Consider the following 72,089-nt stretch of genomic DNA (forward strand, 5'->3'; position numbering starts at 1 on the left):
CTGGATCCTTCCAATTGGACGTGGACCCTTCTTTCTCCATTTCTACCAGGTGTGCAGGGGGCTTCATTCTTCGTGACTATCGAGATCAGGCTATCAAAGCACCCTATTTTCTTCTTGCGCAATATTTCTATCCCTGAAGTTGCCGCCGAATCTAATCTCATGCCCTAAGATAGGGTCTTTCTCTCCTTATCAATTGGAGTAGGTTATGATCATGATGACATTGAAGGTGATTGCCTTAACCTCTTCAACCTCTCTCAAATCCACTGTTTGTCCGTATGGGTGGAGGTGGTAATGAAAAGAAATGAAATATGGTCATGCATCATTAAAATGGTTTTGTTATTTTTTTTTTTTTAGGGTAAGGTAGAATGACACCGCCTGAGATTTGTCATAAGGACACTCAGATACAAGTTAGTCTATTTTTGGACAATAACACTCCCTATCAAAAATTTCAGCCAAACAACCCCTAAAAATTTAGTAAAAGACGAAATTGCCCTTCCACATTTAATTGATAAAAAATTTGAAAACTTAAATGACATAATTGCCCTTGATGCATTACTAAGCAATACCTCCCTCCCTCAGCTCTCTTCTCACCACCCATATCTGCGCCACCATCACCATAATCGGTGACAGCCACCATCGCCATACTCATACCACAACCAATGAGAGTCACCGCCATCACCATTCTCATCCCACAACCGGTGACAGCCACCGCTACCACCATACTCATCCCACAACCACCAACACACCCTTGCTATCACCATCACCACCACAGCAGGAGACACCACCGCTGACCCCCAAATCAAAACCCCACATCAGCGTATTAAACCTAACACACATACGCACGCTTGCAGATTCCTAATCGATCGCCATCACCATCATCACTGATTGTAATTGAAACCCAACACCACCACCATGCGATACCGATTGCAGAGCCCTAATCAAACCTACCACACCTCCATTGCCAACAATGATTGTAAAGCCCTTTTATCGGACCCAACACCACCCACATCACCGATTCATTCGACTTGTTTGTTGAATCGGGTCAGTATGCTTCACCGGACTGAAGTGAAAGTGGAACTAACCACATTCTGCTACAGACGGTGGCTCGAAGCAGTAGTGATTACGGCGGCAGGCTTTCGACAATGGTGGCGGCGCCACCGCCGACCTGATCCAGGCCCGTCTGCCTCCTCAGACCTAATTAAAGCCCCTTCTGCCTCCGCGAATCTTATCCAGGCCCCTTTTGCCTTCGCCTTTGCAAACCTGAACCTTTCGCTTCAACATAGTTGACCCGGCCAGTCACTCCACCTCAGAGCTTGACCATGTCGTTGCGGTGAACTACAGTTAGGGGAAACATGGACAGAGGCATGCCTTCCTCTTTTATTTCCTTATCCCACCCCTACCTCTCCATTCATCATCCCAACCCACTCCGTTCCGTTTATGAAGTACTATGAGCTTTCATGGCGAGTCCGAATATACCAACCAAGTTCAAACCGCGGCTACGATTTGGGTTGGAGAGAATAACCAATATGGGGTTTCTACCTTATTTCACCAAATGACCTAAGCCTAAACTGAACTTCCTTTAAATGAAGCCCATTAAAGTCCCTGATACCCTGATTGTTAAGCATTGAAACTGGTTTGTGGAGAATTTTTGTGATTAATTTGGGGAAGGTTTGGGGCAGTGAAGGAGTAGATTAAATTGTAATTATATGTGTACGTATATGTGTGTAATATATGTATATATATAAAAGAGAGAATGAAAAGATAAAAGAAGTGGTGGTGGTGGTGGGGGCGGCAGCTTTGTGGGTATGTGGTTGAGATAAAGCGGTTATTTTGGACAATTTAGTATGGGTAAATTGGTAATTTTATAATGTAAAAGTGTCATTTGACAAGTCAAAGGGCATTTAGGTCATTTTATCACATGTTAGAGCAATAAGGGGTGTCTTCGTCAAAGGAAGTAAACTTGAGGGGTTGTCATTGTCCAAAAACAGGCTAACTTGTATCTGAGTGTCTTTATGGCAAACCTCAAGGGGTGTCATTGCACTTTACCCTATTTTTTAAAAGTGGGAGAAAATGGAATGAAAGAAAAAGAAAGACAATAATTTTTAATAAAAAATTTTGCCCTTATTTTTATAAAAGATAAAATTTATAAAAACGATTATAATAATAAATTTATTAAAATGATTATATATATATATATATATATATATATATATATATCAAATTATGATTATTATTATTTTTTATTTTTTCTTTCTTAATTAACCAAACACAATTACTGATTAACAATTTTATTTTCTTTTCTTTTTTTTTTTCTCTTCCAACTAATATTATCTTTCTTTTCTTTTATTTTCTTTTCTTTTTCACTATACCAAACATAATAGCGAAAGGCTCGTTTGGATTGAGGGATTTAGAGGGATTTGGAAAGAAAAGAAAGGGAAGGATAGGGATAGGTGTGTTTGGATGGAGGGAATAGAAAAGAAAAGAAATGATTGGGAAGGATTTGGAGGGATAGGCTATCCCTCCAAATCCCTCCAATACAGTAAAACCAAATCTCTCCAAAATTGACAAGATTTGGAGAGAAAGGGAGCTAATGACAAAAGAAACCCAAACGGAAAAGTCGCCAGAAGTTGCAGAGATCGTCGGAAAAGTCACCGGAAGTTGCAGAAATCGTCTGAAAAGTCGTCGGAAGTTGCAGAAATCGTCTGAAAATTCGCCGGAAGTTACAGAGATCGTCTTAAAAGTCGCTGGAAGTTGCAGAGATCGACTAAAAATTAGCCAGAAGTTGCAGATATTGTCAGAAAAGTTGCCAGAAGTTGCAGAGATTGTCTGAAAATTCGCCAGAAGTTGCAGAGATCGTCTCCTGATTTTGGTATATTTTATAGTTTGCAGTTGGAGAGAGAGAGAGAGCCGATATGGGTTTTAATTGATCTTCTAATTTTGGTAGATTTTGTAGTTGGCAGTTGGAGAGAGAGAGAGAGAGCCGATATGGGTTTTGACCTTCTCTTTTTGTAGGTTTTGTAGTTTGCAGATTTGTAGAGAGAAAGCCGTAGGTTTTGATTTTCTAATTTTGGTAGATTTTGCAGTGGGCAGTTGGAGAGAGAGTGTGATACCCCTCGATTCTAAAGCCACGGGTGATCAAGTCCGAACACAAATCCGAAGGATATCAAATAATTAATATTTAATCGAATACAGAATACAAAATGAATTTAAGAAATAATAATAAGCTGAAGGAATACTAAATTAAAAATCCTCAAATATACATATTTAAACTCTGACAATCCAAACTTCATAAGTTTACAACTCGGGAATCCATCTCCAGTGGACCCCTAATAAAAATCAAAACCGAACGAAAATAAATAACTGAAGATAAAAGCCCAAATCGAATATCTGGAAAGAAGTCCTACATCGTCGGTAGAATGAAAAATCGTCTCTGCTCAGCTCGAACAAGCTCTAAGACCTCAAACATCCAATACCTGAAAAATAATAAGTGGGTCAGGCCCACTAGCAAGTTCTATACTATTACTACCCAAGCAGAGACCCGATACGTATGTACATCCTAACCAATCAAACAATAACTAAATAGTCCGTAGATACATATATATATAATCACACTATAAGACTCTCACTGGACTACAGGCCCATCTCAACCTGACTAGTAGGCACCATGCAAAACGTACCTGAGGTGGGCATGACTACCTAGACCTAGCAGGGTACACATCCAACTATCATAGCCAGCTATGCATCCCAATGCATGTATGCTCCCTAGCCAACGACTCTGAGACTCAGGCTCATATCATGGCACCATAAAAATATATTTAAAATCCGTTCCAAACTAAAAGTGTTACTCAACTATTTAGTGATCTGACACAAAATACAGGTAGGACTTAACTTTTGTAGTTAATCCATCCCTTAATCCAGAGTAGGTAGGACTTAGCGTTTTTGAGCTAATCCCCCTAGTATGTCACCATCCCATACCGGTGCATACAAACCATCCATCCAATGTTGATAATACAAATAATGAGATAAAATCAATATCAACCAATCCATAACAAGTATAACACCATCCATCCAACTGTTAATAATACAGATGATATTATAAATATCAATATCCACACATCTATAACAAGTACAACAAGAATATATAAATTGCAAGCTTGTCATATATGAACAACACATGATTCTCTAACAGTTTAAGAACGCAGATAATAAGTGTAATCCATTCTTTAATCCCCTATCAGCATACTAATATCAATATCAAAATTAACATGCTCGTTTAAACTACTACATATCATCCGGTTAGTTGATTATACATAATGACTTGTAAACATCAACTAATTTCCTGTTAAGCATAACCGACATTATATAAATTGTGATGCTTAATCCTATACCACTGTCATATGATTTAAACTTAAAATTCCTAGTTCAAATGCTAATTTTAAAACAAGCAACTTGAATTATCCGCATCACAGTAATATTGATCTCTTTCCTAAGAGTTTCTGGTTGTTCCTTCTTTTAGCTTCTTATGGAAGATTATAAATTACCAGGCCTTCTGAAAATTTAACACAAGTTTAGACCCTTCTGAATACCTTTCGAAACACTCTATTTTCATCCTAGAATGTCAAGAATTCAATCCCCGTAGCCCAGGTCTCGCAGAAACTTAAAACTGGAAGCAAAAATCAAAGGAGCCAGCTCCGCAAAAAGTGGAGCCGCCTCCACAACAAGGTAGAGCCGGCTCCCCCATGATGGAGCCGCCTCTAGACTCCCATAGAGCCGGCTCTACCTAAGGTAGAGCCTCCTCTACCCTTTTGTTGAGCCTGCTCTACTCTAATTAAAGCAGGCTCTTCCCCTGTGCGTCTTCGTTTCCAATTCTGGCGATGTCCGGCAACTGTATTCCTCAACCCAAGTTTATTATTGATTAAAACTCAGTCCTAGAGTGTTCCAAAGTTAATTAAATTCATTGTTCATTAATCAAAACTAATCGGAACAAGAATTTTTCCAAACAGATTTAAAGCAAGCCAAAAACCCAATCGGCAACACACACGATGTTGAACAATTTCTATGCAACCAAAAATTAATTTAACGGTTTACTTTCACCTGGGATTGTATTAACGATGCACAGAAACATCTTCCAGAACTATTTAAACTCATTAGACATTAATCAATTATCATTAGAATAAGAGTTATGCAAAACCGTTTAAAAACAAATAAGTTACAGATGCAGAAAACACATACTGTTTTAAAAACCAAATAACCGTGCAAACCAAGTTAAAACAAATTAAATTAAATTTATTTCATCCTGGAATTTAATTAGGGATGCAAAGAACACAGGCCAAAGAGGTAGAGTTAGTATTAGAACTTGCCTGTGAGATTCGGTTCCAAAAATCTCAACGTCTTCCTTCTAAACTTTTCCGGTAACCCCTTTTTGTTTTCCCCTCTTTGTTCTCTCCTAGATTCCTCTACACGTCTCTCTGTTTTCTGTATGTCGTGAATTGGGTTCTCAAACCCTAAACTGAAACCCTACATGTGTTTATAGGCCACCTTAAATCTAAGTCCACCTAAACCCTAAACTGAAACTCGGCCCGTAAAACCCAACTAGTTTATAATATCAATGTCGGCTACTTATGTATATACCATACATGCAACCAACCCTACAGTCACGTTAAGTTTAGAAAACAATTATGTTTAATAAAATAAATACATTTAAACAATTCATCAGTTAAACTTAAATCAATTAAAACAACCCTCTAATTAAGTTAATTAAAACAACCAAATAATTACTATAATTACACTAACTAAAATAGAACAATTTAAATAAGTAAATTCAATTAAACTCACAACAAAAACCCCAACAAAGAAAACAAGTAAATAATAAACCACAATTAAAGCAATAAAATTAACACATATGCACATCAACAAGTAAAAATGCATTAGAAACAATAAAATAAATACCAGGACTATCCTTTTAAAATTAGGGGTATTACAAAGAGAAAGAGCCGATATGGGTTTTGACCTAGAGAGGAGATGAGATCTGTGAGATCGAGAATAGGGAGATAGAGGAGGCTGAAATGATTTTGCCTTCTAACCTTACCAAAAAGGGTAAAATAGTAATTTTATTATTGTCAATTCCTTTCTTTTCTCTCCTTTGTGTTATCCAAATAACAATATTATCAATTCCTTTCTTTTCTCTCCTATCTATCCAAACATGAATATAAATTATAGCTATCATTTCCTTTCTTTTCTTTTCTCTCATAATCCTTTCCTTTCTTTTCTCTCCAGTTTATCCAAACGAAGCCTAAGAGATTATGGTGGAGGATATTACCATCATTCTTGGAAACCATACCCTCTCATGGGCCCTTAGGAGCTGCAATTCCGTAGGGCACATTATCAGCAAATGGGCTCTAAAATCCAATTGGGTGATCTGCAATGGCCAATTTGGCCCAGTTGGAACCTTTTTTATTTTTTATTTTTTTTCTTAAAGAAACTGATTCATAAATAGCTGAATAAACGGTACAACTTTATGGAGCTCTCTATGTTTACTTTCCTAAGCCATTCTACCTGGGCAATAGGGGTGCACAAAAAAAGGGGAACCGTAGAACCGGAACCGTGAGAACCGTGAAACCAGTTCTCACGGTTCCGGTTTCGGTTCCGGTTCCGAATTTAGGAACCGTGGACTTACGGTTCCGGTTCCAGCCCGTGGGAACTGGTAGGAACCGGAACCGTATATGTATATATATATATATTTTATATATATATATGTATTTTATATTTAATTTTATACTAAAAAGAAGTAAAGATAAGTGCTGGATGAGTGGACCTTAGACAGACACGTGAAAAAAACATATTATATTAGTTTTTTAACTTTTTTTTCCCCTAAATCTCTCACACTCTCTCTCAGTCCTCGCCAGTCGCCTCCTCTCTAATTCTCAATCTCTCATCTTAGGGTTTGACGAAGTGACGAACCTAGCTAACCCTCGCCTCCAGCCTCTTCTGAAGTCTAACCTCTCAAGGCTCTCATCGCCCTTGCCTCCTCTCAAGTCTCATCTGAAGCTTCCTCGTCGATTCAGTCTTCATCGTGCTTGCCATCTCATATTTCATCATTAATCGTCTCCAATCTCAGATTACTCGGTAAGTCTTTGATCGATATGTCACTCTCATCTCAGATTCCTCATCAGTCATTCATAATTTCATCCTCACTCCCATCGCAGATTTCTGAGTCAAGTGAATCCTCCAATCTTCTCAGATAGCGACACGGTCACAGACTCACACGGCTTCTCCGATCTACACCCATGCACCATCTCAAATTTTTTGTATTCTGTATTTATATATATTTATATTTTTTATAATATATTAAGTATTTTGCTATTACTGTACTATTTATAGTGATGATGGTTTGAACATTGCAATTGTTTTGTCTAAGCAATGAACCTGTGTTGTCTTAATACAAGTACTGTTTGGTTCACTAATTATGTTTTGACTATTCGATCAAAATTCTCTCATTTGTTCGAAGGGCAGTTTATTGGGTTAACGAGATCAAATTTCAGGTACTGTGCTTTGAATCAGACGCTAAGATTGTTGTTGTTTCCTTAGCCGGGATGTGTATGTGCCCCATCGAAATTGCTTCATTAATTTATGGCATTCAGTTAATGTTGCAATTCCTGTCATGGTACTCGGTGAATCATGTTAACGGTTCTCATGGAACCGTTCCGGTTCGGTTCCATACTATATGGTTCCGGTTTCGGTTCTGGTTTCAAGAAACCGTCGTGAACAGTTCCGGTTCCGACTGGTTTCATGAGAACCGGAACCGTGTGCACCCCTACTGGGCAATTCTAAGAGGCTTCACATGAGCACTACGTTAGTTCTTCTTCTATTTGTAAGGGAAAAAAAATGTTAATGTTTTGTAGAAAAAATTATTTTAATTCTAAGAGCCTTCAAATGAGCACTTACATTAGTTCTTCTTCTATTTGTAAGGAAAAAAAAAATGTTAATGTATTGTAGAAAATTTTATTATAATTCTAAGAGCCTTCAAATGAGCACTACATTAGTTCTTCTTCTATTTGTAAGGGGAAAAAAATGTTAATGTTTTGCAGAAAAATTTATTTTATGCATGGAGCATGGTTGTCGGACATTATATATAGTTTGTTTGCATACAAATTGTGAAATAGGTTGTGAGCTGTGACTAAATTGGGTATTTTTGCATGAAGTTTGGTATGATATGACTCCGCATAATTTGCATGAATCACAGATTTTTTATTGGGAATGTATTAAGGAATTAGAAAATTGAGATGTGGGAGAAAATTAAATATATGAAATTTTCAAATCTCACAACATAATTTTTACTATCACCAGTGAGAAGGAAAAGAGGTAATAGATTTTTTCCGCTCTCAATAATTGATTGTTGTATTTTTTTCGTTAGTGTATAAAAGAGAAGGTTAGATAGTTTGATAGAAAATCGAGAAGTGTGTTTCTCTAACAATACATACAACGTTAATGAATATAAGTATTAGATATCTTTATATACTTTGATGGAATGAATATAAGTATTAGATATCTTTATATACGTGAATCATCTGCAGTGAAGCTCCCATGCAGTTTTCTGCTGTAACTTTTAAGTGGTCCATATTTGGCCACATCATTCTTCAGCTAACGGACACTAAAACCGTGTTTGGCCAATAAAACCACTATTTATAAGTAACATTTCACCACCATTTATAAGTAGCATCAAATAGTCTAAAAAGTAATATCACATATAAACATAACTCAATTCAACATATCATTTATGTTATTATTTGAAATTAAAAGTGGTGATATTTCCTTTTACAAATGGTGATGTTACTTTTTAGACTCTGTGATGTTACTTATAAATTGTGGTGAAATGTAAAAATAGTCTAAAAAGTAGCATCACCACCATTTATAAGTAACATCACAGAAGTCTAAAAGTACTATCACATAATTTAAAAAGTAACATCAACATGTTTTGAGTGTGAAAGATACTTATAAATGGTGGTGATGTTACTTTTTAGACTATATAAAATTACTTTTAGACTTCTATGATGTTACTTAAAAATGGTGGTGAAATGTTACTTATAAATAGTGGTGCAATTGTTATAAATGGTGGTGATGTTACTGTTTAGATTATGTGATATTACTTTTAGATTTCTGTGACGTTACTTAAAAATAGTGGTGAAGTATTACTTATAAATAGTGGTACAATTGTCAAACACAGTGTTAATGTCTATTAAGTGGAGTAAAACGTGGTCAAACCAAGACCACTTAACTGCTCACTGCAGGAAACTGCATGGGAATTGCACTTTAGCTGATTCGCGCCTATCTTTATATACTTTGATGGAATCATAAACTCGTAGTATTGGTTGAAATATATTAAGATTTTTCCAAAATTATTATAATTATTTTACCATTTACCAAATTTTGATCTTTATCCACATCTACTTTAAGATAAGAAGTTCATTTTTTTTTCTTATTTATTTATTTATTATTTATTTTTTTTTTTTAAACCATCAAATTTTGAGATTATTGCACTCTAATGGTCCATAAAAAGAACATATCTCAAGTGAGAGACAGGTTTCATCCTAATTTTTTTCTGAACGAAAATGAGCAATTAATGATAAGAATACTTGTATGAATGTGTTACAATCAGTTGATTCGATTAGCATATTTTAACAATATTTTCCTTACCACCAACTCATTATGACCAAAAGGAAAAAAATAATTAGTGATCTTATAGAAAATATAGAACTCATAAAACCAGAGGAGAAAACTGCTATTAGCTTGACATGTCAAGCAAAGCTCCCAGATGACAGCGACACAAAACCATTAAAATCTGCCAAATCAATTGTTTCAACTTCACCCCTGTAGAATTGCACCACCATTTTTCTTAAAATCCATTGTACGCAAAAAGTTCTAGTCCAAATATTCTAGGAACGAAATTGCAAATGAGCATTTAATTTTTTTAATTTTTCAGAAAATGATATAATTATTTGTAGGCAATTCATGTATAAGTTTATGGGTTAGCTCAAATGGATTATTCACTTGTCCCGTATAAAGTTCAACTCATCTTAATTTGATACAAATAATTTTTTAGAGGGTGTGATTTCAAAAGTTTGATCTTCAACCGGTTGTGTTAAATATTTCTTCAAATATTTGAAATTGAAAAGGACTTAACTGAATTTTTGATCGAGAATCAATGAAGGGGCTTTTTTTTTTTTTTTTTTCCAAAAATTTAAGTGTGAAAGGATTTCAAAGAAAGCAATACAAGTGTGGCATGTTTCATGTGAGTCAAATATTTGGGAGAGCTTCAACAATCTCTCTAGTGTCTGTATTTCAAGATATGTTGGGTGTGTAATCTTTATTTATAAGCCAAGGGTGGACTGTTAATTTGAAAACTATCCAATAATTACTAAATTCTTATAAACATGAGATATTTGACTCTCCATATTTGAATTTGAATTGGAATTTATCAAACGTTCTTTGAAAATTTTGAACACTCAACTCCATTGAAGACTTTGAATATGGTGATTTCTATCCAAAAATTGGAATGCCCCCTTTGCTGAGACAATTGCCAGAGAATGGAACCTTCCTAACTCCTTTTCGAACCAAACTAATCAAACCCTTTCTTCACCTTCACCACCCCCACAAGCCACACCACATAGCGAACCACCACAGCCATTACCTCCACCGCAACCACCACCTACTACACCTACATCACAGCCCCTACAACCGTAGCAAGCTTCCTGAATGTGGATGATACTACTTAGGTAGGGTTAATTAGTTCTCTCAGTTCCTGGGCCAGTCTTTTCAGTTTGGGCCTCAGCAAGTGATTTTTTTGTTAGCATGTGCGATGACCTTCTGTTAAAATGTCTGCTCAAATCTTTAGTATCGATAGTTATTTTGCAGAAATTTGAAATGTGAGATATTGGAGAAATTTAAATATGTGAATACTTTAAAATTTTGAGGTTCTTTTTTTTTTTTTTTTTAATGCTTTATATTTGAGGTATTTTTCTTATCTTAGATATTGTCTTTCGATTGATTTTAAGTGTTTATACAAAAATGTTTTGGTTTTAATGTTCAACAAGTTGTTAAACTCATCTAATTGTAATAAATTCATTTGTAAAGTTCAATCACAATTCATTTGTTTGATGAATAAATACAAGTTGAGTTTTAATGAAAAAAATATAGTGATCCAACACATGTCTAATCTCCACGAGTTTCAAGTCATTTTTTTTTTTTTTCTTTAGTGTTTTGCGAGTATTTTTAACAAATAAAATTAGTCCACAAAAGTGGAAGTTTTAAATAATTATAGTGTGTAAAATTATTAGATAGTTGTGTGAATTCGTTTTTGAAAACCATAGTGGACTTGAATTGAAGAAAATAAGGATACACGACATTTTTGGCTAATCAATGTCACAGTTTTTGGTGGAGTATTTGTTTTAGGCATGAAGCACTGCTGTCAGACACTGAATGCAAATTGAGATTACGAAATGGGCAGTGATTGTGTGACTAAATTGGATTATTTTTACATGAAGTTTGGCATCATGATGCTAAGGTTGTGATTTGCGTTTTGTTTGCCTGGGTTTTGATTATAAAACTATTTGTAAAAAAATAGTATGGGATATCATTAGGAGATTCTGTTCAGAAATTCAAATTTTGAAATATTGGAGAAAATTAATCATATGAACATGTCATATTTAAAAGGTTATATCATTATTTTATTTTTGATTGATTTTAATTATTATGGTTTAATTGATTTTAGAGTGGAATTGAATGGTTAGAAATTATGACAGTTGCAAATTAGAACAAACTCATAATCCACATCTTTTGTATTTGTTAACGGATTTCACTAACATATTTAGTTATCAGAATATAATAAACAAAAGTCAAATAAAACGCAAATACTTGAATTAAACTATGGTTCTAGCCGCATCATATTAATGGTGTGTTATTTTTATATTTATTAAAATTTAGTAATTTAAGCTGCATCATATTAATGGTGTGTTATTTTTATATTTATTAAAATTTAGTAATTTATGTAACTGAGATTACACGCACACATCCTACCCTATGATGCTGATATATTTTGTTATAATCCATTTGTAAAAGGCATGCAACTTAAAGATTAAATTTTTTTTAAAAAAAAATTGTAAATTAATTGTATCATCATGTTGATAAATATCCTTAACTAAAAAAAAATCATGTGATAAATATGCTGATTTTCATTTTCATTGTAGCAACGATTTGAGTTCTGACTAAGAATTAGTCCTGCCTATGTGGTATCTGTTTATCATACTGTAAATCAACTTAATTTCTTTGAGATAAAATATGTAGCACTTTGTATTATATATATATATATATATATAAACTCATAATTCATTCAGGAAGCTGGAATTCAATTTTGAAATAGAAAAACCATCTCTAATAACTGCCACTTGCTATTGTACTCATACATCCAAAAAAAAAAAAAAAATAGCTATTTTTTTCAATACAAAAATGCATTTGTATACAAATTAAAATACCTAGTGCTATTCCTATGGTCAAATAGTGAGCCAAGAACAACATTACCAGGCATTGGTGTAACCACCCATAACTATAAAACAACACATTTTGGCACCCATTGTTGTTATTTGTGAGCTTCTGCCTTCTTCGGTTCTTTGGCTGGAATAATATAATATTAATTTCCAAATCATAAAGACAAGGATAATAAAGCAAAATCAATCTGTTCAGCGATCACAGAACAATACCAGCATTGTTTTCTTCTCGCTTCTTAGGAGTCTCTGCCCTTCGTCGCCGTATAAGGGCTAACCACTCTGCAATATAAAGTCAACAATAAGATGTTAAAATATAAAGTTATGATGAAATGTATCTGAAGAAACCATTCGTAATGGATAAAAGTTGATAGACAAACAAGGTTATACAAGCATGGTTAACTGACCAAAAAAAAAAAGAGAGAGAAAAAGAAAAAGAAAGTTTGCTTGTGCATATGAAGGTGTTCATACCTTACTGGACTCCAAAGGCTGATGCTTTACATGGTCAACTTCAGATGATTGAAGTAAACGGCTGTCTCCAAGGTACTTTCTTCCATTGTGCAGAAAAGGCAAATGTAAACGTCCTAGAACACTGATGATAAGAAGAAAAATCCCACTCGCAAATGCAATTGACAGCATTTTCAGCAACGAACTGCTTCTCTGTAATATTTGGAAACCTTCAATATGAGGCCAGACACACTCAACTAAACATGGACTTATCACAACCCAATCAAGTAGCCAAACGTCAATAATCAAATACACCATGCAATTGATACCTTATTAATGGACAAATCAATCGATTTTGCAACCACACCACCTGATAGCTGTTTATTCGGGAGCGTAAATGGATCCTCAAAGTACATGTCAAGAATATTAGCCAAACCAACCTGAAAAGGTATTGAACTAGAGAGTTGACAACAGAAGGCATAATTCCCTGAGTCACTATCTCACCCTAATAAAATTAACATGAAAGATGCTAGTAAAAGCATATTCATCAATCAGGTAACTCAGGTTTCATCATAACCTGTAGTAAATGCAGAAAGAGAGGTATTGTGCACTCAAGTGCATGAGAAAAAGGCATCAACCAGAATAGAAAATGCTACATATCAAATCACTCTGTGCTTAAGGCCTCCAAAGTTCCTTTTTCCTTGTTTATAATTTTAAATATTATTAGGTTAACCTGCAAGGTGATGAACATGCATGCCATAAAGCCTTTTTAATCTCGACAGTCCTTAACTCCAACAATATCAGAAGCCGCCTCAATATGGAAAGTCATGGGTAAGGCCATAAGTAGACCAATACTTATTCATTATAGATGAAGGCATCTAACAACATAGTTTAGATATTTGTTTCAAAAAGGGTATTAGGAAAATAACCTTACCTTCAACCATTCACTGTAGCCATCCTGGCCATATTATAAAATAAAAAAAATACATATCCCAATTCTTAATTAAAAACAATTATAGACAAATTACCATTAGAAGTCCAAAGATAAAAGGAAGAATGGAGTACCATTTGGGAGTGGGTCAGAAGAACTTCCCACCTACTCTCTGCAGTTTTTTTCCACCCTTCAAACTTTACACTGTTAAGTTTGTCGGTGTCAATTTGCAGCCTGTAAGCAGGTACATATTCATTCGTCCAATTGCTAAACTCGGGCCCACCCATCTTTTCCAATTTAGAATGTGCTGATGTAGTCCACCAACAGTACTTCAATCTTGCTTCTACAGGCATATAATCTCCCTTTTTTGACTTAAATATTTTTAGCAGACTCTTTGCATTTGCAATGATCTCATCTTCGAATAATTTATGTAAGACCACTGAGGAGTCTTTCGATACAATCTTCTTAGGCTTGCGAAACCAATGGAAGAGATCATTAGATGTTTTGCCCGATGAATTAAGGAAATGGCTTTCAGCGCTTTCAAGAGCTAAAACACAAACAACTTCTGCAAGCACAGAAATGGCCTGTTCATTCAATGAGCTGACGGTGAAAGATGAAGGGACCTGCTGACGGGAAAGGAATAAGAGAACTTAACCCATCAGTATCACACATGGCACCTGCAGGAAAGACATCTTAAATATTGTATTACAACAGAGTAAAGCAGGTGTGAGAATCTAAACATACAGGAAAAATGAAGTATAGCTAACCTCTCTTGGAGTTTCAAGGTCGTCCATATCTCTTTCTGTTCCAGGTCTAAACAGTACCAGTTCAAAATTCCATAGGTATTGGAGAACCACTTGTCTAAATGTCAAGGCCAGTATATTTTTAGATGTAGTGCCGGATAGAATATCTTCAGTGAGAGTGCCTTTGAGCTTTTTAGCTTTTTCTTTAACCTTTCTAGCTGGCAAGAACTGTAAAAACTAAAACTTCAGCATATAGCTATTAAAAAAAATAAAAATAAAGAAATTTGATTCTTATATTTGTATAGAAGATTTCAACTTTGGACAAGAAATAGGTAATTATCTCAACAAAAAGATTAGATCCTAACAGGTACAGATTACAACAAAAATAAAGAAAATGTAAACCGCCAAAGGTTTTGTAGATAACACCGAAGCAATCTTGAAAGTGGTTGCAAAATGATATTGCATCTCAATTAACACCCTGTTATTCAATGATAAACTTCTGACTGCAGGGATTCGAGCTATTATCAATGACACTAACTCATTCCAAAGGAGGATTTCTTGTTAAAAGTTCCTTTAACTAAGGAGAATACTCGTTAAGCTGACATATGCTAGATACTCCAAGCACCAACAAAAAGATAAAAGCATAAGATATAAATATATATAAATGCATGCTAAAAGTCGGGACACACGCACCACCATCATGTATGGATATCGGTTATGCTGCAGTCAAATGTGATTTCTAATAGAACAAATCTTGTAAAACGTAGACAAATAGTTGGAAAACAGTGAGTTTAACAATTGGCACATACAGATCAGGATAAATCCAATAAACCGACATTGTAAAATAGATTAGTATTTACGTTTGATAATCTTAAAGAAGTGGCATTATCCCGCGAATGCCTGCCTATGACGGGTAATGGTAGAGAATTGGGAGGAGAAGCTTAGAGGCAGAAGTAGCTTTTTCAGTATTTTGCACAGAGCGACTGTTCTGAGACTCGAACCGGTGTCTTTAGGTCTTTACCATTGCACCAAGCAATAAACCCCATGTAACAATATAATTATAAAAAATAAAAATAAAAAAACAGAGATAAGCTTTTCAATATCATGAACTACAATCCCTGAAAAACCAAAACATGAAGAACGTTACTAGAGATCATCAAGAAAATCATAAACTTTGATATTGATTAGCATAAAAGCCAAAATTGTGCATCAAATAAACTAAATTTCTCTCGTCTTCCATATTCTTCATCTCCAAAATGGTTCCTTTTGGTTATATCTTTCAAGAAAATCTATAAATTGATGATAACAATGTTTTGTTTTCATGGGTGGCTACCTTTGGTTAGGAAACTAATAGGAGTGGTTATTGACAAATTAAGGAATCCACTTCTATTTTAACCATCTCTCCCCTAAGTTGACTTCCATTTGTATTTATCACAAACATAGACACACAAACCATATCTCAATTTCTCTCTATCTCACCAAATTAGCAATCCAAACATTTCTCAAAATTCTAACAAAAAAAGACCCAGCAGAATTTTAGTTATTTCAGCAAGAATGAAAATTTCCCGTTATATCTTTAACAGGAAAAAAAATGAAGATAAAAAGAAGAGTGAAGAAAATTTTAATAAATTATAGGATTATTTAAGAAAAATGTGACCTTAAAAAATAAAAATAATAAAAAAATTAATAAAGGAGCAACAACAAGGATTTCTCCGCTAATATAATGTATACAAACAGGCACGGACCCAATGTGGGACCAGTGGGGGCATGCCCCCACTGGATTTTTTATATTTTCATTTTATACCTTAATTTTTTTTAGAATTTATGAAGATGCCCCCACTAAAATTACAATTTGCCCCCACTGAATTCTTTTTTTTTTTGGCATTTTATACTTTAAATTTTTAAGAATTTATGAAAATTCCCCCACTAAAATATAAAAATTCAGCCCCATTGACTTTTTCTTTTTTTACATTTTATACTTTCCATTTTTGAAAATGTATGAAAAAACCCAATTGAAATTATAAAAATGGAAACACTATATAAGTTTTCCCCCACAAATTAAACGTCCACCCCTCCCACAAAATTTTCTGGGTCCATCACTGTATACAAATATATAAAAGAAGTATGCTCGTTCGGTGATCTCTCTCTCTCTCTCTCTCTCTCTCTCTCTCTCTCACACACACACACACACACATACACACATTTTCTTTTACAAGTAAACATATGATATATAATAAAAATAAATCCCTATATACTTTTCCATGTAGACGTAATTTTCATTCCTTTTCAAACAAATCAAATTTTTATATGACCACTCTCAATTATTTTACAATATTTATCTGATATTTGAATTCAACCATGATCCACACTTGTCACTCACCACATTCATTTTAAAGCAGTTTTTTGAACCACATAACGTTTACACAATTGACAGTATTTGTCAGCAACATAATTCATGTTGTGCCCCCACATAGTGTGCTCCTATGTTACATGGCTAGAGTATGTATACAAGTTGTGAGGTTGTCTAACTGCCAGACGCCTCCACATACATCTTAAATTTCGAAAACTTGATTTGAATTGTGAATAAACTTGGATACAGTTACATAGAGATTCTTACACATTTAAATACAATGAAGGTGATATAATAGTATAATGTAGGATATTATTATTCTTTAACAAATAACCAATTAGAATTAAAACTCAAAGAAATGTGGTGAAAAAAGACTGAAAGAGTTCTCAATAGATCTCAAAAATAGGAAACCTTTTAATGCTATTGACTGATATTTTCCATCATTTATCATTGCATGCAGAGGATCAAGGTCTCGGAATTTTAGTTCATGCGTAAGATACATATCCCAGTACCTATATCCAATTATCCATGTTATCCTGTGTAAACACGGGTATTGTCGAAGAGATAGGACAGTCTATGTAATAGAGGTGTGCCACGGCTTCTAAAATAGAGTGTGTGTGTGTGTGTGTGTGTGTGTGTGTTACAAAACCACTCCAATAAGATAATGTTATTAAGAAGAAACTAAAAGGTAAAGCTCAGCCAAATATATTTGAAATGAAATGGTAACAACAAATCATGTAAATACCAGCATGCTTCCATTCTAACTAGACCAAGTGGAAACAATTAGCATTTTTATAAATGAAGAATGGCAACTAGAATAAGTTCCACATTCATGAAGCAACATGCTACACTCCCAGCTCATGCAAAAAAATTTAAAACAAATGCATTAGTCACAAGTTCTTTTTTGCCTTCACTTTTTCATAAACCAAACAAAGGATAATTTAACAATTGCTTCTACCATCATATTTGACGTCTCAATAATACAAATATATGTGTGTGTGTGTACATATAAGCAATTGCACCCCTCCCCCAGAATTTTTTTTTTTTTTACTAATATACCTTACTAATTTGTTCTTTTTTAGTTATATACCCCTAAAATATTACTATTGCCTCTCCTGAAATTACTAAAAAAATTCATTATTGCCCCCACCTAGCAAGAGTATGGTTCATTATATGGCAGTCTCACTAGACTTGATCTGCTCCAATTTAGTGGCACTGATTGAAGTGAAAAATATGAATGTGTAGTAGCCAACGCCCTATCCAAAGAGAGACCTAAATTGTTCCAGTAGCTATATTTCGAAGATGCTTAATGTGATAAATACTTGGAATGTGTTAATGGGGCAAGTAACTCCAGTTCAGGAAGCTCATTGTTATAGTCACGGAGATCTATTCCATCGCACTGACTAATGAGTTGGTCAACTACCAAACATAGACTTGCTATGCAAGGTCAATTTTTCCGAAGGCATTCTCAATCGAACAACTACAGGAGGTGATCATAAGTCTTAAAAAAGGGTGTCCTGCTCAGTTATATGACATCATGGTATTAATCTCTAAGCTGATTGAGATCGAAATGAAGAAGATAGTCGTTCCTAAACATAGTAAGTGGGATGCCTGTAATTGCTCCCGACTCCTGTACAATCTTTAAACAGAAAGAAGATATGTGAAAATGTTCTTCAGACAAAGACCTCGGTAGTTTGTCTGCTATTATATCCTTTTTGCTATATAAAATCTTACGGAGAAAAAAAACCAAGTTTTTGTTTGATTAAAGTGAAAATCAAGTACTGAAAATTTTAATAGCTAAAATTGAAATTTTAAATGGTAATTGCAAATCAAGAATTTCCTTGATACTCGTTTGAATTTTTTTTTTTTTTTTTCAATTGAATTTCAACTGTTCAACTACAATTAAAGTTTCCCTTCGTAAATTGTTTTCTCCTAGAACTTATTTCTCTAATTGATATAGAAATTGCATTACAAAACGCATTGAAATTGAATAATAAATCAATTTATTCAAAATTAAGTACTGAATTAACTTATACAAACACTAAAGATCGTACATTTAGAGGCAGAAACCAGTGAAAACGAACTAACCAGTCGAGTAGAGACGGTGCTGTGCTCGTCGGAAGGCCCCGGATACACGGTCTCCACAACCATCGCCGACATGGAGGCAGAAAGGTGCGCCGCGGCGGCTTCACCGCCGTCGGCGGCAGCCGCAGTCAACGCCTGCTCGAAACCGACCGCTCCGATTATCGTGAGCCGAGCCAGGTCGTTCTCGTAAGTTCTCACGCAGGGAAGGGACTTCACGTTGTCGCCGTCTGACATCGCGATGGCTTCGAGTATGTCTTGCTCGGTCGCCGGAAGAGACTGCGGAGCCGAACAAGCGAGGATAGAGAGGGGATATCTAGGGAGCCTGAGGGGTAATTTGGGGAGGTTTGTTTTGGTGAGAGAGTGGTGATGAGAGAGAAAGAGTGGAGTAGTGAGAGGGAGAGATTGAAGGACCGCCATTGATGAATGTTTCGAGCTCTAAAATGAGGCTATGTTTCGCAAACTCTCTCGTTTGTGCATTGAGGTTGTTTGTAACTGTGCATCATATTTGGGCCCCACTAGGTGGGCTTGTGATGTTTTGATTTACCACTTTAGATTGGGCCCCTTCAGTAATCGTCTAGATCCCACCAGATAAATTTCTCTGTTACGATGTCCTACGTAAATATATATTTTTTTTTTTTCAGGATAAAGTATAATCACAGCCCCTTAAGATTTTAATAAAATACTCAGAAAAAATTTACTTATTTTTTGGACAATGACACTCTTTGAAGGTTCAAAAATAGATAAAGACACCCCTTTACATGAAAAATTGACCAAATTACCCTTTGACCGTTTAGGAGACTTTTTTAACTTTACAATTTAATAAATTGGACCAATCTACCTTCATGAATAATGTATGCATAAAAAAAAAAAAAAAAAAAAAAAAAAAACTTTATATTGTTGACATTTTTTTTTTTTTTTGGTTATTTACTTTATAAATGTCCCAACTTCTTAAAAATGTGGACGTCTAAAATGATTTTTTGATTCAATACATATATTTCAAATAAATTATATTTTGTTATTAGTTATTTTCTTTTTCTTCTTTATTTTTATTTTAAAATTAAGATACTTAATTCTTTCATCTAAAAAAAATTAAACCAATCTCTTTTCTTTAAAAATAAAAAATATGGTAGCTGTATAACTTTATGCATCTTAAATTATATATCAAATATTATGCATTTCCCAACATAAAAGAAAATAAATACTAGTATAACTTTATGCATTCCTTTTTCTTTTTTTTTTTTTTTCCCCTCTATTTTATTATTATTTTTTTCTCTTTGTTTTATTATTATTTTTTTTCCCTTTTATGTTGAAAAATGCATAATATTTGATATATAATTTAAGATGCATAAAGTTATACTAGTATCACATTTTTTATTTTTAAAAAAAAAATTAGTTTAAATTTTTTAGATGAAAGAATTAAGCATCTTAATTTAAAAATAAAAAAGAAAAAGAAAAAAAGTAATAACAAAATATAATTTATTTGAAATATATGTATTGAATCAATAAATCGTATACATTTTTAAAAAGTTGGGACATTTATAAAGTAAATAATAATTTTTTTTTTTTTTATGCATAAATTGTTCATAATGGTAAATTGGTCCAATTTATTAAATTGTAAAGTTAAAAAAGTCTCATAAACAGTTAAAGGAGAATTTGGTCAATTTATCATGTAAAGGAATGTCTTATTCATTTTTGAACCTTCAGATGGTGTCTTTATCCAAAAAACAGGTAAGTTTTCCCTAAATGTCCTTTAACTAAACTTCAAGGAGTGTGACTACCTTTTTTCTTTTTAAGATAGCACAAGCCATTATCTATTTATTCTTAGTGGGACCTCTAAATTAAGAGATGAGATGTTCTACCATTGAATTAAGAGTCATCTAATAACTCAAAAAAATCTATATCTATATATACATATAAAAGATCGGTCAAAAGAATAGTGAAAATTAAACCCTCACATACCACGAGAGGGAGAGAAAATACCACTATCAAATTATCAAATAACCAGTAACTCTTAAAAGCACTATCAAGAGGAACCTCACATTCCACTTTGAAAGGTAGTTTGAATCATCAAAACGAAAGGAACCACCACTTTTGATAAAAACTGAAATGATATCCATATACATAATTTTGAGCGCTGACAACTCTTAGAAAAGCATTGTGTATAACCAGCAACGAGAAGTTACATATTGCCGCTAACATTTTTCGTTAACACCATCCTATGTAGTCAGCAAGAAAGTCTTAACCTAAGTAAGGTCTGACAGATGTTACAGGTAAATATTGTCACCACTATTCCAGTTCTGGTGCCACCATATAACAACACATTAAGAAAAATAAACACAGAACGAAAGTAAATTTGCAGTTAGAACAGACCATCATCCAGAGGCTAGAATAGATGCCAGCATCCTAATCAGTCCAATGCAGCACTGAACCTCTAGATGGCAATGAACTATGCACAATATCCTTCCGATGACAATGAACTATGCAAAATATCCACCAGATGAAATTAATATGCACAATATTTCTCATGCGTGATGTGCGATGCACCAAATGACACGAAGAGAAGAAAATCAAAGATCGAATTAACCGCTGCCTAAAGGTCATAGCGCAACCATTCAGCCGCTGTACACCACACGAAAATGCTGCTTGTTCCACATGCAGCAAGGTTTCTTCAACTACTTTAAGTAATAGCCACTTGAATTATAATCATAGGGTACACCTGTTATGCCATCAAACCATTCACTTGGAGATGCCATTTGCTTCAGAGCAGAATAAACATTTCCGGCACCATCCTTCAAATTAGTTCTCGTCCCATCAGTTACATTATCAAACCCTTCAATTGTAGGTGTAATTTGCTCTGGAGCAGAAACAACATTTCCAACACCATCCTTCAGATTAGCTTTTGTTCTCCCCTTGGCAGACCGCTTGTTGTCTGAGGGAGTAAGCTTTCCCATCTGCTTCTGCAGGTCAGCAACCGAATCATTTGTTGGCTTTCCTTTTGGACTCTTCTTGCTGTCAACAAGCTTGAATTCCAACCTATATAGGGCACACGCATCATATTTGTCTATCTGGTACTCAAAAAGGTGCCATTCACAATTATTCATTGGCTGTGGATCCATATAATAAGATCTCTTCAGCCCACCAGATTCATTCATCACTTGCTTCCTTGACTCATGCCAGCCGCGTCCATTATAATCTGGCAATGACCTTTGCTTTCTGTTCCCGCTCTCAAATGCTCTTCGAGGTTTATCAAAAAAGAGCCATTCCCTAATTATTTCACCGTTAACAACTGTAAAATCAAAAAGCTCTGCAGTAATACAAGGAAATCAATTAGTCAAAAAAACCATAAACGAAATCATTAATGACCATAATGTCAGCCTCAATTTAGTGGGGGAAAAATAACAAAATTTAAGGCAATGAAGAACTACCAGGAGCATTCCATGGGGATTTTGCAGTCGCAGCACCCTCACATTCTGGAATACCAACAACTTTTCCTTGTGCTTTTGCCCTAAGAGCATTAAAAAGCACTGAATCCTTCAGAACAATGCCGCCAGGTCGCAGAACTGGAGCCATACCAGGTTGGCCTTCATTCAAAACCCATTTAGCATGCTCAGTACCGCAATAGTCTTGACACCAGACCACCCCTTGAGCAGGCCTGATACAATCCCAGAGTGCACATTTTGGCCCCAAGAAAGCCGAAGGTGGAATACTAATATTTTGCAAACAGTCAGAGATCTGAGGAACACCATCCTCTCCACACAGACCCATACCATCAAAATCAGCAAAGAAATTCTCAGCAAAGTCTTGTTGCAAATCAACTGCGTGATAGCCCGGCTGAGTAGCAATGCCAAAGTTACTGGCTTCCATGTTGTGAATTTCTGAAGGACAGCCTTTGCATTGATCAACCAACTGAAATTCTTGTTCCTGTGGACCCTGGTTCACACTAAATCCCTGCTGCAAAATCCATTAAATAACTTGTCAGCACTCATACATCCCTCAAAAGACTTAGAAACATAAAGGAAACGACTTAAGGCGTGTTGATTAACTCTATTAGAGTTGCAGAGGAGAAAGAAAAGGGAATAATCCAAAATTGCAAAACAAGATAATAATTAAATTCTATCTCTCTCTCTTATATGGAAAGGAAAAAAGGTATATTCACAGAATAAGGAAGAAGAGTGGAATATATAACTGTCTAATATTATATGGTGCAAGAAAATTGAAGGAGAAAAATAGTAGTAGCTGAAGGGGGAAAAAAATAGAAGAGAGGAAATGGAAATGGAATGAGAGGATTTATAGTAATAGTACAGTGTTGAATGCAACTAAGAATGAACCTTCATATGAAGGAATCTAGGGATCTAGGAATGCATTAATACCAGCAAAATCAGATGACTGAATGAATGATGTATGCTAAATTGCTAGAATGAGTAATCAGTAAAAGCTAGGACCTTGTTGAGCTAAGTGCATCTAAGTGAAAAAGGAAAAAGCATATTTTTAAAAATGACTGAGATTAATGAGAACTTGAAGAATTGTCAAAAATAATTCAATAGAAAATCTCAGAGGACATTAGATTAGAGCCAGAGAGTGCTACCCAGACAATAAACTATATGCACTACCAAGAAGTAGACAGGACCGAAGCTTAAAACACCCTCAGAGTAGGATTTGAAGCCCATCAAAAGCTTTATAGCATGTAAAAGAACTCATTGGCTGTATAGCAAGCCAACTATCAAACAGCTCATTACACCTGAAGGACCTGAGTTCCTTCAGAGTCGAACTAACCACTGCACTACAGAATCAATGAATCATGTGTAACCTCCCAGAGTGATTGGTAAAGATTTCTTTTCCCTTCTTTCTTTCTTCAGAAATGAAAAAGATAATTGAAATTCAACTAGGTTTATGCTAGAAGGATCAGCAAAGCTCTCTCATTACAAACTGTTTAAATAAAGGTCCATATGAAAAAAAAAAAAAAAAAAAAAAGGTTTCTGTATGACTTCAAAGATGAACTAGATAGCAGTAGGTTTTAGAACGGAAGTAGAAAAACTAGATAAATTTATTGGCAATGCCATATTGTTAACTAGTGTAAGAAAGGTCAAAAGATAAACATGTGAATATCAAACCATAAAAGCTCACTGCATAGGGTCTTTTATTTATTTATTTATTTATTTTAAGTACAACATTAGGATATTACAGTAAATATTCCAAGGTGCATGTTCTATGATGATACAAGTTTAGTCAATCAAACTATTATACAGAATATCTAATGACAGATTTATGGAAATATGCATTTTAAGATAACAGAGGTCAAGGTAAAAAGAAATGTGCACTTAACAATGTTAACATATGAGGGAATATAGATATTATTCAGAAGCAGTGAAGCACCACAATTGACATTTTAATAGCCAAGATCAATCATCCATTGGAAAGAAGAAACTGGAAAAAGTTAAAAACTATTGTTTATAGACTCGAAGCAAGAAAACATAAGTAGATCTTGGATATTCAATCTATGAGTGTCATGTGATCACCAAATGGGCAAATAATTGAAAAGCAAAAGAAAAGCCAAAATTGGAAACGGTGTTGCTCATAGACTTCAAGCAAGAAAACATCAGTGGAGATGACTTTCATGTGATCACCAAATTGGAAAATGCTTGAAAAGTGAAAGAAAAGCCGCTGTCATACGATTATCAGGTCGGACTTGCAACATGGTATAAAAGCTAAGTTAACACCACGCAAACGTAAAATTAAAACAGATGAAATAAGGATTTCAGAATGAATGGCCAATAGACAACACATGAAAACTATGAATAAGAAATTACTGAATAAGGGACAGCCAAAAATAAATTTGGGTTGAGCTTGAAAGAAAAGCCATTAGGACTATCATATTACATGAGATGTGGCCCTAGAATAGTTAAATGGCGAAATGTAATAACTCCAGCCAACAATAAGATGTTGGACATAAGACATAGTTGTCAAGTGTTATTGTATTAACATTTCGAAAAGATAAAAAAAAGTGTTATTGTATTAAAAAGGGGGAAGGAATCCTATAACAACTTCATGCGAAGCAATCAACCACAAGCTGTTCATTGGCTCCACTGATAACCAAGAAAATAATTTTCCAGTTTAGTAGTTTACATTTAAGAGCAATGCACAAACACATGATGCAAATTTCGAAGTGAAAATGGAAGCTAAGATATAAAGTAGAGAGAAAAAGAGAGAGAGAGAGAGAGAGAGGAAAAAAAAAAAAAAAAGGCAAACAAAAACATAACAGAAAAAACAGAAGTATATTTCCCCCCAACACTTTGAAACGGTGGCATAAAAGAACCATGCGAGGAATCAAAGACAGGCACATCAGACATAACATCTTTTTCCAATATTATGTTAGAAAGAAAGAAACTTCAACCAGGGTATAATGAATAGTAAAAATGTACTGTTGCATAGGTTTTTCTTTTTGCAACTAGAAACATAGATTTGAGATTAGAAAGCCACACATATTGTAAGCACTTGTTCAAAAAACATAAGCATTGCACATCATGAATTAACGACACAAAGCCACAAGAAATATCCATCAGGACTGAAATTATTTATATTGAAAATTTTGCGTCGTCACCTCTCAACGCACCACATGAAATCATTAATTCTTCAAGATCTCTTACTTAAAGTCCCTCTAATTCATTCATATCCATAAATTGAAATTGTTTCTTTCAGCAGTTCAGATTGGCAACATATTAAACTCTTCCTCTATCTATGTGTGCACCGGTGAACCAATTTTATGACACCAAAGTCCGAACAGTTTTTCTTACAAAATTCGACAATTAATACATAAACCAAACTAACTCTAAATAGAATATACACCTCCAGGAAGATGGCATTGTTGCTGACTTTTTGCCCATCGGGCTCAGGCTTTGGGGCAGCTAATGCACTAGTGGCATCATCTTCTTCGTCGCGAAGCAGCAACAGCCTACAAATATCCGACGAGAAAGACCCAAGACTCCCACCCTGAACAATCATCAACAATTAACATTGCAATCAAAAATCAAATACACAAACTACACAAGCATATAAATATATACATACATACATATATATATATATATATATATATATATATGTAAAACCTGAAGAGAAGATGCTGGAGAGGGTTCATTGAGTTCCTTTTTCCACTCACGAAGGATCTGATTGACTTGCTCTACGTGCACAGCGACATCGATCGAACGGCTCTCCTTCATCGCGGATTGAAGATTCGTAACCATGCCCTGAAGATCATCCACGCGGTTCTTCGCCTTGTCCTTGAAGACTTGGTGAGATGCAGACTTGCATCCACCACTCTTCGAACCTTTCCCCATAAAAAGCACTTAAATTTCTGAACAATCAACTGTAAAACCACAACCAAAGGGTCTCAATTCACAATTAAACCCACCAAAACACTACAATTTTCAACTATGAGTTAGAATCAAAAACCCTAATTCCGATTGAATCGCAACCTTTCGATTGACAAAACCATAAAATTGTGAAGAAAGTAAGAAAGGAACAGAAACAGAGATAACAATAAAACAGGGAAAATTCAATAAAATTAAAGAGAAAAAAACAACATTCGAAAATTGAAGGAAGATGGAGAGAGAGCGTTTGATACCTATTTCAGAATCGGGGTGTTTGAGCAGAGGAGAGAGTGTGCGTTTGTAGAGTGAGAAACTAGAGAGAGAAAGAGAGAACTTACTTGGTCACAGGAGACGAGGCTTTGCCCAATTTGTTGACGCGTTTTTGCGAACTTAGGCCCACTTTGGTAGAACGGAAAAGAAAGGTAACGGAGGGGAATAAAAAATTGTGTTTGGGAAAGGAACGAAAAGGAAAGATTTTGGAAGGAGAGACTAAAGTGTAAAAGGAAACTATTGCTGTCTTTTCTTTCTTTTTCTTCCTAACTAATATTTTCCTTTATTTTCTTTTCTATTATATTAAATATAGCCTTATTCTCTCTATTATACTAAATATAGCCTTATTCTCGAAAAAGTGTTCTTTTTCTAGCAATTAACTTCTACTTACAAGCTCTTACCCAAAAAAAAGCTTTATCCCCAAAAAAAACTTTTATTTACAAGATCATCCGAAAAAAAAAAAAGCTTGGATTTATAAATGTTTTCCCTTTTTTGTTATTTATTACTTCAACCAAAAAAAAAAAAAAAATCAAACAAACAAAATAACATTTCTAAAGAAAAAAAATATATATATATAATAATAATAATAAGGGTAAAATACAAAAAACACTCCTAAAGTTTGGGTAAGACCAAGCAGATGAAAGTTTGCCTATTTTTAGACAACCACACCCTGTTGTGAAATTTGTCATTCAAATAGAACCTTAAAACATGTGAAAATATCAAATTCATTTTACCCTTCACTATTTTATTAATTTTAATTATAAAATATCAAAATACTTAAATAACCAAATTACCCTTTTTATCTCTCTTTCTCCCTCTATATAGATTTATATATACACACACAACCACACGACAGTCACCACCACCCCAACCCAGACTCGAAAGCTTCAGCTATGACACCACCTCCACAACTTCCAACCACCAGCCGACAAGTGACTCACCATCTTCAACGAAATTGAGGTTTCGCTCGCTGCGGGGCTCTGTTGTGGTCGATCTGGGGGTACAGATTTGATTGTGCTCCATTTTTTCGGGGCTCTGTTGCGGTGAAGAAGCCGTCGTCATCTTGAAGCTACCGTCTCACATCATCGTCATCGTCTTGAAGCCACCATCTCACATCGCTGTTGTTGTGGGTTAGGTCAAGATCAAGCTCCAATTTTGAGCGCCGTTATGGGTTAGATCAAGATCGGACTCCATCAATGTCATTGCCGAAGACGAAGAGAATCAACCGAGCTGCAAAAACACTCACCGCCGCCCTCACCGAACACCCATTGCCACTGCCACCGTTAAGCCTAATGCATGGTACTTTTATATGACTTGTGTACTCCGGCATTGGGTAAGCTCATCGAACTGGTCTCTCTTTGTTGGTTCATTTTCTGCAATTCTGTCTTCCTTACTCATCACCATGATGAATTGATGATGATGATGTTGAGGGATGATGATGATGCGGTAGTGTGCGTGATTTGTGGTGGTGGTGATATGTGTGTGTGATTTGTGGTGGTGATGATGTGTGTATATGTGCGTGTGTCTATACCGATAATATATACATATATGTATTAGTTGTTTGGGTACGTTAGGGTTTGAGAGGGGGGAAAGAAAAGAAGAGGGTAAGGATAGAGAAAATTTGGGTTTTACCCAATAACCCATTTAAACTTATTTGATTCAAAGATATTGTATTTGTCAATTTCATATCAAAGGGTAATAAAATCAATTCACTATTATCAGGTGTCTTTGTCCATTTTATCAAACTTGAGAGGGTGTGATTGTCTAAAAGTATGACAACTTTCATTTACCTATCCTTATGTCAAACCTCAAAAGATATTGGTGTACTTTACCCTAATAATAAATAAAAATCTTTAATTTACGTTCATGTACTGTTTTGCTGTTTTTTTAGGGGCGTGAAGTAGGGGTGCAATTTGGGCGGGCTAGCCCAGCCCAATCCGAGTCCAGTCCATAAATTTTAAAATCTGCACATATAAATTCACAATTTGGGTTTAAGTCGGGTTGGGTTAATCTGCTTCGGTAATTAATGGTTATTGTTTTCTGATCATATCTTTAAAACCCAACCTTTTTCGGTTTGGGCTGGGTTCAACCCGAAGCCAACCCGAAAGCCAAATTAAACATTTCATAAAAAAAAATAATAATCTAATAAACACAAAGTCACAAACCCTAACTTAGTACTTCACTACGAAGGCTTTGATGATGCTTGCGCCATTGGATTCGGCGCGAGAGCGTAGTTAGGAATCTAGTACTTCACGACAAAGCATGGAGATGAACTCGTGGGCTTTAAGGTTTTGCCGAAATCGATGGTGAGATTGGAGGCGGAGATGATCTTCATCTGGGTCACTTTCTGGTCGATGAGCTCCGGCGGGACGGACACTCGTCGAGCATGCAGAGAGGTATGGCGCCGCCGCAGGGCTTGGCACCGTTAGGGCTGCGCTCGAAGAGAATGGTCTCGATCCCGGAGGCGGCGAGGGTTTCAGCCGCGGAGGATCCGGCTGGGCCCCAGCCGATGACGGCGGCGCGCAGCTTGCGGCCAGAGATTTGTGGGTCAGATTTTTCGGCGATAATCAGAGTGTTTGGTTTCAACTTCAAGAGTGGGATAGATCAACGTGAGCTTTTATAGGTGAGTGGGACGGAAGCGAATAGAGAATGGAGTGAATGGGTCTGCGTGGCCATTTTGCTGGATTGAAGACACAGGTGTGTAGATATATATATATATATAAGAAGAGACTGAGGAGTGTAACTTTATTTTTGTAAGTTTCCATTGAGATTGATAAAAATAAAAAAAATAAAAAAAAAATGTTGCAATTATTGCAGAAATGGTATGCTTATAAATAACCTGTCACTTTACTTAAAAGATTAAACAGGTGGAGTGCAATCTGTAAAACAAAATTCATCTCTCTTTTTTATTTTTTAAATATATTTTAGCATATTTTTCTTTGATTATCATAATCATGGATCTTACATTGTCTCTCTCTAGTCCCTTCATTAATGTGCTATTTATAAGTTTATTATTTTATATTTGTGAGAAAAAGTAGCATAAAGTTTGAACTTTACTGCCCAGATTACATGCATTGTACCATGGCATTTTCATTATTGAAATTGTTATAATTAGAGGGGGGCAAGCTAGAAACTGAAAGATATGAGTTTTGATTTTTTAAACAATCTGATCATTTTGAACTTTTGATTCTTGCAGATAGATGGATAAAATGAAAGTTTGAAATATATGGGTTTTGAACTTCTGAAATATATGGATTTTGAACTTTTGATTCTAGTTACTAAAAATATAATCAAATATACATTAAAAATATATATATAAAATAAAAAATAAAAAAATAACCCGTGAACTTGACCTGACCTGCCCAAATATATTTGGTCCGGATTATAACCCAACCCATGTTGGGTGCAATTCGGGTTGACCCAACCCAACCAGATTTCGGGTTGAGATTGGGTTAGGGTTGGCCTGGGTTGGGTCAGCCCAAGTTGCACCCTAGCTGGAAGGCAAGGATGATCCCTTCCTTCAGGTTCTTCAACGCCTCAATAAAAAGGACTTTTAGCATTATATGTAGAATGGATAAAGGGAATAAAACAAATTACACGAGCATTCATCTATTCAAAGAGACTTAGAAATAAAAAGTAGAGAGGATTGAAGCCAAGCGTCGACTTTTATTTCATCACTACAGCCTACTCCTATGAACAGAAGTAAAATACAACAAACATTGAACAGAAGTAAAATACAACAAACATTGATAAAGAAAATGCGTTGGGTTAGTCAGGGACCTTTTGCACAGACTCCTCCGGTCTCTATTTATAGAGAAACTTTCTAGGAACAGTTTTCTTTTTAAATTCAAATATCATTTGAATTATAAAAACTACCATTGTCTTAATCTTATCCACCATCATTTGAATTATAAAAACTACATTTGTCTTAATCTTATCCACCTTTTGCCTTTTGTCTTAAATTTATCCAAATAAATCGTATTTGTAGAATAAAATTGACGTAAACAATTTATTGACTTTAGACTCCAATTTTATATAGGAGTCCTATTTAATAACACGGTACATATCTTCTCCTCCAATCAAACAATATCATGTGTCTAAATTAAAAAAATTATTTTTATGGTGCAAACACGGACCCTCCTCCACCATATCTTTGATATTTGAGGGAAAAAAAATCAAAATGTGTTAATTAATGGAACAATTGGTCACTGTTAGTCTACGTAACCTTGTCAAAAAAATAAAAAATAAAAAAATAAAATAAAATTATCTGTACTTTGACAAAATATATATATATATATATATATATATATATATATATATATATATATCTATCACATACTCATTTTTGTTTTATGGAAATTAGAATGCTGGATCTTTTCCTTAAAATGCTACAAAATTTACTAACATAGATTAATAATACATGATTTACTAATGCACTCGCATAGTCGCATGTGAAAAAAAAGGTTTGGCAATGTTGCATATTTTTATCCAATAATTATGCATCGGTGCAAAGCTAGTTGTGAAGAGAAAGTTAACCCCAAGGTTTTTTTCCCTCTCACCTAAGTGTTCTTCCAAACTTCATTTTCCTACTGTAAATATAAATTTTTTAACGTCAATTTTCTCACTATAATTGCTTCATCAAACTTCATTTTTGTCAATATATATATATATATATATATATATATAAAAGTGTAGAAAACACCCCTAAAGTATACTCCGCGTACCACTTTTACCCCTATTTAAAAAAGTGTATAAAAAACACTCATAATTTTTTTCCAGAGTAATTTAGTCAACTTAAGGTTTAAATTTGTCAGAGAGATTTATTTGCATCAAATTAAAATTTTAGGGTGTTTTTTGCATGTGAGAGACGTCCTCCAATAGTATCATTTTGGTAATTTTACAAAATTATTTATTTTTATATTTTTTATAAAATAGTTCACTAAGGATAATTTTATTAATTTAGGATTTAAATTTGTCAGATGGTCCTATTTGCACCAAATTAAAATGTTAGGAGTATTTTTTACACGTGGAAAGTGTGATATGTATACTTTTCAAAGAGAGGTCAGGGGTTCAAGTCTCAAAAAAATAGGGGTTTATGGTTTCACTTACATATAGTTTTTCTCTAGTGTTAACTTGCAGACAATAATCAAATTACTAATGATAAAAGAAAAAAATAAAAGAAAAAGACTAGTAACTACGGATGGAACAAAATACAACTCAAAAATATTCTTTTGGAACTTACTTACAAAGCAAGAACACGGAATATGGATATGACGTGAAAAGAATAGAGATATATGGCAAAATATTTTTAAAAAAATGAATATACGGGCACTTCAATATATATATATATTACTTACATCAATACAACATATACGGAGTATAATATAATATGTTGTATTGATGTAAGTATTGTTCAAAAATATATATATATAAATTTAATGACAAAAATGCTTAAGGTCGTGTTGTGTCTCATGGATACTTTTTATACTAAATACTAAAAAAAAAAAAATAGTTATATTTCAAAACGGATGATGAAATTATTAATCCGATTAGATGCATTGAATTTGGTTTTGATTTGAGTTCGGATCCCTTAAGAGTCATTTCCAAGAAATTTTCTTAATAACTTTTTGGCGCATACAAAACGAAAGATTACACTATGTGTGATAATGACCGAAGCTACCATCCTGAATAAAATAAAATAATATAAAGATTTGGGTCACTTTCATGTTTTAAATATGGATTAAGTGCATAAAACTCCACCGTAATATTTGCTATGCACATAATGGCTCTCTGTTTTTTTTTATAAAAAATATGTATTTCAATTCATAATATTAAAATAATAAAAATAATAAAAATAAAAAAATAAAGTATAAATAAGTCCATTTGATCACTTTATAACAAATCTTTCTCCCCTAACAGATTTTGTGGTGAATTTACTTACCTACCCTCGTAATAATTTCATCTTCTTCTCTCTTCCTCATCTCTCCTCTCCACCAACGAACTACCTCCTCCCACCACCATTACAGGCCACCTCCCCCATCACGCCACACCTAAAACTATACACACACACATCACTCACTTAATCGAACTCACACACAGTCTTTATCCATTGATGAGAGAACCAGAAGAGAGAGAGGGTAGATAATCACCAATTCCACCAATCGGGGTTTGTAAACCAAGTGTTATATACTGTTTATATATAGTAAGAGTAAAACACCAAAGAGTTATGCCCAGAACCTTTAGCCATGCTAAATTTAATAATTTTTAAATTTGCCAATTGAAGTTGAAAGAATAACGTGGTCATCGACGGCGGCAGCAACAACGCTGAGAGCTTCATCATCTTCATGCTCAAACATGACTCAAACATTGAGTTTCTTTGTCGATGCAACCACCTGGCTGAAACTCCATTGAAGACCACAGTTGAAGCTCCAGTGAAGACCAAACTCCATTGAAGACCATGGGTTGATGATTCACTGAAAAACTATTCTGGCCGGAAATACAGTGCAGAACCATTTTCGGCAGGCTCCAGTTCAATTTCAGACGAGCTTCTGTTGGTGCAAAGTAAATAGAAAGCTTCAGTTTAATTCAACTCCGGTATGTTTCATTCAAACCAGAAGCTTCGGCAAGCTATAGAGAAGACCCGTTTTATCAACACCATGAACTCCAATGTGGAGCTCTGAGTTGACAACGACCAAACCCAGCTATTCCGGTGTATCTCAGTGATCAGAACTTCAGTCCGGCAAGCCCAAGTTCGATGAAACTTCATTTCAGTCTGGCAACGCTACAAGCAGTGATGAACCACGACAGTGACCAACGTTATAGAAGTTCCGACGCACTTCATCGTCGACCAAAACTGAAGCTCACAGACCCAGTTTGGTGAAGTCTACAGAACCAGTCCGGTGAAGCTTACACAGCGGCGAGCTCCAAAAACAACAACAACTAGTTATGGCGATGACGACTAAACCAGCGCATTCCAGATCAGAAACATCCATCTTTTTCAGCAACGAGCTACGGCAGATAAAACGTATGCTTCACTTTAGTTCTGTCCGGTGAGCTTCATCACATTCCGGTGGGCTTTATCTCAGACCTGCAAGCCTCAAGCAAGACTCAACATAAGCTACAATCTCCGACGGGCTTCCCTCCATTTTGAGAAGTTGGTTCCACGGTGATCTTCAACACTCAGTCCGGTGTAGTTTAGTCCGGCGTGCCACATCTACGGTGGCATAGTCTGCCACAGCGATGGGTGGAGAAGATGAGGTGGAGAGGAGAGAGAAAACTGAGAGGAAGAAAATAAGAGAGATAAGGTGCTAAAAATGGACAAAACATTCATTTTAGATTGCCTACATTTTAATATATTAATTTATTTTACTGAGAAAAGGATATTATAATCATTTTAAGTCTCAAATGGATTATTTACACGAAATCGATAGTATAAATGTGTTTACACAGCAACAATTGATAATACAGAGTTTATTTATTTTTATTTATTTATTTATTTTTTTTTGTTACCCTTTAAATATACTTAGTATCTGTCATTACTGAATTGAGAATAACATAGAATGGCCTTTCTGACCATCTGTCAAAGAAAAAAGAACGAATGGATCTTCAATTTTTTCGTGAATAGCATGGATCTGTTCGTTCCGTTTGAAGAAAGGAAGGATCCCAAAAAATCGATCTTTCTTTTAGTTGTTGAATCTTTCTTTGATTGATCAATGTGTAATATTCTGAATCCTCATTACTAAAATCCAAATGATCTCTGAATTGATCAGAAGATCCTTTCAATTGACTAGAATCTGTTACTTGAACGAAACTAGATTTTGTGGAATCATATTAGAATCATATTTAAGATTTGACGGTACATACATTCTGTACCGGGCTAAAAAATCGACCCTTGTTTACCAACCACACACTGTCTAACCAAATCTAATTCTCTCTCGACACGTTCCTCAACAAATCCGATTCGCGCGGATTCTTCCCCTAGTAGTAACATGACAAGATGTGATTGGTCATCCAACCACGTTTTAGCTGCTTTGACGGTGCAACCAAATCCATGAAGCCCCCATTTGGGGCCAGAAAAGTAAAAGATGAAATGGGCAAGAAAGGAATAAAGCGCTCTTACAACAACCTCTGATTCTTATCTTTATTTCGTGATAAATGAATTACATGGTTTTGAATCATTGATTCCGAATTTATTGCCTCAATTTTATTTTATTCAACTTTTTTATTTATATATCGACTAATGATTTAGGGTTCGATGTAATAATTTATTTTTTTTTGAAGCCTTTAGAGATAAAAGCGTTCTTTTTAGCATTTTTTTTTTCCAACATTAAGATTTTTTTTTAATCCAGAAATATAGAGAAATAATAATAATAATCATGGCGGAGACAAATCCAAATACACTGCCTTGGAAAATTAATACCCACGAAATCAATCGAAGTTGGAACATTTTATCTGCTAAGCATTTCAATTACCTGGTAAAACACCAAAATGCAGGGCTAATAATTGAACTCAACTACTAGTCACTGCTCCATGGACCAATGACTTGGAAGATCAAAGCCAAGTTTAATTTAAAAATTAGAACTTTATTAGGCATTTAATCTGTGAACATCTCACTAATTAATCATCACATAGCAAGATCAGCTAGTAGAGCTACGAAAAAACAATCAATTTAATTAGTGTTGTAACAAATCACAATCAATATATATACATATATATATATATATATATTAAATTAAGAAAAATCAAGAAATAACACAAAAAATATGACGAATAGATTTTGATGAATAAATTTTACTATGCAGAAAAAAAATAAAAAATGGAGATATATAAGTCTCTCAAACTCTAACCTCGATCAAAACACCATTTTTTACTCTCTCGATTTCAAGAATTTCACTGGTTTTTATTTATTTATTTATTTTTTTTTCAAGAGAGAGATATGAACATGTACGTATATCATTGTCCTAATACTCAACAATTTAGTATTGCATAGCCGTTATCGGAGTATTGAATATTTTTTACTAGACCTTGAACTTGAATATATTTTCCTAAACCCTGAACTTGATTTATTAGGGGAAAAAAAAATATTAATTACGACTTTAATATCTGATTCAAAATTGGCACAGATAAAATATAACGTGGTTTTTTCTTTTCTTATTTTCCAGTTTTTCATAGCCCATTTCTTTATCTTTTTAGTTTTTCATTTATAGTTGTATCATATATTTTTTTCTTCCTCTTCACATCAAATTTAATGGTACTCAAATATAAGAATTTGATTTGTACAAAATCTACAACAAAAATTACAATGTTTTTTTCTAATTTTTCAATACTTTTATATATATAATAGATACATGATTTGATATACATGGTGATTAAATTTTAATTGCCGATAAAGATATTAAATTGGGATTGCAACTTTTTAAATAATTAATTATCTTATATATATTTTAAAATGGGTTCCATTATATTTGACATATAGATAGTCACATAAATTCAAAAAAGTAGTAACTTTTTATTTGTCGGTCTAAATAGCTGGACTCTTTGTTAGGACCAAAAAGTTGGATAATTAATCGAATTTCTACAACAATAGCAACTCTAAAAATGCATGTGGACATGAAGAACGAGCATGCTCCTTACCTCATTGTATCTGTTCTTTTTTCTTTCAAATCTTCTAGAATTATTTTGACACTAGTCAAATTAACTTTTATCTAAATGACAACCCAAAAATGAAGTCAAAAAAAAGATAAAATCAAATTCCAAACATAGCAAAAGGGATCCTCAAATTAGTAGTATTATTGATGAATCTATAAGTTACCCTTTTAAATAGGCTTGAGTTGCGAACAACTGCAGAATTTCCTCTCTTTAATTGCATTTTTCTCATAACACAATCATATCCCTTTGGTGGTGAACAAATTTTGATGCGACACGTACACTTACGTTCAAATCTTTTTCAATAGAGTAGTTATTTTAATTTATTTTTTTTCCTTACACAACTTTCTTACCAAATTGTCGGTAATTCAAGTTGTTTTCATGTCTAACCAATAACTAACTTGAGCTGATTCATCGGATGGTTTTTCTTTTTTGTTTTCTTTTCTTATTTGTCGTTTCATCGGATGATTTTTCGAAGCTCAACATGGTGGGGACTGTCTACCTCAGAACAGACAGATTTGAGGTTAAGCTTGAAGGCATTACCTTCAAAGCCAAAGATTTTGAATCTCTATGCTGCATAGATTTCCTTTTCCCGGAGGGAAAAGTTCGCGTTCACCGGCCCATTGTAGGCCTGGATGTCATGCACCACCCTCGGGACCCTAGTGTTGCTCTGCTGCTCCTCTGCCTCGGAACAGGGTGCGTGATCATCCGGTTTCGTGCAAAGCAAATGCTGCCAGACACGATCACAAAGTTCCTCAACGACGAAAGAATTTGCTTCGTGGGGTTTGGAATCCACGAGAACAAAGAGGTGTTCCCGTTGGAACAATTGGGAATGACAAAGAATGAAGTGTTGGATGTAGGTCACTTGGCTGCCAAGTTTCTTGATGATCCAAAGCTGAAGAAATGTGAGTTAGCAGAATTGGCGCGTAGGGTTCTCCGGATCAATAACATGGTGGGACTCACGGAGGCTTGTTCATACCATATACACCAACAGATCAAGATTTGTATATGTGAGCTCTTCATTTCTAGTGTGATTGCTATGATGCTTTTGGATCCAAACAATAAGAACAGGTTTTTGGGATCTCCGAAGAAAAGCTTGGGTGATGTCAAGAAATTGGATTTGCCCAAAATGTCCACACTCCAAAGCATGAGCTATGATGATCATCACGATCACGATCACGAGTATGGCGACGGTGTTTGGGGGCACGACGAAGACAGGAAAGAGTACTTTGCAGGCGATGATCATTCCGGGAAGGTGGTGGTTTCCGTGAGTAAAAAGCCTCTGAAAGGGATCTTGAAATCCCCTTCTTTTAATTTTTCTGAGCCTACTTCTCCATCCAATTCCAAGGCTTCTTCTACTCAGACTAGTTTCTCATCTGCATGCACATCCAAGGGACAACAAAATGGTAAATGTTCAATGCTGAAAAGAGCTAACTCAAAGGGGCACAATGTGTCTTTTGTATAGGTGGTGGTTGTGTGAGTTAGCATTGCGTGTGTACACAAGACTTGAAAACCATGAGCTCTTGCAAACTCTTGTCCTACAATATTAATGATTGTTGCTAAGAGTTCTATTGATTTAGCACTCTCTGTGACTTCATTGATTTAAAATTTGGGTTAGAATTGTGGAGCAATAAGAGCAATTATTGGATGTGAAATGTAAATACTAGCTTCTTACCATCTCATGAGGGGGTAGAAGCCTTCGTTCTTTAGCTCCTTATGGTAAATAATTGGCCTTTACTTGTAAGGAATTATATATTAATTGGTCATTTTATATTTGTATGATATTATGAGGATTAATCATTGATGAATCTGTTCTTTGATGTCCGGTTTCTTATGCATAATATATCGCTGAGCACATGTAATCCTCCATCCGATCCGATATGTACAAACACAAGAAATTTTTTATATGTTGTCCGAAAAGAATTCGAACTCTCAAATGAAATTCAATATGATTGCAAATGTATATGATTTCACCAGTGGGGCTTGTCCTTCTTGGTGATTTAATACGATCGCAAATGTATTTGGATAACAATATGAAGAATAAAATAGTAAAATTTTGATTAGGCTTGCGAAATAATGATATATTTTACGAATTTAAAGGATGTGGAATAAAAGATATGAAGTTTATGTCACCCTCAGCATCTTTAAATTAATAGATTCTATCATTTATTTATACAATATTCAGTGATTATGCCATATGTCATATAATATTCAATTGTGGAAGGATAAGTAGCTCACCTTTTTTTCAAAGTCAATTAAGCATCAAGGATGACAAATCAAATTGCTTTTGGCTTCTCTCATTGAGTGAGAGATAAGATGCCTTTTAGTCCCAACAAACTAATGACTAGCATGAGTTTGTCTCTTCCTTTCAATTAGTCTTCAAAAAGTTTTTCTAACTCAAATATTGACAAAATATCACACGTCCTCGTTTCACGAACCGAAAGGTAGGAAAGTTCATGAATAAACAATAAATTATTTGAATTCATGAAATACTGGTAAAAAAAAACTCCGAAAAATATTATTAGTTAATAAATAATTTGTTTCATATGGTACACATATATATAATGAAAAAATTCATAAAAAAACCTACCACAATTTTGAACCCTAAGATTCGTTTGGCATGTGATGTGTTTTAGTCATTATGTTTTTTATCAATATTAAAATAATCGTTTTTGTTTTTTTTTAGTAGTATTTTGGGTAAAAATTAAAACCATATTTGATAATGAAAATTTATTTTGGGAAATTCAAAATTTTACTTTATTTCCTCTGCTATTATAAAAAAAATACATAATATCACCAATTTGATGATATGAGTTTGGAACAAAAAAATCTGATATATTATGAACTATTCCAAACCAATAACAACTGTCCCAACACATGATATGAACCCAAATTTAAATATCAACATCAAAAAAATAATACTATAATGCATGCCAATCGAACCCTAAACGATGAAAATTTAACCTAAAAACAACAGCTATTAATCTTAACTTAAAAACAACAGCTATTAATTTTTACGAGTTGACCTGTATTTGATGGAGTCTTTTCGAATCGAAACCGACCTTTTAAATTATACCAGAAAATTGTGTTAGCTTTCCACCATCAGTTTTTGATCATCATTCTCAATACTTTACTTGATTAACCAAGATACGCCTCTTCATACGACTCTTTTCCACTTATCTTTTTATAAAATTTCTTATTTTCCCAAGATTTTTCTCTCTGTGGATATCACTTGTCAACCAAAATACGCCTCTTCATACTAATTTTATCCACACGTGTTCTAGGTAGAAAGTTTCTACTAAATTTCATCTTTTCTTTAGACTTTTCTCTCCTCAGCTGTGGATATCATTTTAGTTACTGTAGGTGGTCTAGAATAAGACTTCATTGTCCCAAACCTATCCATCCAACTATAAATCCAAGGGAGCTGCAGGGCAAATCTGTGAGGAACTGAGGATAGGAACTACAAATTCATGGATCCCAATCATGGCGAAGAATCGAGTGAGCTGTTTCGAGCTCAAGCTCACATATATAAGCATACATTCGCTTTTGCAAATTCATTATGTCTAAAATGTGCTATTCAACTAGGCATACCAGACATAATTCACAACCATAAGCATCCCATTACTCTTCCTGACTTGGTCACAGCACTTCAACTTCCTCCCGCCAAAACCAGTTATCTTCACCGGCTCATGCGCTTGCTAGTGCACTCTGGCTTCTTTGCTACGACGAAAATTCATGAAAATCAGGAAGAGGAGGAAGAAGAAGGGTATGTTCTCACTCCATCTTCTAAGCTGCTCCTCAAAGACGAACTCACCAGCTTGTCTACGTTTGTGCAAGCCATTGTTGATCCACTTTTACTCTCTCCATGGCAAGTATTGGGAGATTGGTTTAGAGGCAATGAACTCACAGCATTTGAAACTGCGCATGGAGCTAGCTTATGGGACTCTGTGGACAAAAACCCTCAACTTAACAAGCTTTTAAACGACACAATGGAGAGTGATTCGGGATCAATGAGATTGGCTCTTAGAAGCTGCAAGGAAATATTTGGGGATTTGGGTTCTTTGGTTGATGTAGGGGGTGGCACAGGAACCATTTCTCGGATCATTTTGGAGGCATTCCCTCATATAAAATGCACAGTGCTTGACCTCCCACATGTCGTCGCCAACTTGCCGGAAAGTGAGAACTTGAAGGTTGTTGCAGGAGATATGTTCCTGTCTATCCCTCCTGCCGACGGCATTCTGATTAAGGTATGCATTTTCTTCTTCCTTGGATATCGTTTTGTCTATGGCCTAGTCGATAATATAAGGCTTGTTTGGTTCAGTTTCCGTGACTTCTTTTCTCTTTTATGAGAACTGGCATGCTTGGTTGACAGTTTCTTAGGACCTTTTTTTTTTTTTATTTTATAAAATCAATTAAAAAATTATTTATATTTAAATAATTATAAAAAACAATTATATTAAAATAGTTTCTGTATTTAGATTTCTGAGTTAGAAACTAAGCATGCCCGTAGAGTTTGCGAGCAAAAATTAAATTGGTTATACATACTCCTTGTATCAAACAAGTTATCACCTATTATACCATTTAAGTTGCATTTGGAAGCGTTGAATTAGGACTTCAAAATTGCTACTCCAATTCAAGGAAACAATTCCGTCCTCCCAAACATAGCTTTAAATTATTTGTTGTTTGTAACATTTTTCATCTTTACTACCCAAAATATGCACCAAGAGGATCATAAACATATTACTAAGGGCTTAAATTAAAAATAATAATAATAACCATCAAACAAGAAATAGTCATAGGGAAGAACAAAACAGTTGATGATTTTTTTATGACTTTGGGAAAACATTCAGTTGTAATAAATAGAAATTGAATTATGTTTTCAAGAGTTCTGATGATGAAGGTGATTGATTGGCAGAGTGTTCTGCATAATTGGGGAGATGAGGATTGTGTGAAGATACTGAAGAAATGCAGGGAAGCTATTCCAAGCAAAGATGACGGTGGAAAAGTGATCATCATAGACACAGTCATAAATGGCGAAAGAGATGAGCATGGCATGACTGAATTAAAGCTTGTGTTTGACATATTTATGATGGTTTTGGTTAATGGAAGACAGAGGAATGAGAAAGAATGGGAAACACTCTTCTTGGAGGCTGGTTTTAGTAGCTACAAGATAACACCCATCTTTGGTATAAGGTCCCTTATTGAGGTCTATCCTTAAAAGAGAGATTTAACTGTGCATTGTGAGCCTTATATGTTGTAAACTTTGTTATGAACAATAATAATGCTTTACATTTTACATTTCACCAAAAAAAAAACAAAAAAACAAAAAAATTAAATAAAAAATAGAATGCTGTAGCTTGAAAAAATGTATTGAAGTGTCCACTCTTCAATTATGTATTTTAATAAAAACTTGTTAGCATATTGAGTTGTCTTCACCTTTTCTTGATTTGTGCTGTGTCCAAGCTAATGTTCTACCATAGTTACTTTGAGTTGTCACTATAATGCTTGCCAATAATTCTCATATTTTTTTGAAGAATATATGGTTTTTAAATTTGATTTCTTCTTTCCTTGGGCAATATATGATTGAATTAATCTAACTATTATGTATTTTTAGTGCGGGCGTTTGTGTGCGTGTGTGTGTGTGTGTGGAAGGGGCCCAGGGGGATAAGCTCTGACAAGGGTCCATAGACTTTTACAGAAATCTGAGCTAGGTTGCTATGTTTTAAACCATTTATTGGACCGCTTCCCTAGGATTGCAAACAATTCTTATCCACTCACTTAAATCCAAGCCTCTGGGAGGAGAGAGATCTCAAGAGAAGTTGTGAGAGGGACAGTGTAGAGAGGGAAACCGAAAATTCAAGAGAGAGGGAGCTTTTTTTTTTTTTTTTTTTTTTTTTTTTTCACATGCACATACATGATATTGAGATTTAAATCTCTGATATTTTTTTAAATAATAAGAGCTTAATACCGCTAAATCGTCAATTCGTTGATAACAATTCTCTTATCTCACTATTCTTGAATGAGATCCATTCTTCAAGAGTGCGGGATTTATTTATTTTTATTTTTATTTTTTATTAATTTTTTTCATCCACATACATGAGATTTGAATCTCTAACCTTCTTTTCAATAATAAAGATCTGATATCGTTAAATCTCCGATCGATCTATAACAATTCCCTTATCTCACTCTTCTTGAATGAGGTCCATTCATCTGATTCACATTAAGACTTTTCTTAAAGAATTAAAGGAATTTTCCAAATCGAAAGTAGACAAAATTTCAATTCTTGCCTGAGCTAGATAAACTTCATCCGAAAATTTTCATGTATAGTACATATATATATATATATATATATTTTTCCCTCTCCTGTACTTCACTTTCCTGCATAATTTTTTCTTAAAACAATGTTGACCTAAGTCCGCATAATTTTCTTAAAATAATGCTAGAGGGACCCAAGCCTTCAGCAGAAATCTTTATAGGTTGCTCAGTGGCTGGTTTTATATTTATTGAATTGTGAAAAAGTCGGTCATTTTCATTAATACATTATTGATTTTGTAAAACGATGTCAGCCACATAGTATCACCGTTGCAATCTATAGGTTATAGGACTTTTCTTATCAACCATTCCCGTCCAACGACTTTGAATATTTATTAATAGCAGCTCCATGACTAATGTGTGAGGAACCAGTAAGGAAAAAAGGAAGTACAGAATTCATGGATCCCAATCATGGTGAAGAATCAAGTGAGTTGTTACAAGCTCAAGCTCACATCTACAAACACATATTCAACTTTGCGAATTCCATGTGCCTTAGTTCTGCTCTTCAACTAGGCATACCAGACATCATTCACAACCATAAACAACCCATTACTCTTCCCCAGCTAGTCACAACACTTCAGCTTCCTCCCACAAAAACCAGTCATGTTCACCGGCTCATGCGCTTATTGGTGCACTCTAATTTCTTCGCTACCACGAAAATTCATGTAAATCAAGAAGAAGAAGAAGAAGAAGGGTATGTTCTCACCCCATGTTCTAAGCTCCTCCTCAAAGATGAACTCATCACTTTGGCGCCATTTGTTCAGGCAATGGTTCATCCGGGTCTATTCACTCCATGGCAGTTCTTGGGAGATTGGTTTCGGAGCGATGAGATCAATGCATTCGAAACTGCACATGGGGTTAAGATGTGGGAATTTGGAGATCAAAACCCCGAATTCAACAACATTTTCAATAAGACTGATTGTTGGAGACTGCAAGGATATATTTGGAGAGTTGCATTCATTGCTCGGATTGTTTTGGAGGCGTTCCCTCATATCAAATGCACAGTATTTGACCTCCCACAAGTTGTCGCCAGCTCTCCAGAGAGTGAGAACCTGAATTATGTTGGAGGAAATATGTTTCAGTCTATCCCTTCTGCAGATGCCATTTTATTCAAGGTTTACATTTTCTTCCTTTGTGAAATTTGAGAATTAACTTATTTGTTCTTTTAAAATTATTTTGCTGTATTACCTAAAATTTGTGCCAAGGGGATTTTTAATTTATTTCCAAACTCAGCTATTGTTTATGGAATAGTAATAGGAGAGGACTTGTTTTCCAAATTTTGAAAAGTTCTGAAATTGTTAAATTTAATTTAAAATTGAAAATAGTGAGAAAAATTTAAGAAAAAAGGGAAATTATGTTATGTTGTAAGAATTTCTGATGGTGAAGACAAGTGATTGGCAGTGTGTTTTGCATAATTGGAGCGACGAGGATTGTGTGAAAATACTGAAGAGATGCAGAGAAGCCATTCCAAGCAAAGGTGGAGGGAAAGTTATTATCATAGACATGGTGATAAATGGTGAGAAAGATGAACATGACATTGCAGAAACAAAGCTCGTCTTTGATATACTGATGATGGTTCTGGTTAATGGGAGAGAGAGAAATGAGACAGAATGGGAGAAACACTTCCTGGAAGCTGGTTTTAGTAGCTACAAGATAACACCCATCTTTGGTTTAAGGTCAGTTATTGAGGTTTTTCCTTAGAGAGGCTTAATTATGTACCGTGTACCGTGAGAGCCTAATGAATAATGAACCTCTCTTTATGGCTATGGAAGTGTCTACTTTACAATTATATATGCATTTTAAAGAACTTATGATACCATGATGGTGTTACCAGTCTACTCATACAGATAGGTTAAAATTAAGGGAACCTGTTATGACTCAATACTTCCATATCATGAGAGTAAGTGTGGTGGCATTTAGTAGGAATTTGGATCCTCCCGTGTGCACTGAATTGACTTGAAAAAGCCTAATTATTTTTAGTTGTCTAATTAAAAATATCTAGCTTTTTTTTCGTTTTTTCTTTCCTTGTTATATTTTGTTTTCCGGTGATATTGGGTTAGCTGGTTATGTGACATGATCTTCAATAACTAAAATTTAGCATTGTGTTCCATTATATATTTCAGCCTCGATTTCTAAATGCGTAGACACGTTTTGAAAATCATAAAAACGAAGAATAAACAAATTTATACAAGACGGATTGGATCCTGACAAACATAAACATGAAGTAGAGAAGTGAAACTCATGAATCTTGGACTCAACCCAAAGTATTTGCCCAGTAAAATGCACCTCCAATTACTAAAATGAGAATATCATCCACTAATTTCACAAAACTAGGACCTTAAAGTACAAATATGGTAGGTCATAAACTAAAGTTATAAGGAGGGGTAGTTATAGGATTTCAATTAAATAGTAGGAGGAACTTTTAAAAAATAAACAGTAAAAATCCATGTTCACATATGCTTTGGTCAAAATTCATGACTTTAAGAGCCTAATGAATAATGAACTTATTTATGGCTATGGAAGCGTCAACTTTACAATTATATATGTATTTTAAAAAGCTTATGATACCATGATGGTGTTACCGGTCTACTCATGCGGATAGGTTCAAATTAAGGGAACTTTTTATGACTTAACACTTCTATGTCATCAGAGTGAGTGGTGGCATTTGACTCCAAAAAGCCCAAATATTTTTAATTGTCTAATTATTTTAGTCATTTATGGATTTATTCTTGCGAAAATTGTGTGGCCAGTCTAAACTTGTGTGGCCAGTCTAAGCTAATGTTCTACCATAATTCTTTTGAGTTGTCCCGGCAGTGTGTGCCCATCATTCTCATATTTTTCGACATAGTGATCCATCTTTCTGAAGAAATATTTGGCTTTTTTTATTTTTTTATTTTTTTCGTTTCTTCTTTCCTTGTTAGATTTTGTTTTCCGGTGATATTGGGTTAGCTGGCTATGTGACATGATCTTCAATAACTAAAAATTAGCATTGTGTTCCATTCCATATTTTAGCTTTAATTTTTAAATGTGTAAACACGTTTTGAAAATCATGAACACGAAGAATAGACAAATCTATACAAGGCGGATTGAATCCTGACAAACATGATGTAGAGAAGTGCAACTCATGAATCGTGGACTCAACCCAAAGTATTTGCCCAGTAGAATGCACCTCCAATCCAATTGTTAAAATGAGAATATCATCCACTAATTTCACAAAAGTAGGACCTCAAAGTACAAATATTGTAGATCATAAAATAAAGTTATAAGTAGGGGAACTTAGGAGATTTTAGTTAAATAGTAGGAGGAACTTTTAGAAAATAAACAATGAAAATCCATATTCATATCATACTTTCGTCGAAATTCATGACTTTGAAAATCGTTACTTGACTCTAGGTAAATAATCTCCCAAAAGTCCACTTTTATATAATTTTTTCTCCAGTCAAAGTTGTAACTTTAAAAAGTGTGGACTTTAACTCTGGGTAAATTGATTTTCAAAAGTCCACTTTTCTATAATTTTTTCTTTTTTATTTGATAAACAATAATAAAGGTGATTTCACATAGTACTAAAACTAATATTTACTTTCACATTCACTATCAAACCACTAGCTTAAATTCATCCACGTACTGAATTGGAGGTTCACCCAAATAATATCGAATAATAAGTTTTTCATAGCCTTTTGTCAATATTATAATCCTGATGCACACATGTGATACACCTCATCCAAAACAAATTTAAATTTACATTCGTTTTCTTATATAGTTGCACAAATACTAGCCCAGTCCAAACAATCTGCCAAATTCACTGTTTAGATTTGGCACTCTGATCATGTGGACTCCTCATAAATGTTTGAGATTTTATCTATTAGTACAGTTATAGGATTGAATTATTTATTCCCTATTTTAGGACTAATCGATAAATAATTAATTACCTATTTTAGCTAGGTCCTATTGTATAAATTGAATGTAACATCATAAGTGAAAATATAGAATATAATTTCAATCCTTATATTTTTCTCTGAATTGAAACATGATATCAAAGCTCAGGTTTGAACCCGTACCTTTAAATCGTTTTTGAACCATATCTTTGAAATTCATTGAACCATACATTATTTTTATTTTTTATTTCTTATTGAACCATACATTCCCATCATATGTCAAAGAACCACTCCACCATCATCACCCCGTCATAGACCCAACCAAAATTTTGACCCACGCCATCATCATCAATCACAGATCCCCATTTTTGGACCAATCAAACTACAGAGGTTCACTTGCATTTGCAGCAAGGTAAAAATCACTTACTATGCACTGTCCCCATTGCGAATCGCTGCCGCCATCGCGCTGTCCACCGGCTGCATTATCCCCATTGCGAGCCATCGCTTTCCCCATCGTAAAAAATATTGAATCATCTGGAGCAGACAAGTCTACCTACAAATGCACTCATTGCAACCAGACTGGTCATACCAAAAGTCGCTGTTTCAAACTTGTGGGATATCCGGAATGGTGGGATCATCGCCGTTGGAAACAGAATTCAACGAAGACCTTTACTGCAGCAGTTGTTAAGACAACAGATAATGGTGGTAAGGTTTTCAATATTTCTACACCTGTTGCTAATAGTGTATGAATAATTGATTTTGGTGACACAAATTATATGACATTTGATTCTAGACAGGTCTTACCTTTTAATTCATCCTCACACAAATTTGTTTGCATGGCCAATGGACTTCGACCCCAGTTCTTGGGAAAAGATCTTTGACACTCACTGATAATCTGCATTTAGGTTCTATTTTAGTTGTTCCATCTTTAGATTTTAATCTTTTGTCAGTTCCCCAAATAACAACAGCTTTATCTTATGTTGTCATTTTTTGGCCTGATTTTTGTGTGTTTAAGGACATCCAAACAAAGCAGACAATTGGTTGTGGTATTAGGCGAGGGAAACTGTATTACTTGGACTTGATGTCCAAAAGTTCTGACAAGTTACGATAAGCAATGACAGTGGATGGTTCTAAGGGGGAGAAAAAAAAATCTGAAATCTGGCTGTGGCATCGATGTTTGGGGCATGCTTCTTTTGGTTATCTGAAAAAATTATTTCCTAGTTTGTTTGCACAATTTGATGTTTCTAGTTTCCGTTGTGATGTTTGTGAACTAGCAAAGAGCCACCGTGTTTCGTATCCATTCTGTTTGCATAAAAGTCCATTTTCTTTTATGATTATACATTTTGATGTTTGGGGTCCGTCCAAAGTCACTACTTTAGGTGGATCCCGTTGGTTTGTTACTTTTATTGATGACTGTACCAAGATGACTTGGTTGTGCTTGATGACGTCCAAAGGTGAAGTGAACTTATTGTTTCAGAAGTTTCATAAAATGGTTGAAACTCAATACAATGCACATGTTCAGGCTCTTCGTAGTGACAATGGTGGAGAATATTAGAGTTTTGACCTTCAGTGGTATTTGGAAGCACATAAAACTATTCATCAAACCACTTGTTCCAATACACCCCAGCAAAACGGGGTTGCAGAGCGAAAAAATCGACACTTGTTGGAGGTTGTTCGTGCTTCATTGATAGAAGTGTATATGTCATTATCGTATTGGGGAGAAGCATTTACCTCTGCAACATATCTAATCAATCGAGTACCTTCCAGCTCTATTGCCTTCCAGACACCATTACAGGCTCTCACTGACGCAGTTGTTGCCCCAACCGTCCCAAATCTACCTCCTCATGTCTTTGGTTGTGTAGCATTTGTACACCTCCATAAGCATCAACGCAACAAGTTAACTCCTCGAGCATTGTGATGTGTTTTTCTCGAATATGTTACTCATCAAAAGGGGTATTGCTGTTATCACCCTCCAACTCGACGAATGTTTATCACAATGGATGTTGTCTTCCATGAAGACTTGATGTATTTTTCCTCTACGTCTGAACTTAAGGGGGAGTACCAAAACCGAGTTCAGACTCTAGATTATGATTATCACACTTTTGAGGATGGAGATTCTAGTGTTGATGACTCACAAGTTGGACCAACCAATCAGGAATCGGGCAAATTGGATTCGAGTGGTATAAGTTTGGATCAAAGTGGTGATGAACGCCCAGAAATGGAAAGTATGGCGCCAACTCCATCGTCGTCCAAGTTCGAGTCCCTCATAACTAATATATCAAACCAATCGTTTGCTGAGGATGTTCCTGATTTAGTGCCTGACCCACTCAAAAAATAATTACCACCGCGTCACACTAGAGGTATTCCTAAACCCACATATGAACCTGAACTTTCTAGTAAAGTTAACTATCCCATGAGCAATTATGTGTCGAACCATCGTTTGTCAGAATCAAATTTGTCATTTGTAAATCAATTATCTACTGTATCTATTCCTAACAGCGTGCAGGATGCCTTAGCTGACCCTAGGTGGAAAGCAACTATGAATGAGGAGAAGAAATCCTTGCAGCAAAATGAAACTTATGAACTCATTGATCCTCCACCAGGAAAGAAACTAGTTGGATGTCGATGGATTTACACTATGAAGTATAAAGCCGATGGCACAGTTGAATGCTTTAAAGTAAGATTGGTGGCAAAAGGTTTCACCCAAACCTATGGAATCGATTACACAGAGACGTTCGCACTTGTGGCCAAAATCAATACAGTTCAAGTCTTGTTGTCTTTAGCTGTGAACTTAGATTGGCCATTACAACAATTCGATGTGAAGAATGGCTTTCTGCATAGTGAATTATCTGAAGAAGTCTACATGGATCTCCCACCAGGATGCATGATACCCGCAAAGTATAGTCGGAAGGTCTGCAGGTTAAAGAAATCATTATATGGGTTGAAATAAGCTCCAAGACCATAATTTGGAAGATTCACAAAGTCTATTATAGCCTTTGGCTACCGTCAAAGCAATTCAGACCACACATTATTTCTGAAGAAACAATAGAGTAAGATCACTGCACTCATTGTATATGTAGATGACATGGTGGTTACAGGGAATGATCTTGAAGAAATGAAGGCTTTCAAGGAGTACTTGTCCAGAGAGTTCGAAATAAAAGATCTAGGTCCTTTGAGATATTTTCTTGGAATCGAAGTATCTCGATTTAATAAAGGAATCTTTCTATTTCAAAGAAAATATGCCTTAGATCTATTACAAGAGATTGGCATGACAACATGTCAACCAGCTGAGACACCAGTGGAAGAATGACTGAAGTTATATGTTGAGTCCAACCAAGTACCTACTAATAAAGGAAGATACCGAAGACTTGTAGGGAGATTGATGTACTTAGCACACACTAGACCAGATCTGGCTTATGCATTGAGCATTGTTAGCCAATTTATGCATGATCTTGGAGAGCAACATATGAATGTAGTTATGCGCATTTTGAGGTATTTGAAATCTGCTCCTGGATAAGGAATTTTGTTCACTAAAAATGCTGGTTATCGAAACATAGATGCATATACTGATGCTGATTGGGCTGGAGTTATAGATGATAGGAGATCTACTTCTGGTTACTTTACTTTTGTAGAAGGTAATCTTGTTATAAGGAGAAGCAAGAAACAAAATGTTGTTGCTCACTCGAGTGCAGAAGCTGAATTCAGAGGTATGACGCTTGCACTTTGTGAAACATTGTGGTTAAGACTTCTTTTGCCGGATTTGGGTTATCGACTTTGGTAACCTATTCGACTATATTGTGACAATAAAGTAGCATGTGATATTTCCTATAATCCAGTTCAACATGATCGTACGAAGAATGTCAAAATAGATAGATTCTTCATTAAGGAGAAGTTGGATGGGAAAATTGTGGAGTTGCCTAAGATTCGATTTGAGGATCAACTAGCCGACATTCTCACCAAAGCAGTTTCAAATCAAGTGTTTTCAAAAAATTTAGACAAGTTGGGCATGTGTGACATCTATGCACCAACTTGAGGGGGAGTGTTAAGATTTTATCTCTTATAGTACAGTTGTAGGATTGAATTATTTACTCCTTGATTTAGGACTAATAGGTAGGTAATTAGTTACTTATTTTAGCTAGGTCATATTCTATAAATTGGATGTAACACCATCAGTGAAAATATAGAATATAATTTCAATCCTTATATTTTTCTCTGAATTGAAACAATAAACAACCCTGATTAAAAATATGGGAATAATGTATCAACTCTTAAATATTGCATAATAAACACTTGCACGCACTCATGCACGCACGCACGCACACACACACACAGAAGAAATAGAAATTTTATAGGTGGTATATGAATTTGTGTGTGTATAATTAGAACTTAAACAAAATTTTATTATTTGTGTGTGTGTGTGTGTGTGTGTGTGTGTGTGTGCGTGTACACAATACACATATTATACTATGTGGGAATAATTAAATAGATGTTAAGTATTAGGAACACAATTTAAAATTCCACAAATACGAAAAAGAATGTCAGTATAAAGCAACTTAATAAAAAGTTATGAAGCACGGACACGGACACGGGATACGGGTACGACACACACGGATACGGTGATACGGCAAATTTTTTTAAAAAAGAATATGGACACGGTAAGGATACGACAATAAAATAATATATATATATATATATATATATATATATATATCTTATAATATATATATTTATTTATTTTTACTCAATTTCTAATTTATATTTAATAAACACAACTTTTAGGCCCATTATTCTCTTGAAAAATATAGGCCCAAATACCTTGAATATATATATATATATATATAAAAAGAGGTACATATTTATATAAAAGTAGTATTATTATTCTTATAACCGGTTCTAAAAGATAAGATTGTAATCTTATCACTTCTCTCTTCCCTAGGGTTTTTATTACCTTTTTTTTAAGCAGTTATCTTTAGAGAACGAGACTGCAAAGGGGAAACATATGCTTCCCAATAGAGAAGCATATGCTTCCAAATAGGAATTGATAGCAAAGAAACAACCAATTTTCGAAGCTTTTCATCGGCCAAAAGTCTGAAAATGCAAGTTCTCTCTTCTTCTGGAACCGACTTTCTTATCTCCTCCATCTCTCTCTTTCAATCTGTTTTTCTATGAATACATACAACCATATACATGTATATAACGCTTTATTTATTTATTTGACAAAAAATTTTAATGCCGTGTCCTATGCTTGTCGCTGGCGTATCCTTCGCCCTGTCTGGCTTAAAAAAAAATGATAAAAAAATAGGACACCTCTACAGAGGTGTCAGACACGTGTCGGAGCCTCAGACACGCATGTCTGTTTCGAACACATGTCCGACACTAGTACGACACATTCCCACGTGTCCTTGCTTCATAGATATAATTATAAATACGATAACTTATACAAAGTAATTTTGTATATGACAAGTATTTATACATTTAGGACATAATTACCCCTCAGGCACTTTATTTGACTTTACCGAATTGCCCTTGAATTACAAAAAAATTATTAGAAATCAAAAAGTCAAATTGCCCACACTAAAATATGAGCCATTCAACCTATTTATGCCTCATCAAACATCTCCCAACAAACATTTATGCATCATCAAATGCAAAAGATTAGGGTTCAAATACGCAAACACTCTCTATCTCTCCTTCTCGCCATTAACGACGGCACGAAGTTTCAGATCTACAGTGATTGGCACCAAAGAACATACTCACTTTTGCAGTTCAAAGCAGTACTGGTGTCACTGTCTCTTCCACGCTTTTGTTATTGACACCTTCGATGAAGAAGCTTCAAATTTGCGGCGAAGTCGTTTTAGGATTTCAAGTTTGACATTATTCAATAAAGGTTTTATATGAGACAGTAAATGTTCTACAGTATTCAGTAAAAGTTTTACATTAGCACAGTGAATGTTTTACATAAGTGCAGCGAATTTTTTACGTTGCTTAAGTACAAGTTTTATATTATTCAGTAAATATTTTACATTATTTAGAAAAGGTTCATACTTAATGCTCTGATGCAATTGGATCCTGGTGTAGCAAAGAAACACAATAAACCAAAGGCCCATGATAATGAAACATTGAAATTTTTTATTGATATGAAAAACAAACTAAACGCAACATTCAAAGAGAGATATGGCTTCAACTGAGTTTGAAATTGGCCTTTGGTCGGAACGGTCGCCAGACTGTGTTGTTCGCCAAATATGTTGTCTTGCCCTAGCACGAGACATGCACAAAGATGAGAAAGAAAAAAATATAGTGTCTGCAAATGAGCCTTTAATGGATTTTATTGTGTTTGACTTTAGTGTTTAGGCGAAAATTGTGATGGAAGAATGTGTTCTTTAGTTTTTATTTGCTTGCCCTAGCGTGGGCCACAAAGATGAAAGAGAGGATAGATGGGAAATGGGTTCCAAAACTGAAAATGAGACTAATTTTGTTAGATTGTTAAAGGTTAGTTTTGTAATTTTATGTTAGATTAAGTGGCCATTTTTGTAATTTTATGTTAGATTAAGTGGCCATTTTTGTAATATGCTTAACAAAGGCTGAGGGTTATTTTTGTATGATTCCTTTTTTGGTAAATTTGTTAAGTTGTTTTATACTAGCATTCTTTTTCATATTTTAAATTGTGTGAGATACCCCCGGATTTCCAGATGCAGGATGGCCAAGCCCACGCCCGAATACCCGAGGATATAAAAAACAAATCGGTAATAATCGAACATAGAGTACAAAATAGATAAATAAGAATAAATAAATTTCTAAAAGAAAACTAAAATGGTAATCCATTAATTGAAACCTCAGAATAAATTTTCATAAATAATAAAATATTCTAATAAAATTAATCCTCCAAAGTAATACAACTCAAAAATCCATACTATGTGGACCCCTAGAAAATCCCAACTAAATAAATGATAGCAATAACTGTCTACATCAGAATATTGAAACATAAAGGAACTCCAATGTAGATAATCTGAAAGAGTGAAGTAGACTGACCCCTGCTCAGCACGAACAACCTCTACTCCAGATGAACACCTTAAAAATAATGGTGAGTCAGAGCCACAACAAGTTATACTCTACTACAATCCAAGTAGAGATCCGATACACGTATACATCCTAGTCAATCCAACAATAACTAGTAGTCTGTATATATATAGATACACACTATAGGATGCTCACCGGACTATAGGTCTGTCTAAACCTGAATAGAAGGTAACATGCAAATCAAACATAAAGTAGGCATGAGTACCTAGACCTACCAGGGCACCTAGATGTCTATTATATCCAGTTATCCATCCTTGCCAATATACACATCCTAACCATGATCCTTAGACTCAAGCTCATATTATAGCACCATAATTATATTTATAAAAAAATCCATCATATCCATTCATAAATAATCCGGATAGGTCATTCAACTTGTTCAGTTGACCTGACACGAATATAAGTAGGACTTAACATTTTTAGTTAATTCATTCCCTTATATAAAATAGGTAGGACTTAACTTCTTTGGTTAATCCGTTCCTAGAATGCCACCGTCCCATACCGGTGCATTACAATGCATATGATCCATAAATGATGTAACAGGTAAAGTAATACATCATATAAATCCACAGTAATGCAATAATTTGAATACATAAAAAATTCAGAAATAAGCATAATAGAAATCAGATAGGTACATGATCATATTATGCATCCAATACATGATTAAAATCATAATACCCATATTAATTGCTAAGTTAATTTTAAGCAATTAAATCCTCCATTATCAACATGCAAATTCAATTAGAATTTCATAATGATTAAATCCTTAGCATAATAAAAATCAAGTAAATAACTGAGCATATTATACTACTAATACATGATCAAAAACATATAATATTCATTTAAATTGCAAGAAGAAATTTAAGCAATTAAATCATCAAATAACCATATGCAAATTTATATAAAATTTCATATTGTTCCAATCCTTAGCATATGCATGTAAATTATGCTTCTTGGGATTTAAACATGTCAATTAATATTATTTTAAACCCCCATCATCAACCAACCATCACTGGAATCCCAAAAATCCCATACAGTAGCCAAATTCCGCATCCCAGGTAAAGCCCCAGCAGTAGAGCCTGCTCTACTGCCGCCTCGACTCCAAGTAGAGCATGAGAGCTACTCCAAGTAGAGCCGCCTCTACTTCTGCTATCCTCTGTCTTCTTCGTCTCTGGCGACTTTCGACATTCCGATCGCTCCGTTAAGGTCCTAACGAAGTCCCATACAGTTCCAAATAATTATTTAAATATATTATGCATCTTAAACACCAATTAAAACAAGTTCTCATGTAATAAAATTCAAGATTTAGCAAGAACACAAAATAATACATAAATCTGTTTTAATCCAATTCAAGCATGCATATAGAGTTAATTTATTATCTAATTAACCCTGGAATTAACTAGGCATGTATAGAACACAGACCTAAGGGAAAGAGTAAGAATAAGAACTTGCCTCAAGGTTTCGGATTGAAACCTTAACCTCTACTTCCTAGCTTTTCTGGCGATCCTTGGCCGCCGTCGAAGCCTTCTACTGCTCTAGTTCCAACCCCTGAACAACCCTCAATCTACCTTCTTGGTCTGGCCTTAAGTCCTTGGCCGAAACCCTAGTTTCTTCTCTCTTAAAAACTCTCCATTTTCTATCAAACCTTCTCTGCCTCCAATAGTACGTGAATAGGGTTCTAAAACATTGGCAGACATAAGGCATATATATATATATATATATATATATATATACTACACTAAAATCCTAATCCTAATTATACCCCAAGATTAATACAATAAAAGGAAAAGGAAAATAAAATAAAAATAAAAATATACATACATATACTAAGTCTGATAAAACGTGACTATATATACATATATAATATATAATAATAACTATATATATATATATATCACTAACTATCATAATTTTACTATTTGTAATAAATAAATACTAATAATAATAATTAAACTATCCTTATATATATATACACTCATATATATATACACACACATAACCATCCATGGGTAATTATCTATACCCATCTAGCCTCCTATCCAAGTAGTCCATGTGACCCATTGGGTAGTCCATTACTACTATCGAAATCCAACTCCTTTTAAAACTAAAATTAAAATTAAAATAAAACAATTAATCATTTAAAACTAACAAATAATTTACAAGCACTTTCACACAATTAAACAATCAATTCACATATTATCAATCAATTAAAACACACAATTAAATCATATATGTCAAATAAATAATTAATCAAATAAACTCATAGCCACATAAGCACATAGCTACATAATCAATAAAAAATGCACATGAAATAAATAATTAAATTTCAATTATATCCTTTTGAAAATTAGGGGTATTATATTCTTCTCCTCTAACAAAAGGAATTCCGTCCTCAGAATTCACGAAACTTTGAATTCTGTTCTTTTAAATTCATTTTCGTTCCGTTCTGGACTCTGCCTCTGTGTATGGGCTCTACTGAATTCCAAATCCTTATAGAAAATTTATGGTTCCTATATTTAAGAAACACAAAAATATACTACACGTAGGTTGTATGTCACAACAACTCATCCTTACCCAATATTGATACAAGGGTACAAATCTATGTTCCTCCAAGTTCCATAGCATAGATTCCCAAAACTTCGATGCACCCAACGCTAACGTTTTGGTAACGCTTACCTTAATTTATAAACACAATCCGTGAAAAGTCAATTTAATATATAAAACTGACATTTCTCCAAAAATCTCCTTACTTCCTATTGGGAAGACATCATGAGCAAACTACTTCCTGATAGAAAACTCTAGTATACGAGTTCGACTATTTATAACATCCTGCTGCAGCCTCTAAACCGCGCACAGACCATTACAAAGGAGAATATTTCTCTCCGACGTATCCTTAAATGAAGTCAAGGTCGAATTGTACAACCTTTACTTTCACTTCAAACCAACAGGTGAGAGGTCTACACTAGAATATACAAAACCTCAAATGTTGTCACACGAACCTCTTTGTGCCAACAATATCACAGACAAGATTCTAAAAAGCGAAGTAAATACTTCCAATTATCCATGAAAACCTAGGATAGATAACCGAAGCATATCGTCTATGATTAAATATAATTTCTCGATCAAATCCCCCGTCTAGAGATATGAAGCAAAGTTGTTGCTCCAATATCTTAAGAAAAATTCTTTCGAAATAGCACTTTCGTTCAAATGCTATAACGTACTCCATTATCAGCGCAATGTAGAACTGATATGAAACTCCAAAATGAACAATACGCTAATTAATGTTCACAAACGAACTTACTCAATCCGTCACTCTTATCCCATATGGAAAAATTTCCAATCAATGTCGATAATTTCTATCAACCATCCATTCCTGATTAGTCCTACTTCTATTTTGATATAGGAAGTGGCAAAAATCTCCATTAATATCTGATTATCAAATTTTTACCTTTCTAACAAGTGTTACACTTAAAGACAGTTTTGTATATGTCCCTATCCGTACCGGCTCACCAAAACTAACATTAGATGTCTTGATGTAACTTATAACCATCTGACTGCACCGTAAGAGTATTAATTTTACATCTTAGTCACTCCGACCTTCCTAACATCATTAATACAAACTACTAATCCTTCTTCAGTACCTGAAGCTCTATCTGAGTAAGGTACTATCTCCTCCAGGGTCAGCTCCGATATTCTAAGTTGACCTTCTTAATTACCTTGGTAATAGCAAGTGCTATTATTACACATGTTATAAATTCAACTAATTTCTCAACAACTACCCGAAGGTTTAATTACCATATCGGTTGTTAAGAGCATCCACTTCCATATTATATTCACCAGACAGAATTTAATGCAAAGTGTGAATCACCACTTCGATTCATTTAAGTCGTCTTATAATCCGTTTTATTCATATCAATTGATATCCTACCACTTCGAAATAGACAAGAATTGAGCTGATTTAATTTAGCAATCAACCAATATCCCAACCAGAATCCTGGCCTTTTTGTAAAGTCAGTAATTGTAATGTTTTCGATTTTCGTCATTTTCTGTTTTTTTAAAGGTATTTTCGTCTTTACTCGTTTTGCGTGCCGAACATCGTGGGATTTGCCGGGTGTGTCAGAGAGTTGATTGGGGAATTTCCTTAAGTTCAGGACTCTTGGAAATGCATTAGTTTCTATTTCGCTATTTTTCAGTTTTTCGGGCTGGGAGGTCCCAGGCTGGACCCGCTGCTGGGGTTGTTGAGCACGGGGGTTGAGTATCGGATCCATTTCATTTCATGCATTATTGTTTGATGCATTTTATGTGGTTGTGTGCTTATACATGTGGTGTAGTGGGTTTAGTAAATGTACATTGTATATAATAAAGTTAAATAAGATATTAGTAAAGCAAGTGGGACCTACCAACCTTTCATTCATTTTTATGGCCTTAAAGCCATTATGCAGATCAGCTATCTCTCTCTCCTCACGTCTGTGACTCTCTCTCTCTCCTTTCTTTTATTTTTTTTTTTCTTTTCTTTTCAAGCTTTAAAGCTTGATTTCTCCTTTAGCTTTGAGAATTTGTTATTACCACTTAAGGCAAAGTTGACGAGCACATCGAGGTCGACATTTTGATCGGAGTAAAGCTCAATTTGGCCAACCTTTGGAAATTCAAAATTGGACAGTTTTGGGGCTGAAATTGGGTTTCTTTTGGTTTGCTCTTCAATTTGAGGTAGGGGTCTTCCTAATGTTCAAGTTTTGACTTTTAATTGAGCAAACTCTAGTTCCTTTTTTTTTTTTGGTTTTGTTTTGTTTTTATTTTTTTTATTTTTATATACTTGAGATTTTGGTTTATAACTTGAAAATTGTTGTCTTAAGTATGTAAATGATATAATCATGTTAAGAATATGATTTTTTTTATAATGTATTAAAGGTATGCATTGACTTGTGTATGGAAACCTTGTTAATTGTATAATTGTTGCTATGTGAGTGATTCTATGATGAACATGCCAAAATTGTTATGGAATGGTAATATGAAATGCTTTACTATGTCTATTGTATAGTAATTGACATGTTGGCATTATTGTTGTTATAGTGCATTACATAGCATGGCAAAGGAAGTGGGATTTTGAAAAGAGATTGAGAATTTTTTTTTTTAAAAATAGAAATGTAGTTCATTAAATTGGGAAGTTTTTCTTAAAATGAACCGAATTTCACGAATCCGGGGTTAGCTTGATCTGAAGGGAGCGCGGCCCAGTGTAGGGCGTGAAAAAGTTGATACTAGGCCCTTTAACGGTTGTCGGATTTGGAACCGGAGATAACTATCAATCTCGCCTTGGTAAAGTCAGTTAGCGGATTTTAAAAAGTGTGGGTTGGGTCAGAATGGACCAGATTTAGAATGGGTGCATCACATTCATATCATGTGCATGATTTGTAGAATTGCGTTACATGACTAAGATTATTACTTGTTATGTGTAAATGTTATAAGAACTCCTAGTGTGTGACCCCGATTCCTTTTCTATTCCTTTATATGTTATGTAGCTCAAGGGAGTCCAAAATTGATGCCTTAGGTGACTTCAACTGAGCTTTATGCTCACCCTATATTTTTAACATTTTCCAGAACACGGAAAGGAAGTGGGTGATGATATTCCACCATAGGCCTAGTATGGATTAGATGATTATTTTGTTATTTTTGTATCTAATTTTCACTATTTTTGTAAAACTTAGCATGTTGTATTCGATACTAAGACTTATGGACTCTTAGTATTGTAATTGTGTTTCATGGACTGTAAGTTGATGTAATTGGAGTACAATTTTAGTATGTGAGTATGGGATTAGGTATAAGACAAGTACTCTTTTGTTCTGGATGAATGAGATGATGATGATGGTGATCGGGTCGATCCGATTACAATTATAATAAACCCTTTGCAATAGCACAAATCATTGTAAAATAGGGCTATTGTAGGGGTAAGTTAAACCACAAGGACTGCTACTTTATGGCAATCAAGGTCTTTAAAATCACTTTTGGTTTGATGAAGGAGGTGTAGAGTTTTGTTTAGTTTTTCACTTGGTACTTGGAATTAAAATGTGAATAAAACAATAAATTGAAGGAGATTAAAAGGAGGGAAACTTTGGTAGAGAGGATTAGGGAAGAGAATCCACCACCAACCCTATAAACATACTAGCTTATGATTAATTTGGGAAATAATCTAGATACATGGCAATGATATGTGGCAATTCAAGATTACCACATTATCTTCAAGAAATTCATAGAATCAAGAATTAAGCATAATCCCTCAAAGTTCCATATGCTTGGGCTACCTAAATTAGAGTGTAGCTATAACATGCTCACTAAGCTAGGGACTATCAAACCCCTCAATAACTATGGTGATAGCATATGGAGTCAAGAATCAAGATTAATCCGTTAAAGGAAGGCCCTAAGCTATGGACTAACAAGCTTCTCAAGCAACATGCCATTAAACCTATTTCACAATCTCATTTCCATTGTCACTATGAAAATGCAAGCTATACAATCATGAGGAATTAGAATCTAAGACAAGACAATAGTTTTAACATAATCATTTATAAAGATTAAGCTTCATTACATCAAGATGAGTGCTCTAGATTGTAAAACTACCACATATACATTTTGTTCCCCAAATTAGAATCAAAATTAGAGCATGCTTACAAGATAGGACTACATCACCTCACTAGAAAGGGAGTTAGTTACCCATAGGAACAAGGAATGAAGGAGTTGAGATGCTCATTCTCTCCATTTTCGCACCAAGAGACCACCCACAACCCAAGCTATCAAGACAAATATTTCTCTCTAGAAAATGTCTTCTAATGTGAGATATGTTTATATAATCATATAAGCCTTCTATATTTCCATGATAGCATCCTAACCACTTAATTTCGTGGCTCACCATCCCTAGAAGATTGCAAAGCCACACATTGGGTCAAGGGGACAGCATTGGAAGAAACAAAGCAGTTGGTGGCCCGCTGTCTGCAAATCGGTGGGCGCCCGCGGGGTGTCGTGGAGGTGAGCTGTGGCACACAACGGGGGCCTGCAGCATCCCGCGGGGCCCCTCAAAATTCTAATGTTTTTGCCCAAAATGGCGGGTGCCCATAAGGGCTTGGCGGGCGCCTGCGGGTGGCCTATCATGGTAGCTGGTGAGGGCCTGCAATGCATTGCAGGCCCCTGCAAAATCCAAAACTTTCTGCCCAAAATGGTGGGCGCCTACAAAGGCTTACCAACGCCCGTAATGTTGCAAATGGCTCTGAAATACATTCTTGCAATGGCTATGGTCTGGACCACCTCCTTAGCACTTTTTTGTTGGTAAAAATATAAGTCCAATGGGTCACTAGCTTGGCCAAATGAAGGTTCCCGGCAACGGCATGCTTCGATTCTTCAAGAACTCAATAAAGCCTCACTTTTAACTATCTTTGGGGAACCAACTTAAAAGTAAACAAAAGCATGTAAATGAAACTAAAATATACAATATAATCAACTAATGGACTTACCTAATGCAAATAAGGGCGCTTGAATATGCAATATTCGGCGCTTATTACATTGGCTATTTTGAGGAGGTTGTTGATGTGTTTGATTATGGGATATTGTATATAATATTTGTATTATGTGTTGGAACATGATAGACTAGTTTTAAGGCCAAGTTAGGCCATTGCATTATATATATATTTCAGCAGGTTGTGGTAGGATCCTTTTCTGCAGAGGTTATGCAGATATTTTTATTTTTTTATTTTTTTTTTATTTTTTATTTTTTCGACCTATATCATTTTGGGTCATTACAAATTTAGTATCAGAGCGTTAGGTTCGAATACCTTTCGGACGACGGGTAGAGACTTACCTAGGATTGCATGGGAAGTTGAATTGTATGTTTACGTGCATATTTGTTAAAGTGCTTAACTGTTTTGAAGCATGCTTACTTGTTACCTGTTTAAATGTTTAACATTTTGAAAGGCATGCCTTTTTGCTAAGTGCTTACGTGTTTAAATGCCATTATGTGTAAATAAAGTGTATACGCTATCTGAAAGCATGTTAATTATGATAAGATGACAAATATGGGGTATGGTTATTATATATATGTGTTTATGTGTATGCATACGGTTGAGTACGGGATGGTTGCTAGTACGATAGAGCACTTGTTGCTGCATGGATAGTTGTGTGAGTTTTGACCTGAGTAGGTGAGGAGCTCGGTTGCTCTAGGGTTGTTTGGGTGTTAGTTCTTATTGAACGAATGGCTAGGATTTCTAGCTCTTGGATTGAGCTATTCGGTGCGCGATTATCTTAGTCCTTCCATTATTTTCATAGTGTCGTACTTGGGGCACGACTTTTGAACCATTGCTTATGGCACAGTGCGGTGTCCAGGGTGAGACGTATGAGTTTCATGTGTTAGTGCATGGGTTTTGTGACCGAAAAGGTCAGGTGTACGGAGTGAGGGTTTCGTGGGAGAAATGTATGACCTTAGGGCGTTAGTGTTTGTTACTTGGGTTACGGTTTGGTGCGGAGGTTCTTTTCGAACCGGTTTGTGGTGGGTGTGATAGAGGTTGCTCGAGTCACAAGTGTAGTCTATAGGTTGTAGACATTTATTTCGGGTGTTATGGAATAGTCTAAGGAATCGTGTTGGTCATGGTTGTTAAGGGGATTTGTTGGACTCAGTAGGTTTGGTGTGACATAAGCATTGACTGGAATCATGTTAGTGTTGAGTGATTAACTGTTTGATGAGATTCAGTTCGTGGGTTGTAAGAGTATGTTTTAGTGACTGGTTAGTTGTGGGGTGATCCCCATTTTGGATAGCTATATGAGCGTGATACGGGAAATTGACTCTCGGTGAGTTGATTGCATGGGTTGGTGGATGAGCGGCGTTATAGGTTGTCATAGTCGTCAAGAGAGTCTCGAGGTGTTGTGTTGTGGTCAATTTTAGCTGTGTAGTGCAGGGTTGCACGATAAGGTAGGTAGTATGTGGTCATTGAAGTGCTGAATTGGTTGCGGATGAAGTGATAGAGGATGGGTACTGTGTTCCAAATGGATTGTGTTTTGGAAATTGAGAGTTGTGGACTGGGGTTGCAATTCAAATTGCGTCCGGAGTATGAGGAGGTGGTACTCATTGTTGAGGATCCAAATGAATAGATTGTTATTTGGAGTGATTTGGGACGAGGGTGATCTCGTAGGTATATCAGGTAGCCTTAATTGACTTTTGTTGGGGCCAAGGGAGTTCTGAGGAATGGTGAAGATGAGAGGTAATGATGTTAAACCTAGGGCATGAAGTTTTCTTATTTAGGTATGTAGATTGCCTTAGGAAGAGTGGTTTGAGTAGCCGGTTAAGCTTTAGTGATTGATTGCATCGTTGATAGTTTTAAGGAGACAGTTGGGTGTTGAGCATTCTAGGGTTTGTGCTCTTTTTTTTTTTTTTTTTTTTTTTTTTTTTTTTTTTTTTTTTTTTTTTTTTGAGATTTGTCAGCATGGCGTTGCCGTATAGAGCTTCTTTTCTGGTAATAAGTAATGGTTGTTGTGGGGAGTATCGAGAATGGAGCATACTCTGTTGTTGTGATGGTGTCATCCTAGGGATGCTTGAGGGGAGATCGTTTGGCGGTAACCCATTGAGTTGGTAGGATGTGAGTTCGAGTTATCATTTGAGGATGATGGTAGTAGAGGGGTAATGGCGGGATGTTTTGCACTAATGAATAGAATGGTTTAAGGTATGATTCGAGGATGGATTAGAGAGTATGAATTGTTTGTTGTGTGTTGTCAGGTGGGTGATGGAATTGTGCACTAGTTGAGGTGATTGAGGATGGTTTGGTCTATAACCAGTGATGGCGATGTTTCCAGATAGGTACCTTTTTTCTTTTGACAGGTAGTGGATTACTGTGACTGAGGTCATAAGTTTTGTGTACGGTATTCGAGGCATTATCGCCGGGGAAGGTAGAGATGGAATGAGTGGTAAAGTGTCATTTTATGGCTTAGAGGTTGTCATTTGGGAGTGACTGGTTCTAGGTAGAATGGGACACGGTGTCTAACGTACTGTGATCATTCCAAGTGTTAGTACGCTGTTAGCAATTGGTGCTCTTATCTGATTGGTTTTGGTTAGCATGGATGTTGCGGAGTAGCGTATGCGAGGTTTCGATATTGATAGTGTATGATGGTCTGTTAGTGGTGAGGTTACCTAGATTTGTGTTCGTGGTTCCATACAGGTATCTGGCTGGTTCTCCTCCTTGTGTGTAAGAAGTTCATTTCATCTCAGGTAAGATTACGTGTCCACAGTTGGACAATTGGTGAGTAACGTGTGATAGGGTGTTGGGTGCAGTCGGGTACGAGTTGTCAGTCTCTGGTGAGTGCAAGGTTCATTACCCTTTCCATTTGTTCTAGTCCTGGCAAGACGTCGTTGGTTGAGAGTCTTATTCTCTATTTAGGAGTTATGCACATCCGCGGATGGGTTGACCCGTGTGTGGTTGTTTTGCTGTTAGAGTTTACCGGTAAAGGATTGGTTGTTTTAGTTGACTCATTCCCACAGAGGGAGGTGGGGTCTTTTGATAAGTGCTTAAATGTTGCACATTTCAGCACCTAAATTAGGGTATTTTAGTCCTTGCATCTATCTTATTTTCATGTTTTAGTTCTAATTTATGTTTTTGTCAATTTTAGGTCAATAAGGTTCAAACGGACTAATTTTGGTTCATTAAAGCCTTTTTAGAGTCAAACAAAGACATTCGGGAAAAGTTCAGAAAATGGCAAAAAAAGGTCGCAGCCCATTGTTCGTATAGTGTGCTTATTCTTCAAAAGCGGTCAATTCTACCTTTTTCAGGCCTTTGATGATGTTCCCAAAGATCAAGAAGCAAACGGATTAGCCCGAGACCAATATGGAGCTAAATAAGTCTTGGAGGAAGTTTCCAACACTGGGGGATGGGGGATCGATCCCCCACTATTTACAGAACTAAAAATGCCCTTGGGGGATCGATCCCCAAGGCTGGAGGATCGATCCCCCAGCACCTGGCAGCATTGCGGGATTGATGTTTACTTGGCTATGGGATTTTATTTTTTTTGGCTTATTTTGTAACTTATTGGTTTCTAATAAGGCTTATTTAAAGAGACTAATACCCATGAGTTTTGGGGGAGTTTTTATTTGATTTTATTTAAGTTTTTATTTTTTTGTAACCGATAGGGATATCAATATTCTCTCTGGAAAACACGAAAGAGGAAAAAGCTAGGTTCTTGGAAAAAGCACAGAGAAGAAGAAAAACTCAGAGAAGATGAAGCAGATGATGGAACTTGTTCTGTCTTTGAATCCATCAGCCATGAGTGGCTGATTCTTCTACTTAGGGTTGGACAAACCCTAAGCATGTAACCTATTCTTTCTCTCTTTTCACTTTTTGGGGATTAATTTATGTAATTAGTGTATAGCCTTGGTGTATATATATATATATAATAATAATAATAATTCTTTTAATTGATTATCTTTGTCAATTTCATATTGTCTTATATATTTTTGAATGATAATTGATCTTTACACTTGATTTCTTTGTGACTTGAATCATGTGATGGCTTTGCATTGTATTAATTTGATGTAATTGTGTTCTAATTTGATGGAAATTGCTTATATTAGATGGGTTGTACTACAAAATTAGGTTAATGTCTAGTTTAAATAGGTTAATTTCAGGTTTGATTAGTTTAATTTAAGGTAAATTAGTTAATTACAATTTAATTATTAGGTAAGTAAACAATCCATATAATTGTTTGAAATCCATACTTATTGTTACAATTACATATCCTCTAGATTAATGTGTGTTAAATTTGTAACTTGAATTGATGAATCATGCTTTGAATTGGTGAATTGCACTATACTTAGTTTAATTGTCATTAGGTAGTTGATTCATGCTTAATATTAATGGTTTACACTTTTCATTGCAACTATTAGCCATATATAGATTACATAGTATTATTTCCCCAATTAGTTGAAAGTTAGTGAGTTAGGGAATATGTTTAGTGGTGAATCCTACACCCTATGTCTCTTTTCAATCTCTTAAACTCTACTATTTTATTGCATTACATTTAGTTTAAAATTAGTTTTCATCACAAACAAAACCCTTTTAGCAATCACACAAGTACTAAAGTAGAATTCAATTCCGAAAACCAATAATTGCTTAGATCTCTTGGGATGATCTCTACTCGTTTTATACTCCATAGTATAAGTATTTAGTGGTTTTATAAATTATAAAATATGATGCCCACTTGACATTATTTCTAACTTAAAGTGATGTGCATTATTTTGTGCACACACTGTAATGACCCGGATTTTTTCGGATAAATTTTTTCCGTTGTCTTTCCCCTTCTGATTTTGGTTTCTTGCCGATTAGTGTCGTCTCGAGTGCTCTGGAGTGATTTTTGAGACTCTTTTCAGTGGATTGACAACTTCCTTTGAGGACCGAGTCATTTCCACATTTTTCGTTTTTTAACACTATTCACTTTTCGTCATTTTCCCTATTTCGTCTTTTCCTCATTTGACACTTTGTTTGCGTAACCACACTTCTTGTGTTCGGAGTTGGTTTCTGACTTCGCGTATCTTCATTCTCAATGATTTCTATGAGATACGTATCTTTACTTTCGTGAGAAAGTACTCTGGTTGCTCCCGGTGCCCGTAGGGGCATAAATGCAAAGTTTTTTGAAATTCTCTTCTTGGGGTGTTTTTCATAAATATCTTTTGAAGATATTTTATTTCAGGGGTATCTAAGAAAATATCTTTTCATTCTGGGATAGTTTCGCAGTTTTCACTTTTTGGAGGGACCATTGTGCAATTAATGAAAGTTATTGCTCAATGCCTTGTTTTGAGCCTGGATCCTCATATGGGATTCATTTTCACATTTCGTCGAGTCGTGGACTCTTAGAATTTCCTCCTGGATGATATTTTCCAGTTTCAGGGTTTCTGGCCCCAATTTGCACCAAACTTGTTTTGGGCATAACTCTCTGCTCGGGACTCAGTTTTTGATGCCGTTTCTTTCTTTGTCCATATTTTCTCATTTGGAATCTTTTTCGTTCACGGAGTTTTTCCTTTTGAGCACGTCTGCTCGAATTTCACTTTTCCGGACCCGGCAGGGCCCGTTCGGGGCACTTTTTTGAGTTTTTCTATAAATAGGAGGTCTTAGAAAGAAAAATCAGATTTTTCCCTCTCTCTCCTCTCTCATGGCCGGTCCAAGCTCCATCCATGGCTGCCATCTTCTCTCTCCTTTTTTGGACTTCTTCCCTTCATTAAAAAGTGGTGATGCCTTTGTGTTTATTGTTCCCCTTGGCGAGGCCTTCGATTCCAACCGATTGAAATCTCATTTTGGCCATTTCTTGAGTTTGGGTTTGAAGTCAAGTTGTGTTTTTGATGGGGCTTCCTTGGGATTCATGTTCGTGGTGTTGTTCCCGACAAAACCTAGGAGTTTCGTCGGATTTGGAGCCGATTTATTTTGGTGGGGATTTGAGATTTCATCTCAAATGGAGGTAGGGAATGTTTTAGGATTTATTGTGTGTTGTATTATGTATTTTCCATAATTATACAACTTATATATATGCCTTGTATCAAATCTAGAAAGTTAGTAATTTTTATTTCTTTGTATAAGATTTAAAATTCATGATGATATATAACTTTGATTTGAATTGTGGCATGGTAGAAACTCTTGTTTTAATATGTTGGTTAACATATATTAATTTGGGATTAATTAAATAAGAATTACTTTTTTTAATTAATATTTATCTTTTGTGAAAGATTTAAGTTCATGGCCATACCTTGCATGGAATTGAGTTGTGTTATGCTTCTAAATTAAGTTTTGGCATGTTTGTTAACATACTTTAATTTGAGAGCATTTGGTTGAGTTTGGAAATCTAGAGACTTTAATTAAGGGAATTAATTAAAATCTATTTTGGTGGTTTCATGAGCCTCATTAAGCTTGTATGTGAATATATGTAATGACCATGATATGTCTTTTATCATATATTAAATTGAGGCCATTTGGAAATGATTTAAAATCTAGAGAGTTTAATTATTTTGATGAAATTAAATTCTATCTTGTTTATCCATAGATCTAATCATGTTTTAGAAGTTGTTTCTATTTTAAGAGCATGGATTTTGACTTGTGATATATTCACTTGGTTGTGTTATATGCATTGAAGGGCTTTGTTGTTAAATTTATATTCATGAGAGTATATTTCTAATATGAATATATTGTTAGCTTGTGATTTTGTAACATTATGGATATGAAATGCTTATTATGCACAATTGAGAGTTATATTGCTAACTTGTTACTATGTAGTAGTAATATATATAAGTTATGAACTTATTTGGCTTATTTTGGAATCTTGGAACATTGTTGAGTTGAGATGGCTAGGGTTTGGCTTTAGTACGGGGACGTGAGTCCTCTAAGTCATTGAGATAGTGCGCACTTAGGGTGGTCTTCCCAGTGGGTTAGTGCCTGGAATAACCATTGAGGTCTCGGCAGAATTCCGAGCATGATGTCCAAGTCTTTCACTTTTTGTTTTCGCATTCAATTCCAAGTTGACAATCATGTTTACTTTGTTGACTTGTGGTTTTGGCTATTGGCGATTTTGATGTTGTTAAGCACATCCATACTAAATTGATATATTTAGTTGATTTCACACTTTTAGATTTCTAGTTGGTAACCTAGAAAATCTATGTCTTGATGTGTGGTATTAGATATTCTAATTATGCTAAATTGTTATATTTAGTTGATGTTGCATTTTAGACTTCAAATTGATAACCATGAGAATCTATATGTTGTTGCTTTGTGTAAGCATGCTCTTATGTTGTTGCTTTGTGTAAGCATGAACCTATGTTTCTAAAATTGCATGAATGAGGTGATTGATGTTAGAAATGATCTTAGGTAGCTAGGATGCTCCTTGAGTATCATCTTTGACATAGACGTTAGGTGGAATGAACCACAATGATTAAATCATGCAAACTTGTGAAACGTAGGTCGATGCATGCTCATTTCTTATGAGTAGCTTTATGTTACGCACCCCTACGATACTGGGGCATATTTCAGGTACAAGAATCAAAGTTGAGGTCTTCATTATGCTTGGATGGTTTGTGGACTTGGAGACTTCCATTTTTGGTGAAGGTTGGCTTGGAATGCCAATTGTAGTCTTATATGTCAACATGTGTACATTTGATTCCTTATATGTAATGTGTACATGAGTACACTTTTTACGATGTATTTGACATGTATGAGATGAGGCCGGAGGCCAATGACATGTAATTTGTATCCTATGTAATTTTTGACTTCATGGAATATTATGAATGTATTGAAAAATATTGAGTTTTTGCTTCACCATGTTTGCATTGGGTATGGGAATTCCATTTTGATTCTTCCATTAGCATTCATTCACCATATATGAAGTGTGGCCGAGGGCCAAACGGCATTTTGAAACCATCTCATGATTTTAAATTCCAAGTTTTCGTTTCAAACTTCGTTTTTGGCATTTTGGCCGTTGGGGGGTCATATTTTGTATCGGCCATATTTTCGGGCCATGGACAATTGTAGCATGTCTTACTAGGTAAGTTACGTTTGCGTGCATGGTCGTTTCCGGGCAAGGATTCTTCTTTGGTGAAATGAGCCTCCTACGGACTCATTTTTCACTTTTGTTGCATATTCTGACCTAAGGGTATTTTGGAAATTTTATTTGGGAAATAAATTCTGTTCTTCACATGGTTTATTAGAAAATATGATTTTAGGGGGGGTTTCTTTTTCGTGTTTTTCCAGAAAATTCCATCTTGGCATCGGAAATCGCATCCGAAGTTCAGCTCTCAATTTTTAAATTTAGCAGCTTTTTGAACCCTCTGGACCAGTTTTCTTGGGAGGGCATTTTGGGCATTTCACATTTTATATTTTTTGATTTTCCTCATGAGTCACGTAGAAATCTCAATTTTGTGGGGGGTTTCTTCTTTAAATTTTTCTAGAAAATGTCATCTAAGTCCTCAAATTTCTATTTTTTCCGGAAAACCCCTGCTGCCAGGTTTTTGGGTTGCACCCTTACTGCCCCTTCACATCTAAACGGTTACGAGGGGTTTCATAACCGGTTAGATGAGTGTGGGCAGCATTATTTTCACTCTTTTTAGCTTTCTAACCGGTTAGGAAGGTCTCCTAACCGGTTAGATGTTCATGGGTTGCCTTTTTTGGACCGTTTTGCCCCTTCTTCTTCCGTTAGCCATATCTTCTTCATCCGGACTCCAAATCAAGCGATTTTTGAGTCTAAGTTCATTGATTTTTCATTTTCTTTCCAATGGTGTGCTCGGTGGAATCCACTTTTAATCTAAAAATGACGATTTTGCCCCTAGGTGCATTCTTGTCCGTTTTTAAAATGTTGTTTCCGTATTTGATTCCTTTGGGTCCCACGACCTCGTTGAGGGTCACAATGGTGTCTTAAAGTCATGTTGTATCTCTAGAGACCATTGTTTGTCTTTTACTTCCATATTTCGGATCCGTTATCGGATTATCTTTTGGTTCATCACTGACGCACCGGGTTGAAAAACTTGGGCCGTCATACATACTCGGTCGCATCATTTTTGGTTTTAATAGTGCTTGTTTTGAAAGTGGTCTTAACCAGTGGCGTGTGAGGCACGAGTTACCGAATAGGGATTGCGTGATTTCTATGTCTAGGACTAGCGGTGATGGCTAGGGGATATGTAATGAACTATAAGTTTGAAGATGACTAGGTGATGTGATGTGAGTCATGTACTTGGATGTTTTTATCGGCGTTTGATTGAAACAGTGTCTTGAGAATAAGTGTCGATATCGCCTTAAAACTACGTGATTAGAGAAAGTGAATGTGGGATTCCATTGAGGAATAATGGGGAAGATTGATTTGGTTTTGGGATCTCAGGCATAAGATAGTTGCATTGTGTGTTTTGACGAGGTAGGAATGAATCAAATGATGTATGGAGTTGTTTACTTGGTATGGGTGTTATGAGGATATTAGAGAACTTTTATACTGGTTGAAGATTGTGACGTTTGGTACTGTGTTGTTTTTAGCTTGTTATGGGTTGTGTGATTAAGGTATGACTGGGATTTTTAAAGTAGGTATGTGACTATATAATTGTTAAGGATTACCTAGAGCAATGGATTGATAGTAAGTGGATCTCATGGTTGTTTTGTGGACTGTGCGAGATTGTGTTTGAGGTTTGGACGAAAGGATAAGAACGACGTCTATGTTGAGACCGGATCGATGATGAGAATGGCCTGGCCAACCATTTCACTTGAATTAGTCCATCTTTAGCACGATGTCGGGTCAAAGGTCAATGATTGTCTCAATTTATCAGGGATAGTGAGGGCATGGTACTGTGCATTGTGTCGGTGTGGATACGGGAAGTTTGTCTAGGGTGACTAGGAGTGTTAGGTATGACCATTGATTATTGAAGATCTCATTTTAAGGATTTGGGTCCTGGTTACATGATAGTATGTTTTATTGTTCTGGTGACTCATGATTATGTAATCGTTGGGAGATTTGTTGTTTAGTTATCTTGAGGTTGTTAAGTATAATAATTACCGAATGGTGTGGTTGGTAGTCACTTGTATCGACATGTGCTGATTTAGCTATGTGTTAGATAGCGAATGTTTGGTCTAACGGAGATGTGTAGATTTGGGTTTGAATTCAGTTATGTGATGGACAGGATTCCTTGTATGGGGCTTAGTGTGTTCTTGAAAGGATGAGTTGTGATTAGATGATGTCATGTTCGGTGGTCTGGTGATCGTTCTTCTTTAGGGCTTTGGAACCTTGCGTGGCAGTCTAGAGTGGATCGATGTCCGTTTTGAGGCGGTGTAGAATCCAACTAGTTTTGTGTTGTTATGTTGTGAGTGATGAGTACCCTCATAAGGTGGTGAGCATTATGTTTTGGTAGTAGTAGTGTGTGATTGCCTGTTGACGTCTGGTGTCGAAGGCAATAAGGTTGATGAGTTCTTAGTCTAGCGTTTTGGTGAGGTGTTTCTCGAGAGGATGTATGGTTGTGGGCCTCTTTCTTTAAGGAGGGTAGATTTCGAGGACGAAATATTTTTAAAGAGGGTAGAATGTAATGTTTTTGATTTTCGTCATTTTTTAATTTTTTAAGGGTATTTTTGTCTTTTCTCGTTTTACGTGCCGGACACCGTGGGGTGTGCCAGGTGTGTCAGAGAGTTGATTGGGGCATTTTCTTGAGTTCAGGACTCTTGGAAATGCATTAGTTGTCATTTCACCATTTTTTAGTACCCGTTGCCGGGGTTGTTGAGTACGGGGGTTGAGTATCGGATCCATTTCATTTCATGCATAATTATTTGATGCACTTTATGTGGTTGTGTGCTTGTACATGTGGTGTAGTGGGTTTAGTGGATGTACATTGTATATAATAAAGTAAAATAAGATATTATTGAAGCAAGTAGGACTTACTAACCTTTTCATTCATTTTTATGGCCTTAAAGCCATTATGCAGATCAAC

General features: G+C 35.2%; 4 protein-coding genes and 1 long non-coding RNA gene across 8 annotated transcripts; 3 read left to right on the forward strand and 2 right to left on the reverse strand.

Moving 5' to 3' along the window:
- The first annotated feature begins 6,885 nt into the window (after positions 1-6,885).
- LOC132306312 (uncharacterized) lies at positions 6,886-7,506 on the forward strand. The gene is made up of 2 exons (XR_009481936.1): positions 6,886-7,125; positions 7,206-7,506. It is a non-coding gene; the product is annotated as an uncharacterized LOC132306312 (long non-coding RNA).
- Positions 7,507-12,384: 4,878 nt separating this feature from the next.
- On the reverse strand, positions 12,385-19,575 carry LOC132305038 (uncharacterized). Of its 2 annotated transcripts, none has more exons than XM_059802725.1 (7): positions 19,096-19,575; positions 14,682-14,885; positions 14,049-14,540; positions 13,313-13,423; positions 13,008-13,196; positions 12,753-12,818; positions 12,385-12,666 (listed from the first exon to the last, which is right to left on the reverse strand). In XM_059802725.1, exons 1-6 carry the CDS (start codon positions 19,507-19,509, stop codon positions 12,810-12,812), a joined length of 1,419 nt encoding a protein of 472 aa, XP_059658708.1. In that variant the 5' UTR covers positions 19,510-19,575; the 3' UTR covers positions 12,385-12,666; positions 12,753-12,809. The 2 variants fall into 2 exon arrangements, with proteins under 2 accessions (XP_059658708.1, XP_059658715.1); XM_059802732.1 differs by having other exon boundaries at positions 14,049-14,537; positions 19,096-19,574.
- Positions 19,576-21,167: 1,592 nt separating this feature from the next.
- Positions 21,168-26,948, reverse strand: LOC132305051 (transcription factor VOZ1-like). 3 transcript variants are annotated; one of them, XM_059802746.1, is made up of 5 exons: positions 26,798-26,948; positions 26,199-26,455; positions 25,936-26,079; positions 22,518-23,043; positions 21,168-22,396 (listed from the first exon to the last, which is right to left on the reverse strand). In XM_059802746.1, exons 2-5 carry the CDS (start codon positions 26,424-26,426, stop codon positions 21,765-21,767), a joined length of 1,530 nt encoding a protein of 509 aa, XP_059658729.1. In that variant the 5' UTR covers positions 26,427-26,455; positions 26,798-26,948; the 3' UTR covers positions 21,168-21,764. The 3 variants fall into 3 exon arrangements, with proteins under 3 accessions (XP_059658729.1, XP_059658735.1, XP_059658722.1); XM_059802752.1 differs by having other exon boundaries at positions 22,518-23,040; positions 26,714-26,880; XM_059802739.1 differs by having other exon boundaries at positions 26,714-26,878.
- Positions 26,949-39,736: 12,788 nt separating this feature from the next.
- On the forward strand, positions 39,737-41,795 carry LOC132305069 (trans-resveratrol di-O-methyltransferase-like). The gene is made up of 2 exons (XM_059802758.1): positions 39,737-40,621; positions 41,290-41,795. Exons 1-2 carry the CDS (start codon positions 39,845-39,847, stop codon positions 41,590-41,592), a joined length of 1,080 nt encoding a protein of 359 aa, XP_059658741.1. The 5' UTR covers positions 39,737-39,844; the 3' UTR covers positions 41,593-41,795.
- A 1,176-nt stretch (positions 41,796-42,971) lies between these two features.
- Positions 42,972-44,706, forward strand: LOC132305078 (trans-resveratrol di-O-methyltransferase-like). The gene is made up of 2 exons (XM_059802766.1): positions 42,972-43,801; positions 44,088-44,706. The coding sequence occupies exons 1-2, from the start codon at positions 43,043-43,045 to the stop codon at positions 44,385-44,387; spliced, it is 1,059 nt and encodes a 352-aa protein (XP_059658749.1). The 5' UTR covers positions 42,972-43,042; the 3' UTR covers positions 44,388-44,706.
- The last annotated feature ends 27,383 nt before the right edge of the window (positions 44,707-72,089 follow it).

Source organism: Cornus florida, unplaced genomic scaffold (genome assembly GCF_030987335.1).
Source record: "Cornus florida cultivar Cherokee Brave unplaced genomic scaffold, ASM3098733v1 CherokeeBrave_3.0.0_Hap2_Chr01, whole genome shotgun sequence".
Taxonomy (NCBI): Eukaryota; Viridiplantae; Streptophyta; class Magnoliopsida; order Cornales; family Cornaceae; genus Cornus; species Cornus florida.

Bases quoted from the DNA above. Each gene is read 5' to 3' on its own strand.
- LOC132305038 (XM_059802725.1), bottom strand. From the start codon at position 19,509: ATGGCGGTCCTTCAATCTCTCCCTCTCACTACTCCACTCTTTCTCTCT. The intron at 14,886-19,095 runs GTTAGTTCGTTT...TAGTTTTTACAG, and splicing joins GCACCGTCTCTACTCGACTG to TTCTTGCCAGCTAGAAAGGT. The intron at 14,541-14,681 runs GTTAGCTATACT...CTTTCCCGTCAG, and splicing joins ACCTTGAAACTCCAAGAGAG to CAGGTCCCTTCATCTTTCAC.
- LOC132305051 (XM_059802746.1), bottom strand. From the start codon at position 26,426: ATGGGGAAAGGTTCGAAGAGTGGTGGATGCAAGTCTGCATCTCACCAA. The intron at 23,044-25,935 runs GTGTATATTCTA...TGGATTTTGCAG, and splicing joins ACAATGCCATCTTCCTGGAG to CAGGGATTTAGTGTGAACCA. The intron at 22,397-22,517 runs GTAGTTCTTCAT...GTATTACTGCAG, and splicing joins ATCCCCATGGAATGCTCCTG to AGCTTTTTGATTTTACAGTT.
- LOC132305069 (XM_059802758.1), top strand. From the start codon at position 39,845: ATGGATCCCAATCATGGCGAAGAATCGAGTGAGCTGTTTCGAGCTCAA. The intron at 40,622-41,289 runs GTATGCATTTTC...ATTGATTGGCAG, and splicing joins CCGACGGCATTCTGATTAAG to AGTGTTCTGCATAATTGGGG.
- LOC132305078 (XM_059802766.1), top strand. From the start codon at position 43,043: ATGTGTGAGGAACCAGTAAGGAAAAAAGGAAGTACAGAATTCATGGAT. The intron at 43,802-44,087 runs GTTTACATTTTC...AGTGATTGGCAG, and splicing joins CAGATGCCATTTTATTCAAG to TGTGTTTTGCATAATTGGAG.